Source organism: Branchiostoma belcheri, unplaced genomic scaffold, assembly GCF_001625305.1.
Source record: "Branchiostoma belcheri isolate BF01 breed outbred unplaced genomic scaffold, Haploidv18h27 scaffold399, whole genome shotgun sequence".
In the NCBI taxonomy this organism is placed as follows: Eukaryota; Metazoa; Chordata; class Leptocardii; order Amphioxiformes; family Branchiostomatidae; genus Branchiostoma; species Branchiostoma belcheri.
In genome coordinates, this window is record NW_017804019.1 from 13,499 (window position 1) to 82,265 (window position 68,767).

General features: G+C 43.0%; 3 protein-coding genes and 1 pseudogene across 3 annotated transcripts; 2 read left to right on the plus strand and 2 right to left on the minus strand.

Annotated features, from left to right (window-relative positions):
• The first annotated feature begins 2,204 nt into the window (after window positions 1-2,204).
• Window positions 2,205-8,802, plus strand: LOC109476862 (contactin-associated protein like 5-3-like). The gene is made up of 8 exons (XM_019777880.1): window positions 2,205-2,270; window positions 3,096-3,216; window positions 4,428-4,544; window positions 6,361-6,522; window positions 6,689-6,835; window positions 7,770-7,924; window positions 8,344-8,485; window positions 8,621-8,802. Exons 1-8 carry the CDS (start codon window positions 2,205-2,207, stop codon window positions 8,800-8,802), a joined length of 1,092 nt encoding a protein of 363 aa, XP_019633439.1.
• Window positions 8,803-16,537: 7,735 nt separating this feature from the next.
• LOC109476866 lies at window positions 16,538-19,008 on the plus strand (annotated as a pseudogene).
• An 8,546-nt stretch (window positions 19,009-27,554) lies between these two features.
• On the minus strand, window positions 27,555-34,241 carry LOC109476864 (beta-2-glycoprotein 1-like). The gene is made up of 5 exons (XM_019777881.1): window positions 34,226-34,241; window positions 33,784-33,960; window positions 28,442-28,618; window positions 27,994-28,170; window positions 27,555-27,562 (listed from the first exon to the last, which is right to left on the minus strand). Exons 1-5 carry the CDS (start codon window positions 34,239-34,241, stop codon window positions 27,555-27,557), a joined length of 555 nt encoding a protein of 184 aa, XP_019633440.1.
• Window positions 34,242-57,488: 23,247 nt separating this feature from the next.
• LOC109476865 lies at window positions 57,489-58,711 on the minus strand. Its single transcript, XM_019777882.1, has 2 exons — window positions 57,968-58,711; window positions 57,489-57,647 (listed from the first exon to the last, which is right to left on the minus strand). Exons 1-2 carry the CDS (start codon window positions 58,709-58,711, stop codon window positions 57,489-57,491), a joined length of 903 nt encoding a protein of 300 aa, XP_019633441.1.
• Between the last annotated feature and the right edge of the window lie 10,056 nt (window positions 58,712-68,767).

The following is a 68,767-nucleotide window of genomic DNA, read 5'->3' on the forward strand; positions in this document are numbered from 1 at the left end:
CCTGACCACAAGATCCCACAAGTCTGTCATCATGAGGTGATGACTGCACAGTCTCCGCGTTGTCGCGCAGCTTTCAATGGTACAAGCTCAGCACGCCGTTTTCTGACTAGTTCGGAAAAGTCTTCGTTGATGAATATGGGTGTGCTCAGTGTACCTAAGACGCGCTTTCTTTCCCCCAGCAAAGATCTCATTTTAATATTATAATGACATTGAAATGAGCAAGGTGCGAGTAGAAGATCGTAAACATGCAATAGGTATGGTGATAATTGCTGTAGCTTCAAATGCGATCTAGCTCTACTGAGAATGAGCTGCTGCTTATCCTTGTAGCGCAAGAGCTTTTAATACGACTGCTTGTCTTGGTCGTGTGGAATCTCTTCTGTAGGGACCATTTCTGTGCGATTGTTTTAGGGACTAGTTTCAAGTTCTTGGATAGGATGTTAGGCACCTTTTCTTCTGACTCCGCCCAGGTTTCATTATTACTGTCGCCAACAGGCTACTCCGTCCACGATGATATTGTTCCGTGTACTCTAATTTTCAATTTTCTTGGAGAAGCTAAGTTCTGGCATATCTTGTTGGGATCTTCACTGACTCTACAGTGATTTTCAGTGTATTAACATCAGACTGGGTTTCCTTAGTGAGGACTTGAGCGAGTCGATTTCAGCTTGAGAGTACTGCAGTGATGTTTTCAGTTCTTGCACTTCTCGCACGAGGGCATCAATACGATTATTTGCAAGAGACCATTAGCATTTGTGTAAAGGATTGGAAAATTGCTTCTTGTCTTTTTAGGAGATCCTCATAGTGTGCTCTCATCCTCTCTGTCATTACTCCGACACAACATCGTCTTCCGTTTTACTTTTCTGACGGCGCGGCATGGTAAAAAAATTGAATGAGTGTCTATTAAATTAATAGAACGAACTCACCGTTTTCCTTCTTGTGGCCTTTGGTTTTAGAGTTTGGATGTAGAGTTGATTTCTAGAACGAAGTCACAGTTTTAGTCGCACACCTGGGAATTCGATTTCCCCGCCAAACGAATGGTACTGCAAAACAAAACAGAGGGGGGGGGGCGAAAATACTCACAAATATCAAAGTAGGTTGAATACTGCGCTTCTTTAGTCTTCACATAAGACTGTAACAAGTACTAGGTACTGACCGACAAGGGTCTCCGTTACCCGTTGATTTTGAAGGATTCCGTAGCTGAGGATGTACAGAGCTAGAGATTGACGCGGCGCCCTTCTGTGTCTCCATGGCGTCTCCCTGGAATGGTGAGGGCTGGTTTCAGCTTGTAAAAAATCTCCTGGGTAGAAGTGGTGATCTACCAATTTTTCTGCATCAGGCTGTTCTTAAGCACTTTAAAGTTAAGATTCGATATCGATTTAAGGATGATGCCGAGTTTGTTGAAGGGTTCTTAACGTTTTGTATGAGGTCACTCAGCTCAGAGGCGCTGGGAGACGCTTCTAATCTAAAGGGATACCTCCCTAACTCGGCCATCACCGCAAGGTTACAAGACGATTTTGGAACATTAAGGACCGTTTAGAATTTTAGGTGGACGCCTTCAATTGAAGAGGATATAGGGATAGATAAGGCCACACCGACTTACTCTTATGAATAACATTCTAGAGCGTATTGATTTTCGCCTGTTGTCAAAAAAAAAATCACGTCCTCCGAGGCTCTGGCCTTTCTCTGGCCTGGCTCTAGTCTAGGCCTGGGTTAAGCGTCGGTCACAACCCGCCGTACGTGCTTCTGCGTGCTGTCTACGCGTAAAAACGTGGCAAACGTAGGGGACCTGTAGGTAGTGAATACCACCTCCGTAAGTAGAACTTTAAGTGCACGTAAAACTTTTTCTGCGTGCGGTCTGCGGATTCACCACCCGTACGGGCGAGTACGGGCGACGCGTGTGCCCCGTACATACCATACGTAAGCAACACGTGTGAGTACGGCCTCCTTGCGGTTAAGTGGCTATCGCACAGAGATCGTACGTTGTAAGCACGTACAACTCACCACTTGCGCAACGAACGATGTACGCAACCGCTCACGGCCAGGCGTGGGTGCAGACCACACTGTTACACCTTGCGCAACCGTGCGAGTGACGTGCGTTGACGCCACTCCTTCCCCGCGTTTTCAGAAAAACGTAGCAGACGTGGCCTCCCAATAAAACGTACGGGGAAAAAAGCACGCACGGCGGGTTGTGACCGACGCTTAAAGCGATGGCTATGGGTCTGCACGCCAAGTCTGGCTGTGACCGGTTGCGTACATCGTACGTTGCGCAAGTGGTAAGTGAGTTGTACGTGCTTACAACGTACGATCTCTGTGCGATTGGAACTTTAACGTAAGGAGGCCGTACTCACACGCGCTTCTTCAGTACGGCACGTACGGGGCACGCGCGTCGCTAGTACTCGCACGCACGGGTGGTGAATCCGTAGACCGCACGCAGGAAAAGTTTTACATGCACTTAAGTTCTACGGCGTGTCTGCGTGCTATAAAATCCGTAGGATTCCGTACGGAGGTGGTACTCACCACGCACGGATGCCCTGCGTTTGCCCACGTTTTTGCACGTAGACAGCACGCAGAAGCACGTACGGCGTGTTGTGACCGTCGCTTTAGCGACAAATATAGGGTCGGCGGTAACTCTGGATGACGGAACCCAGGCTACCGAAGCCCCACGACTCAATAACTCAGTACATAGGACGGTATTACGTACAGTGCCGATTCATAAGTATTAACCTCCGGAAAAAGACAGCATGCGCTGGCTTATCGTATACGTCGCTACGTACTAACGCAAATCCACAATACTAGCTTTGTATTTCTGTGGTATAGTAGCATTATTATATTTTTGGCTGGAATTTCTTTTATTCGCCAGCGGGATTTTCTTCTAAATATCCAAATAAAGATCAGCGTATGGTAGCAGAAAACGTGACTATATTGTCATGCCTATGGGTATTTCAATTTGTGTAATCAGTCTGCCCTGTACGCTATTCATATTTCTCTTTAGGTTTTAATTTTGTACATCCAAAATTAGATTGGGTCTCAACCAATCGAAAGCAAGATGTTTGCTGATACATACTTAATATGTATTTATGACTGCCTTGACTAAAAAGGCGCCGTGTACATTTCTAAGCGCTCAGACCCAGTCCGTCCTTCAGCTGCCCAGGAGCCTGACAGGTGCCGTCATGTTGGGACGACAGAAACAGCCGAAGGCTGGGGAGACTGCCAAAGGAGGTAGCGTGACTCTGTATAACGTGGAAAATTTGTCGCCTATTGCTTGTCAGATAGAAGACTTGTCAGCTTTATCGTTCCTTTCTTAGAAGTGTTGCATTTGGCAGAATAAATTTAAAACTGAGCTATATGTATTATTATCTAGTTAGAAATGCCTAGAAATATTTTAAATTTAAAATTGAGTTATATGTATTACTATCTAGTTTGCGATGCCTTTTATATTTATGAGAAGCAAGTCCCTGGGCGGTTTCAGAGAACGTGTTCATATGTCCGGGTCCATTTTATTATAATTACAAGCACGATGGTGTACAGAAGCAAAACCGTGAATGTTTCATTAATGTACTGGGGTGTACACAGATACAAGCGATTGCAATAACATCACCATAAAAATGGGACAATTAGACCAGGGTGCATACCTCTAGACGTTGAAAAAAGTGCCAAATTTCTGATATTAAAGATAAAAAATATATATGACGTGTATTGTATATTCATGCCATATCGGGATAAGTACAGGTAAACAGATGCAAAGGTACACAGGTACAGGCAGTACAGATCAATACTAATGTAACAACATTAGCTCTAAAACTAGGCATGGTACACTAAATTTTTCAATAAGCTAGAAGTTACTGGAAACGGTTAAGATCCAATATCTATTTGTATTCCAAAACACAATACGCATAATACGATGAATTACATATTCACTGAGTCAAAAACAACAAACACGTATACGTGGTATTTCACATATGAGAATATTTGGGTAATTTCAAACCTGGACGTTTCAACATAACAGTTTCTTCCTCCTGCAAGTTGATGTTAGTTTTCTATTTAGACCTATGTGGATCCATTGATCGCATATTTTACCACTGTTATATGTCTACTAGTCAGGGCTAAGCTAGCCCGGTGTCCAGTCTAACGCGTTTGGGGCGGATTCTCCTCGGGACTGAATGAGTTTTTCGGCCGCTAGACTCAGCTAGGTTACCCTACCCGGTAGATTTGCACGTAGGCAGTTCAATATTGTGGTGGGGCTACTCCTGGCGCACAAAACACATCCGCTCAGCAAATGTCATAAAGGCGTAACACTCCCCCGGGTGACCAGTTGAGCTGGGCGAGGGAAATCTATTAGAGCACCGAAGACCCTACACCAACCTCGACCTCGACTGGATACCAGGCTAGGGACACGCCAGAGATATAGAAAGGCTTCGTTGCTCTTACAGATGCATCCAACGATGCGGAAGCAAACAAGAAGAGATGTCTGGATTTCATCAGGAAGAGGTTGAAGATCTTCAGCGTCATTGTCCTTCCACTGGCATTCTCATTGCCATATTTTGCAGGTCAGCGTAAATTTCTTTTAGTCTTTCAACATTTAAACAAAAGTACATAGTGTACTCAACCCACCAATGGACTTAAAATAATAATCATGACACAAGGCAAACATATCAAATAGGTAAAGTGCGCTAAAGAGGAACAGAATTAAAGAATTAGGGTGATTTATCGGAATAGAGTATAAATGAATCAGTCAAGAAATCACTTAGTTTCAGATAAGTATAACTGTGTGATAGCGAGAATTTGAGTGTTGAGTTCAGACAACAGTAGAGGTGTTCCTTTGAGTAACAGATATGCCGTACTATTATAACATCGGATACTGTGGAACGCAGCGACCGTACATTTCTCTCTCTCACTTCTTTAACGCAGTCAAAGTCAGCAAACAGGTGACAAAACTTTCTTCAGAGATGGGCAACCGGTTCAATACGATGGAGTTGCGACTCAATGAACTAGATGAACGTGAGTCATATCATCATAAAACAAACATTATTTCAGTATTCCAAAACACAATACGCATAATACGATGAATTACATATTCTTAACAACACTTAGTCAAAAACTATATTTGCAATAAAACAACTGCAAAGGCAATCGAAATGATTTTCTCTTTACTTCTTCGCCATAACAAAGTTTCGCAGACAGACTTTGGTACTGGCCCCGTGCACCAGGGGGGTGGGGTACCTGCCGCCCGGGCGTGCTTACTAGCGCTAATGTGACAGTTCGATGTGTCCCCTGTCATGGAACATCTGGAATACGTATAATGCTAGTAGGTTTCCTGTATTCCTTGCAACGTTAGCAAACACATTTGTGCAGTTTTGTGAAGTACAAAGTACATAAGTGTATATCGTATCGTAATACATCAGGATATATATAAGATCACAAACTTTGTTTTAATCAAGAACAAACTAATACTGTGTCCTGGGACTGATCTGGGTAAATGGCCAGGTCACTACTGGAAGAAAGTGGTGTGAATGAACTCATATAGACTTGAACAGTGGCTTTAGCGATAAGAAAGGAGAAGAAGAGTTTGAGTATGGTTTTCCCTGGAATCTTCTATGGGTTGTGCGGAGAGGAAATAGAGAAGCCCTGTTGTTGAAATGGTAGATTGTGACCAACAGATGGTCCGGTGGTCCCCCACAAGAAAACGAACATAGCCAAACCGCGTCGCCGACCCGAGAAATAACCAGTAAATAACTACAACCTACAATATTTTTGGAATATTTTTCCATTGTAAACTAGGCTACATATTTTATTTGAATTCTCTCCAGGTTAAATTGCATTGACAGGATAGACGGGGACGGTTATATAGGTCACCCGAGGCTGACCTCAGCCCTTGCCAGGCCGACTCTGGGGACGTCCCTGGAGGACTTTTGCTAATGCGTAACACCCCCGGGGCCGGTATAGAAAGTCCGGCGCTTTAAATTTCCTGGGCTAAAACTTTGATATGATATAGACGAACCGCTAAATTTTTTTCGTATCCTTCCCATTTCATACCATTGTTTAAAACTAACGTAGTTTTCAAATTGGTTCAACTGTGACTAGAAAGGTACCATTTGCAAAGCAAATGCATAATATTTACCATCACATGGTCTATCGTGACAAACCACTGCTCAGTTTAATGTTCCTCAAACACATCCATATACTAGTACATAGTGACAAGTACTTCCAGTTGTTCTGCCCTGCTACATAAAGTAACCCAACACCACAGGGTGTCTGTTACAGCACTCGTTACCATAGACGTCTGGTCATGTGTTTGGAGAAGAAGACGAAACTGGGCCAATACAATATCAGTAAATGATTGCCTATTGCGTTTGCTTTCCTTAGTGTTTAAAGGGACGTCTGGACCGCCAGAACAAAGGGGGTCCACAGGGCTAGCCAACGGTCGTCCTGTCGGGCCACCTGGCCCACCTGGGAAAAGGGGGGCAGCTGGGCCCATTGGTCCGCAAGGTCTACCTGGAACACCTGGAAAGGACAGTGTTAAAGCGGGTAAAAGTGCATTTCTTTCTGTGTATAAAATCATAACATATAAACTGATTTGTTACCTTCGCCTATAGGTAGTGTTTGCATGTGCACATTTTAGTGCATTCAAAGAATACGACAAGTTTGTTTCATATAACTTCAGTACGCATATATTTTGTATTCTCATTAACAGATGACGTATACCCGCCATCTAGCTGCACTGAAGTTGCAGAGAGAGGTGGAATTAATAACAAGACACGCTACATTATCCACCCTCATGACGGACCAGGGCGTGGAGTCCTGCCAGTGTTTGTTCAGTGTGATCTTGAGAAGCAAACAGGTCAGCAAAATGAGAGTCAAAGTCACATCAAATTTAGAAGATCTTGGATAAAAAAAATAACCGTGAATGTTGTTTTTTTTTTGTAACCATACACAAACACACAAACAAACACACTAAGGGAAAAAGATTTAGGGAAGTAACTTCATGTAGATTTTTATCCACTTTCGTAGACTTCTTATCGAGCCAGCGTTTTTTCCCACATTAAAATATACGTCTTGTTCTCGGCCTGTCTGTGTGTGTGTGTGTGTGTGTGTGTGTGTGTGTGTGTGTGTGTGTGTGTGTGTGTGTGTGTGTGTGAGTGTGAGTGTTCCGCATACTTGTGGTCAGCATATAACTTAGGAAGACCTTTTGGGCTGTGTTGATATTTGACATGTTGGTAGTCTAATGATTAGAAAGACAAAGGTCAAGGTCACATCTGGGCCGCCTAGTGGCTGACCTTGGCGCTGCAGCAGAACTTCTGCATTTTGTATCTTTTGTCATTCCTTTGCTGTACATAATTCGACATACATCTGTAATCTAGGGCATGTGGAACATTAACAGATGCAAATTATGCAAAAAAATGCAAAAATGCCATGATTCTTTATCGGTAAATAATGGGCATTTCATACTTGTGACATGTGTAATGTAGTTAAAGGTCAACATCAATATACATTTATTATGTTAATGTGCGGGTTATTTGCATGATCAATGTGAAAAATCCAAAAACAAGGAAGAATACAGAAGCCTCTAAATATTTTTATGTATGATGTCTCCGAATTCTTACTTGAGGGGAGCATTAATGTGGCATTTTAAGGCTCCTTATTGGCGCGAGTTATGCCACTGGGGGAGGGGGGGAGGCGCCTCCCCACCTCAGATAGATTTCAAAACAGGCTAGCAAGACAAATGTGTAACAATAACGGCTCCTAATCATACTTGTTTTCCATTACAATTTCAGCAATTACCCTGATTGGCCACGACAGTGAGGCCCGCACACATGTGAAAGGGTTTGAGAATCCAGGTAGCTACTCCAGGAATGTGACATACTGGAACAGCATGGAGAGAGTGAGAGCTGTGGTGGAACAGTCAAGCTTCTGCAAACAGCACATCAAGGTAAGTGTTTACATTTCAGACTTTCAGGCCAGGTTACTAAGGTTTGTAGATACTTAAGGCCATGTTGATTTGATTATATGGATGAGAGCAACTACTAGCTATAGGTTCCTAACTTAAGCTCAGACGAACAAGACTCGATTATCAGTCCAGTGATTTCAACCAAGGATTGAGATGTTAACAAACACTTTTGTCCCTATAGCTAGAATTACCGTAGAGTGGAACTAGCTGCCACTAGTTACAACTTGAACATCGTCAGTAGAAACCGGTAGCTTTAAACAACGTTTACAATTAGGTCGCGTGCCAGTATAGTTGCTTTGTTACACCCAAGAGCACTTATACTGGCAACAGAGATACATGCTGTGATATTGCAAATATTATTAAGCTATCCTGCTCAGAATTTCACAAATTCACATTTCCAGTATGAATGCTACGACTCGGTGTTATGGGACGATCATGGCAAACAGGGCCGGTATGCCTGGTGGGTGACTTGGGACGGTCGCCAGGCTGACTACTGGGGAGGTGCCAGTCCTGGGAGTGGGAAATGTGCCTGTGGACAAACAAGTAGTTATAAATCACATATTTCTCTAGATTCAAAGACAGCGCTTATAGAGATTATTATTGTCCTAATATACCATTTTGCTTTGACACCAACAAGTTAAAATCGTCTCATCTAGTCTCATTGTTCCTTCCCTGTAGGTGCGTGCTACGGTAGGTGCTACTGTGACAGTAATACTGACCATTGGCGTGAGGATTCTGGGTTCCTGTCCAACAAGGATGACCTGCCGGTCACCCAGCTCAGGTTCGGGGATACTGGTGGATATCGGGGGCGTAATGAAGAAGGTTATTACACCCTGGGGAAACTTATCTGCTATCCCTGAGTCTGTGTGTGAATTGTTGTCTGCCTGTTGAAGAAATAAAATAGTACAATTGTAGTACTGTTCACTTCAACATCTTAGCATGTAACAGCTTTAAGTGTATTTGGCATTGACTTTTATGTTTATTTAAACTAACATAACTTTGCTGTACTAGCCAAGCTTTTATGATAAGCATGCCTTTGTTTTAATGTACAAGGTCTGATTAGGCATTATATTATCAGTAGAAGATGGTACTAGTAGGTCTGAGGTGCCAATATTTGTGCTGTAGTGTATTTCGTAGAAGTTACTTGAACGTATGTACACATCAGTCATTTGTCAGTTCTCAAGTATTCAAGAAATTTGACTCAGCGGAATTTTCGACCGGATCAGTTGGTGAACAGCTTAATGTATGTTACCAACTCAGATGAACTTTCGTGCTTCAATCATTTCAATACATTTTCTGTTGAGCTGCATGTACATGTACAATACATGAGTATACATGTACAATGATGGTTTGAAGCAATTGATACATGTGATCCCTTGATGTAAATGCGGCTATCATGGTGAAATAACTGAACACTACCTTCTACACTGTAAACATCATACTAGTCAAGGAAGTACTCTGTTATAATCTCTTTCCAACAAAGTAGAGTTACAGCATCTCAATGACAGTTCTTTATTTTCCTTACTGCTACGGGGGCCACATCACTTTCACATTCACAAAACAGTAATGTCTTCGATATAGTTCAAAACTTTATTCATTGTACAGGTAGATTCTCGTAATTTATAGATCACCAACCTATCTTGTTTATACTCATTTTTCTTTTACCCACCTTTTAATTATGTATGTATTTTGTCATTGTTTTACTCTCGTTTTATGTTTTTGAGTAGAGGGCGACACATAATAAATTGTGCTTCTTGCTTAATATTCTAGTGAATGAATAAGAAGAATTCATTGATGTATTATTGTGTGCGGGGATCTTAGCTCATCGGGCAAAAATATACAATTATAACGATGCTTGGAATGTATCATGTTTCAATGCAATCATTTTGGTGTATCTGTACAACTTAATTTGTACCTTATATCGTGTAAACCGTTTGAATAAACGTGACATGCACAGTACAGACATTTGACGAGGATTCATGCTTAACAAGTCATAATCTACAGATGTACTTGTATCTTTCCTTGGTAGATTTTTCTTTACTTCTTTCTGTTTATTTGTTCAGATCTGCTTGAATGTGATAGACGCAGTAAATGGTGTAAAATCTAAGAATTTCCATAAGGTCTGTCTGACTCCTTGAACAAGACTATGAATATGTAAAGTGTCGTTAGTCCTTCAGCACAGTGTTGATCATGAGAGCGACCTTCGAATCGTTGAGCATCAATAGCGGTTGTTCTATTCCTGCTTCTTCGTTCAGGAGTTGCGCTTGCACTATACTGTCCGTACTTCTAATGACCTCTTGGCGTATACATTCTCGTACAAGCCATTAGTGTTTGCTTGTGGTTTTGTTGTGTAACAGTATAACTCAATAAGCTATCGATAGTTATGGTATTTAGTATTAGGTAGGTGTCAGAAAAGAAGAGCATGAAAAGATCGTTATACAAGCCCCCTATAATTACCTCTGATGCTAGATCGTCGGCACACCCCAACGCCCGTAAGTGGGCATTTGCAGCATCTGCGTTCGATTCAGCGGTAGAGGCCGGGCCAGGAGATTATCAGGTCCTGGTAATAAGTTTGTGGGTGACCCTGAGCAGGCGGCCATAGCGGAGTTGGTCAACAAGTGGCGTAAAGGTAATTATAATAACGATCGTTCGTGATTTTGTGGCTCTACGATGCCGAGCATCACGGTTAAGGCGGCACGGAAAACACCGACGTTTACTAACTTATTTTTGCCAAGTGCGACGATGAATTCGACCGGCGTCACCCTGCATGCGCCCGTCTCAGGCCTCGCAGCGGACCAGTGCAGAGCATGTAACGGGTTCGGCCACTTTGCGAGGGACTGCCCATCCGTCCGGACACCTCAGGAACCTATCACAAATACATTAGTACTACGTTCCTATCAGTCATATGTAGGAACTATCGGTCATATGAAGCTGGAGACCTGTCACTTGTCCTTTGGACAAGGATTACTCAAGGTCCTTTTTTTTATAAATCAATACAATTACAAACGATGTAGAAAGACCGAAAACAGAAAGACGGCATAGAACCCCCAGGACAAGAGAGGGTTGTATAAGCTTGCTGTTAATGTTAAGGAATTGACAGAGTGTACTACATGTGGTAAGGAGGTAAGAACCGAAGAGTGTAAAATGCAGGTTTGCGACGGTTGTGCCTCAGATGAGAAGATGGTATGTCTGCCTTGTTATAACAGCATTGTAGGAGGACAAGTCAAAGATGGCGATAGGAATAAGAAATCTGCAGAATACAGTACTGAATCTTGCACTTCCTCCAGTCAGGAGGGCAGAGTGGAAGAGCAAAGAGTTCCGATTGAAAGCCCTGAGTCTTCCTCAGTAGAAGAGACGCAAGTTAAAAAAACCTATCCCAGCTAGGAGATGAAGAAGGATTCCTGTATTAGAGGCTAAGAAAACTGAGGATAAATGTACATTGTCTTATTCCCCTTTAAAAATGGCGGCTTCTTGTAGTAGTCAGGCTTTGGAACAGGGGAGTGTCCCGCAAGCCGAACATGAAGGGGACAGAGAAAATGATGATGTGGAATGGAAGATTCATTCAAACAAGCGATCTAGACCTGCCAATGACTCCAGTGAGGATTCCACTCCTCAGTCACAGAAAAAGAAACTAGATAGAACCGCTTTGATTAAAAAAGCTAAAGAGAAACTCTCTAGAAGTAAGTTGGTGAAAAATGATGTTGCAATGAAATGTGACGAGAAACCATGCAGCCTTAGGGGATTTCAGTGTGTTTTCAAAAAGTTTGCAAACCATAACAAGGTCCACCACCAACGTAAACCTATTGCGCTGAGGTGTTTGTCACCGTCGTGTTCACACCTAAGTAAGTTTCCGTCAGAGTGAGCCTCCCACATGTCTGCAACACCCTGAAGAGGTCCTTGGGAAAAGTCTCACGGAACTAGAATCTTATCAAACAAAATGGAACCGTTTCGATGCTTTCCTTTCTTTCTTCTCAGTGTTATCATGTCTTTGCAAATCATTACCTTGAATGTTAATGGAATGAAAGATGAAACCATAAGAAGAGGAATTTACAGGTACTTGAAAGAACTGAAAGTGGATATAATTTGTTTACAAGAGTGTTATGTTGATAGTGGCAAAGATCAACAGGCTTGGACCAAACAGTGGGGGGGATATACTATTTGGAACCCAGGAAAGTCAAGCTGGTGTGCTGGGGTTGGTGTCTTGTTTTCCCCCAAACACAAAATGGTACAATAATAACACTGTTAAAGACCAGAATGGAAGAGTTATATCTTGTGACATTTATAAAGGAAAGAATAAGTTTAAATTGTGTAATGTATATGCACCTGTGAAAGGAGCAGAAAGGAGAAATTTCTTGAAAGAACTTTCAGTGTATTTTCAGAGTAGCAACAGGACAAAGTTTTAATAATTTGTGGCGACTTTAATTTTGTAGATAATCAGTTTCTTACTTTCATTAAGCCGTATTATATCCTAAGTACCCCAGAAACTACTGCACATGTATTTAATTTGATGCTGTCGTTTTACACGTTAGAAGGGAAAATGATGTTTTTGTAGCATCTAACGTTTCACGTTGAAACAGTTCTTTGGTATATTAGAATTACATAAACTCAAATTAGAATTTGCTGTGTTATGATCCCTGGTAAGAGGCCACAGCGAAATGTAAAGATAGTCCCATACCTTTTTTTCTGGCCGTAGGGGCAGTGGGTTGTTTAGGGCTTATGTCTAGGGCTAGTCTCCACCAGGCTCTTTTTGTAGGCTGATTTAAGTCGTGGAAATCGGCCTAAAAAGGCATATAATTGGCCAGAGGTGTTTCCCGGTTGCAACCAATTCGTCTGCACGAATTGGACCCTCGATGGCCGGGAAATACCTCTGTCCAATCATATGCCCTTTTTAGGCCGATTTGTACGATTTATTGCCGCCGGGGGAGGATATATCCTTCCGCGGAAGGGTTTTGTGGGAGATGTAGATTTTCACGTTCGCAGCTGTTTCTTGCGTTTAGGTGGACGGATTCTTTTGGGACTCGGTATATGTTTTGCTATTGGGCTGTAGATGATGCACATTCTTTTGTTTTTATTGTATGTGTGTTTTCGGGCGGGAAAATGGTGCCTTTATTGGCCCCAAAACACCCCTTTGAGCGTGAAAATGGTCGCAACATTTGACCTTGGTGTTTTTAAAGTATTACAAGTCTCGTCCACTTGCATGACCTTTCGCCCAGAGGGGTGTCCGGTATCGATATTCTTTGTTTAAAAATATGCACCAAAACGCTGTTTTCCAGGTTTGCATAGCCAGATTCAGTGAAAATATGCACAATTCAAAGAACCATTGGTAAAAATATATATTTCTTTGCGGATTTATGGTGTTTTTTGACTTGGATCAAACGCGGAAGTGTTAAGGGCGCACGGTGTCTGGTAAAGGTAGCAAGTATGCAAATGATATTATGCAAATTTTGCATACGTGCCTATATTACTACAACTTCTTGTAAACCATTGTATATTTGACGTACTATAAGCAACAAGCTTCTGTATGTGACATTTCGGAACCCAGTCACTATGTTTTCGATCAAAATGTTTGTGGTTTTAACGTCTGATTTAACGGTTCCGGTTGTCATTCTGAGTTTCATTACGAGTTCCTTGCGGCCGATTAAATAGAATTTCATAAGTTCATGGGTACAATAAACTGCAGATGAAAATGTTGCCCTGTGTTAACACAACCTGGAACTCTAAATCTAACACATAAAATTTAACACCATCAACTATTCATAACAAACAACATATAAGAATACACAATAAAAAGCCCGGAGGTATAAAATCTCAGAATTTACTTGTTTAGCCTGCAAAAGGAGTCTGGTGGAGACTAATCTATATAGGGCGCGGTATTGAAAGATGGAGCCCATCCCTCTTCTTCCACTAACTTCTAGCCCCACAACTAAAGTCAGGTACCCATTTCACACTTGGGTGGAGTGAGGAAATTCCTGTCAAGCGCCTTTCCCAATGACATAACGTCTAGCCAAGGGGTCGGCCAGGGATTGACCCCGAGACCTTTCGCAGCTACCGCACGCGCGCATTGATTTTCGCCTGTTCTCAATTAAAAAAAAAAAAACGTCCTCCCTCGGAGGCTCTGGCCTGGCTCTATGCCTGGGTAGTCCATGGTAGTTGGCCTGTGGTAACTCTGGAGGATGGCACCCAGGCTGCCGAAGCTCCACGACTCAAGAACTCAGTACATACGTACAGTGCCGATTTATAAATTCCACAAAGAGCCATCGTGTGCCGGCTGGTCATATACGTCGCTATGTATTGCCGTAAATTCACAATACTAGCTTTGTATTCCTGTGGTTTAGTAGCATTTTTATTTTTGGCCGGAATTTGTTTTTATTCGCCCGCGCGCACTAGTTTGGGGGTCTTCAGAGGATGCCATCCATAAAATTAAGTCTGTGTGGCCGAAACACTAATGGAGATCCTAGTAAAACAAACAACAAGAATTCGTAGATCTCATACCTCCATGAAATATAGGTTTTTTGGAAATGACATGTCCTCATTAATTATGCACATTACCTCCACATTAACATAATATATGCAGCGGTGTTAACCTTTAAGTAACTTACACATGTCACAAGGTATAAAATTCCCATCATTCACCAATAAGGAGTCACACAATTTTCATATTAATTATGTAAATAATGTAATCATTTGCATAATTTGCATATCTGTTGATGTTCCGCCTGCCACAGATTAAATAGATTACACGTATAGCAGTACTATTATATAAAACACTTTAATTATAGAATTCCCTCATTAATTATGCAAATTAAGTCGTCATCCTGCAGTTCCTACAGGATAAGCTATCTGTCATTCATAAAGGCGTTATGAAGTTATAAGTGCGGAAACACACACATACATGCCAAAAACAATACCTCCATTTTTCATGGAGGTAATAAGCACTAATCATTTATTGCAGAATAGAACTTACTTGCCCTGTTTTAGGCGTTTTATCGGGCTTGCATTTCTGTACTGGTATCTGTTTTATGGAGTATTGGATACTGCTCCGCCAATGATACAGTCTTGCCATTTGATGCTGTCTTGATACAGCAAATCAAAAGATCTACTTGGAGATTAGAGAGTTTTGGTGTGCTAAAATTGGAAAGAAATCACAATGGTAGACTCACAACAAGGAAGGTGACGGTCAGCAGTCGAATGGGGAACAGACAAAGTGACAGATTTTACCTTCACCAAGGAGGCTATGTTTGGTCAGGTACCATGAAAACTTTGGATCCGTGAGCTATGACTGTGATCAGTTGTTGACAGTGATACAAAGACGCCCCCTGTCGGGGTCTCTACAAACTGCAGTTTAATCCCCCGGTTGCAAATCAGATAGCACACAGGCTACAGTTAGTTGTCAAATGCTCATTTTATAGCCAGCCCTTCATCTGAGGTACTTTCGGACACATTGTCTTTTAGTTGCAGTTGTCCAACATCCCCTTTCAACTACAGCTGTCCAAGAATTAATATAACTACAATTTACTTCTAGTTATTCAGTACCTAGGAAAGCCGCCAGGGGGCCCAAAATCTGATCATTTCTAGCTCTTATGAAGACCTGCCCACCTACCAAGTTTCATGTCAATGCATATTAAGCTTCTTGAGTTATGCTGTTTACAGACAAACAAACAAACAGACGGACAAACGCTTCTGAACACACCTTCTTGGCGAAGGTAATGATTACTAATGATTTTGTCAGCACGTCGGCAGAACGTACTGCGCCTGCGCAGAACCCTGAGGTACCTTTTCGAACACCCCATTTGGAAACTACAGTCGGAATGCTAACCTTATATGAGCCAATACAACCTTATATAAGACCTTCTGCCGAAGTGCTATGCACAATACATTATTGGTTTCGTGCAGGAGCAGTACGTTCTGCCGATGTGCTTCTTTTGTCCAAGGGCTACATAAAATCAACAACCTTTACATGGAGTAACTATGAGCCGGACGGCATGTTTAAGTACCTGGCCCCGAGAAGAAAAGGCGATTAAATACCACATATTTAGTCAATAATGTTTGTTCTTCAATGAGTCATTCGACCTAGTGAGCGAATGCCCATATTTGGCATCGCAAGTTCTGAACCGATGCACTGTCCATATTTAGCGTCCTAATACATGCCCATATTTGGAGCCATGGGGTGTGTTAACGTTTGAGGCCAGTTTAAGTCAAATACACCAAATATTCGCTGCATGCAAAAAAGTATCGATAAATAAATTCAATAACCACATGTAGTATTTTGACTACCAGATCATTAGTGTTAAACTCCTGCTTTCTACAAAACCATGAACTTAACCTATAAACAAATCTGACGTAAGTACGTTATCAATTTAACGTCATAAGTTTGACCCCAACAAAGTTCTCTAGCTCCAGTACTCTCCCAGCAGTGTTAGATTATTTCTGGCCTGTTTTAGGCTTATTCTACTGGACATTTTTTTTGCACTGGTATCTCTTTTCTTTTGTTGGCGTAAAAAAATCCCAGTGCAAAAAAAAAAAAAAATTCCGATAAAAAGGCTAAAATCACGCCAAAATTAAGCCAAAACCCAAACCTCTGCTTGGAGAGTATTGGCCCAAAGCCAATATCCATGATATTAACTTACGGCGGCCCTATAGGTACACAAGGTCGCCTGCCCTTTACTTAAAGCGGTGCCGAGCCAGCGTTTTTCTCACACCTGAGCGCACCTCCACCAGACTACGACTACACTACAACCCCCGCACGATCTCTCTCAACCTCTCTACAACATGCCTTTCGACGTGAACAAGTCCACCTTGGGAAATGGAAGCACGGAGAAAATTCGGACAACTACAAGCAGATCATGGAGAAGCTTGGTACGTGTCCGTGACGTTTGGGTTATGTTATTTGAGACATGGTTGTTGTGTGTGGGACAGTAGTGTAGGTCAGGTGTAGTGGTACAGACGCGTGTGGCTTTACGTGTAGGTCAAGTTGGTAGTCTGACAATCAGGTCGAGTGGTTTGAAGAGAAGGCAGCAGCGGTGTACAGATAGCAGTTACCGTCAGCCGAATATACCGGATACAAATCCCCAATGTATAGGGGATTTTGTGTCGAGTACTAGATTTGTAGCATGAAAAAGCTGGCAAGCAGGGACAAATAGTTGCTACCACCATGCGTTGAAAACATGTGTAGCAACCCAGGTATCAAATCAAATGTGCGAGTAAACAACTAGGGTCCGACGCCAGGATTTTTGGCCCAGTTTGTTTTAACCATGTTTGAGTTGCTCGGATTTACGTAGTACTCTAACAATGCTATCAGGGTTGACAGACTCTAGTCCATTTAGGCGTATTATTTTGCTTAGACAAAGATCATGGGCCAGACACCCATACAGACAAACAGAACACTTCATTATATCTTGATGAAATAGAGGACTTGCTCTCGACTGTGGGGTTTTGTATTACACATGCAGACTTTTCACGTTATTTGATCACCAAAGGAGCCCGAAGAATGTTGCAAGTGTAGCTCGGGGTGGGTGTGCGACAAATAATTAATAGGGATTTTACGGAATTCATAGGAGTTTTACATAACTTATAGGAATTTTACTGAATCCATTGGAATTTGACGGAATTTATAGGAATTTGACGGAATTCATAGGAATGTCAAGGAATTCATAGGAATTTTACAGAATCCATACGATCCATTACAAGGAAACATACGAATTCCGTAAAATTCCTATGAATTCCGTAAAATTCCTATGAATTCCGTAAAATTCCTATGAATTCCGTAAAATTCGTATGACTTCCGTAAAGTTCCTATGAATTCTTTGGCACCCCTGTAGCTCACACTGGCAAATTTATGTGTTCCATTCTTGCAGGCCTTCCACCTCATATGTGGGACCAGATGAAGGATGCAGAATATCCCATCAACTCTTCCCTGTCAGGGAACGTCAAGACATCTAAGGTGGAGTTCATGGGCAAAACTATGGAGAACACCTTCACCCTGGGAGTGGAGGGCGAGGAAACCGACCCGAACGGCACGAAAAGGAAGGTAAGGAAATGACCTAAATTCTGTGCAAATTATAGAGGTCCTGGACACCATAAACGGTTAATGGGCTGCCCCGAGGTGTATATGGTGAGATAATCCCTGATCAGGTGCGATAACCACCGAAGAAACCACCGAGTGTGTAATTTTACTGTTAGTGTCCTGTCCCCTGTATAATGGTACGGTCCAAAAAGTGGTCGGGTATTCGAATAACCGACCACTTTTGATGTTACGGCCTGATAACTAATGGAAATGGAGCCTTCTGATTGGCCGACATCTTCTGGCTATAAGATAATCATCTATATTCTATATGTATGAATTACTAAGGAGACGTGAGTGTACGATTTATTACAATAATATTGCGGTATTCTACGTGTTTGTTTCAACTCTGTTAAATCCATCAGGTGACCTACACCATAGAAGGAGAGGACCTGGTTTCCGTGTACCCAAACCATGACGGGAAGGGTCTTACTGTTCACACCCGCCGCCATTTTGTCGACGACAACACCATACGTGTGGTATGTGTTCTGAGAAGCAATAAGCACAATTAAAACTTATTAACTTACCAAACGATAAAAGAAGTAATATTGCTTACCATGCAGAAGTGTGTTATTATATCTACAACGTCATAACTTACAGTATTTGTAAATAGCTACCAGACAAAACATGTAAAAAAGATTTTATCTTTCTATTTGATCAAATATTTTATCATGCCCAACTGCAATTGACAGGTCTCGGTGTATGTGTGTTAGATGTAGTACTTGATTAACCTACAATTATCCGTGTTTTTTTTTTGTTAGTTAAGTCTTTGTTATAGCCCATAGTCTAATTACAAAATGTCATATAGGAGATGTTAAACATGGCATTTACAAGGTTTATATTATATCTATTCGATTATTGCAGACTTTCAAAGTCGGTGACCTGGAGGGCTGGGCAACGTCCAAGCGGTGCTAGACATCCGAGAGGACGTTGACCTCGGATGATCCAGACTTCACGGTCGAAGAAGCCGCAAAGAGCTTATCTTTGAGTAGAAAAATGGCTAGAATATAGCTTTTAAACATTTTCACCGAGTGTATCTGTTACACTCTGTGGTCCAATAAAAGCACATGTTTCTCAGCACATCACTTCTATTGTTTTACTTGGGGCTATACAGTGACCAGACAGGTACATCTACAGCTGCATAAACATCCCAAGTTCTTAACCGATGTCCATATTTAGCGTCCTAACGCATGCCCATATTTGGAACCCTGAGATATGTCTACATTTAAACCCAGTTTGATTCAACTACACCAAATACGCCTCTGTATGAAAAAAACAACGTATCACTGAATAAAGTCAATAACAACATGTAGTCTTTCGACTACCAGGTTGTTAGTGCTAAACTATTGCTTTCCACATATAAAATGAACTTAACTTAGAAACGAATCCACAGCAAGTAATTTTCGTCTGATTTTAGGGGGAAAAATGTGTTGCCCCCTGACAGTGGTCAACATGCCGAAAATGGGCAAAGATGTCTGTTTCCATGCCGGTGGGTTAGACGAGATGGATAGTGTTTTTTTCCTGTACAACACCCAAGAGGCACAACAGGCAGGTTACTTTATAGAAATCTCGATGGGCAGCCCAAGCGCCAGATAGCCGTATTATCGAATGATGAACAAAAAGACAAGAAGAAAGTGAGTGATGCTAGCTTTGAAAGCGACATTTGGGGACACTGCCCCAGTGTCAGTTATCATGGGGATGTTTTATGCTAGAGAACAAAAGAGGGGGGAATCCATAACCATATACGCACTGAGCTTACAGGAACTCCTAAAAGGAGCAGCCAGGAGGCGGGGAAGTTCATTAGAAGGGGAGGATACTATGCTAAGGGATAGAGGGTGGCTAGAGGGATAAAGACCTGGAGAGACAGTTGCGCTAGTATATAAGGTCAGCTAGCGAGGCAAATCCGCCGACGTTCCCCGATGTTAGGCAGGAGGCCCTTCGCCTCCGCAATCCAGGGGATGATATGACCTTCTGCGACAAGAAGACAATCTGCATGTCCTTTATTTGTCACCGAAGCCGCATGTCTGGAACGCCACCCTCAGTGAATCTTTACGGTACACCCCTGCCTTATGTGCTTTTGGTTACTTTGGTTTTCAAATCACACCTGACCTTTCTGACGGCTTGGGGACTTTCTCGCATACATAGGTTTCTAACGGTATCAATTCCATTATTCGATGCAAAGTGTTATTGCCACATATCAAGGTAGTTCTGCTTTTTACTTCCAGAGTACAATGCCGTGTTGGGCAACATGCTACAATATCTCAAGAGGGAGCTAGACATTCTTCTGATTGTCGAAGATCTGCTGCAGGAAGATGTAATTTGAGGAAGAACAACAACAGCGATAGACCGTCACTGTCCTTCCTCCTCAACAACCTGGAAACAGCCAATCATTGTAATTAACATCTTGGATCTTTAGAGAAACAAATGAGCTGCAAGACAATGTAACCCAATGAAGATGGCCAGAAAATAACAAAGCATGTAAAAATAAAGTGGTAAGTAATTCAATTACAGAAATATGAGCAAAGACTCGTAAACCTGGAGACTGGGAGACAGCATCATCACGTGTATGTTTCGGCTTGATTAATGTATCGTGACTGCCTCGGAGGGACCTACAAAAGCGTACAAAGTTACATGCCCATAGAGTGGCATACATGGCCTACACGGGTAACCTGGACATAGCAGAGATGCAAGTATCTCATCTAATTAATTTTTAATCCAACCAAATTCCATGTTTACCTAGTATGCGTGTTGTTTGCTGCTTCAGTCACGGCTTACACGGAGACGATCCGTTGACAGAAAAGTCAGACGAAAAACGGCGTGAAATAAGAACGGAGCGAAATGAGAACGGCGCGAAATGAGAACTGGGACGAACCATTGCCAAGTGTTACTTTACATGAATCTACGTATTTGTTATTGTAATATCGTATAAAACCTCTACGTATTACCAAAAATGTATTGATTACTAATAGTTGCTGTCAGTAGTAGCTACCAACTATTGTGGATTATATAACTGTTACCCTTCGAACTGGCAGCAGCAAGCTAGGTTGTCCCCCATACTTCACAACATTGAAACGCCCATTGCCATAGAAATAATAATGGCACTTGACGATACCACTGTCATTAAGGGGTGCGGAACATTACCGGTATGCAACAGTAAAATGAATTTCATGTAACGTTACGTATGATTGACAATTATGAAAGCTTCTCTGAGCTGAATTTTGTCGTGACTACCAGTTTTACTCCTTTCAATATGATGGGAATCAAACCCGAGTGCTGCAGACTGGTGGTACCAACTTTCGACGAACTTTGACCCGGTGCTGAAGTCACACGTTGGTAAAAGTCACGTGTCTACAGCACTTGGGTCAAAAAGCTGATGAAGACCGAATGATTCGGTCAAAAATTCCGGTGAGGCAACTTTCTTAAGTTAAAGAACAGTTTAATTTTGTATTTTACCAACTTAGATGAACTTTTATACAAGTATGATATTTATTCATAGTTAAAGTATTCACAAATGTAGAAACATCATATACAGTTGTCTTATTCCATTATCTTTGTGTTGGAAGTAAGTAAGCAGGTAGCGTTTTGGATTTTCAATATCTTTAGAGAATAGTATTCGGCACATTTCAATTAGATCAAGTACAATAAGGGGGGACACATTGTACGGAAAGTGTTGGAGAAGCCAACTTTGTTGTAAAACAGTGGCAAACTACTGCATTGCATGTTTCCCAAAGGTTATAAGAGTTGACTAGTCCGTTAGTCCCAACTAATTATATAATTCGTGATTTTCCTTACATTCATAACAGGATATGTCACGAAATTGATGTCCATCGTGGAGCAGATGTGTTCCAGTTACGAGAAGGGTCATCTCATCTGGGCATTCTATTTCACCAAACACTGTGAAAAAAAACCGCAGTCGAACATGACTACTTCTTGATAGGGGTAAAAGAGGCTATATACATCAGGGACCATCACCCTTCACGCGACGGGGACCGACATGAGGAAGACTGATGAGGAAGACCGGAGTGACTGGTCGAAAGCCCTGGGTGATAGAACTTCTTTTGTTGCATCAAAAATTAAAACATAAAACTTCATTAATACATGACGAAGTTAAACTTGTCTCCAACTCAAAATTTGACTCACCGGAATTTTCGACTGAATCACTCAGTCACTCTGGCTTATTAAGAAAGCCTAGACAACCCCGTTCTAAACCCCAAGAGAGTCAGGGAACGGGAGGGAAAAACAGAAAAACACTTGTAGTCCTCCCATGCGTAAAGGGTATTTCTGAGCCCCTACATTTGGGTCCACAGCATTTGGGTCAGATAGCTGAGGAAGACTGAGTGATTCAGTCGAAAATTCCGGTGAGTCAAATTTTGAGTTGGAGAACAGTTTAACTTCTTTATAATGTAATTTACCAACTCAGATGAACTTTCATGTTGATTAATACATATTTTGACGCTATTGTTACAGTCACTAAATGGTTGACAAAGAAAAGTAACACCAGTTATCTAAAACCATGGCCCAATTTTTTTTCTTATGTACAGAACTCCAGGTTACGCCTCGATGTTATAATATGTATCACGATTCCTTCTCTCTGAATCCACGCTACGAAAAACGGTCACGATCAGGAGCACCATGATCACGGCACCTCCAGCAGACGCAGCGGCCACGTCAGTCCGGGTGACTCTGACTTTCACTGTGGAGCAAGAGGAACGATTCAAATTTTACTTGATTGTAACTTTGCTGTAACATGCACAGGGTGTTATTATTTCCATACTTGAGATGCATAGAAGAATTCTATATGCCAAGTTTGTCTAAATTCTACTAAAAGTATGTTTTTAGGAATGCATGTTTTAGGATCCTAAATAGCTTACATGTAGGTGGACCGTTTTGAAAGTCATAAGAGAAAAAAAATAGTCGTCATCCTTCTGACGAATCCTTGACAATGCAGCCAGCAGATCGCGGGTTACAGCTTCGAACACACACACACACACACACACACACACACACACACACACACACACACACACACACACACACAAACCGTTTGCAAGATTCCGCCAGAGGTCACTGGCCTCCTTTACGGGGTAAAAAAAAAGCCAGAAATGGAGAATAAGCGTGTTTGTTTGGGGCTTTCAGGATCCAATTGACATCATATGAACACATATAGACCAAACATCTTCGCTGTTGCAATACCTGTGCATCTTGTCCCATTTATTTTTCCATCCCCTTCATATCCAATGTTACAAGTACAGGTCGCACCGATCCCAGGAGCTGGCACGTCTGTACATTGAGCATTGGGGTCGCACGGGTTAGGATCGCATCCATCCATTTCTACAGACGAACAGATAAAGCAAGATGAGACCAGCTCAGTATTTAACAACATTTAAAAAGATGTTGCTACAGATGCCGTAATCTTTTGTCCTTTTTGGGTCATTTTTAAAAGTTCAACATTATTGACTACATTGAGAACCATCCTTGAAGTTTATGCAAGTTGGTTCTCTGGCGAGTAATCATGATGAAAGCCTCAGTGGTCGTTGAAAATTTGATCTTTATGTACACTAGTGTGGGAAGAAAGTTACGCATCGTAAACACCGCACAAAATCCCTAGTTTCCGTGTGAGAAATTACCGCACACTTTCCCGGATATTTTAGGTTTCCGGTAGAACCCGGGGGTTTCCGACCTGCACACGAAACGTGTCCAGTCCCGTACATGTCCTGTACACTCCCGGAAATGAACCACTTTTTGTGTGCAGGTCGTGTCCTGGGTGTTATATGCCCGGACACGATCCCTGTACATCCCCGTACACGGCAGGAAATGGCCGTGCACCGCTCCGTGCGTTGCTGGAAAATGCATAATTTAGCGGCAATTATCACCTAATTATTCTCCACACGGCAGCGGAAATTCGCCGTGTACGTACGGGTCGGACATGCCGGTACTACACCCCCCCCCCGGCCAAAACCCGCCCCGCTCTCGGGACCGGTTGCTCCCGTTCCCGGGACCCGTTGCTCCCATTCCCGGGGCCCTGCTGTTCCCGTTCTCGGGACCCCACTGCACCCACTTCGGGGACCCCCCTTCCCGCTCCCGGGGCTTCGCTGCCCGGCTCCCGAGAAATCGCTTCCCCCGCTCCCGGGACACATTTCGATGTTTTAGGAACACATTTCATTCATAAAAAAAAGTAATACATGTTTATACTTCATTCATCGTTTTATTGGTATAAACAGGATCGCCATTTACAGATTGACAAAAATAACGCTCTATGTATAGTGTATACACGTTATGCACTATGCTAACACTATACAATAATGTAACCTGGTACTTTACAAATATGTGTAGCCGAAACATAGAAACAATAGCTTTTTCCCGAACTAGCCTTCCAGGGAGTAGACTTTTAAAATCGTTGGACCCGGTGTAAACTCAGAAATTACTAGTAATTAACAGCTTTCTCTAACTTTAAAAAGTAAATTAACATCACATCTTATCACAGTCACATCCAAATAGAAGTCCATTTTAGCAAAAAATGTCAAAAAGTAACTAATACTGACATCATCAGGTTAAAAGAGGAAAATAGCCCTCAGATCATGAAAGTGAATGGCGCTTACACAAACAGTCAAAAGACTAAATTTTCAATAAACAAAGATGGCCTCAAACAAAGTTCTTCAAAATACATGTACGTGTAGCAAAAACATAATTGCAGACCTAACATGAAGTTAAATGAGGCTTGGCAGAAAACAATATCACGTCATTACAAAAAAAGATCATTTGCTCAGAAATTAATTACATGAACACGTATTCAATTTACAATGTCGTTAAAGACAAGCTGTCGGTTTCGTAAAGTTTGCGTTGTCGCCTCTACAAAATGAGGCTTAGTTGTAGATTTTAGGCCAGGAGGTATGCCCCCCCTTGCTTCAGGGGACCATAGCGAAACGTTTTCATCCTGGAAGGACAAACTGCCCCCTGTCTGTCTGCGGGATGGCGTGGTGTTGGTGTCGGTTGTGATCGCAGTCAGGCCGGAGCGGCGTGCTGGGCGCGGGGTGCACCCTGGGCGGGAGTGCAGCGGGGCCGGCCTGGGTCGTCGGAGCCTGCCGGGCGCTTTAACACAGCACCCTCGCCTTTAGATCTGAGCCTGGGTGTGCAGTCTGCCTGTTTGCCTCCAGCCTGGCCTGCAGGACATGGAAAAACGAAAATCTAAGTCAAAAGTCGAAGGCATTTCTGAATTTCATTTGAAGTTACGTGTACATGTACTAGACGTTTTATAAACAAGCCTGGCAAAGATGCGGACGTCTGTATGGACACATTTCGAGGAGAAGTCATTTATCATTTTTAACGAATGTTTTTAACGTCAGACAGCAACAATTTTGTCCAGATGAAAAGGCTCCATTCATCAAGCATCAACGTCTACTTGTTTCTTTTCATTGTAATCATGGGAACAATACAAACACAACATTTCCCTCGGTAATGAAAACAATTCAAATTGTCAAGAGCCTTGTCGGCTTTCGTATGCAAAGATATACATTTGCATAGATTTGCATAGCCCTTCGGGGCTAAAAGGTTTCGAAATAAATGAAAATGAAATGAAATAGACTCACCCTCTTCTGTGTGACTGCAGTCGCTTTTCTTTCTTTCTTTTCTGAGCTCTCCGACAGCCTGGCGATAAAGTTTCTTCAAATCGTCTCAAAGTATCCCAAATCCGCGCCTGAAAAAAATACATATGTTCTGAGCAACATACAAACCATATCGATGTACTTCTAAGTAGAAATAATAAACTATGTTATTAATCAGTAAAAAAAGTAGTGTGCACTTCCTGCCAAAATAAATATTTCTGCCGTAGGCACAACTTAGCCAAGGTTTTTAAACAACATGTTTAAGATATATGTAACGATAGTGCCATATATATAATAGTATCATTGTTTTAGCTTACCCTTCCTCCCGTCGGTTTCCTGGTTCGTTGCGGTGTTGTCGGCAAATTGTCGGCCCGTGTAGTAGAGTCATTTCTTCCGTTGCGAAAACGAAGTAACAGAACGGAATGTTTGACGCCATTTTAGTTCAGGAACATACTAGTAATCTTTGCAAGCCGAGACAAACGTGTTTTGAAAAAGCAAACCGTCGTTGTGACAAAGCAAGATTCAAACGACCCACCAAAACAAAGCATCGCGTCTCTTATTGGCTGGTCCCGGCGAGAGCGAGATAGGATTGGTCGTCAGTCATATAATCACGTGATCGCGTTCAATTCTACAACGATCTTGTTTTTATTATATTATAGGTTTTAAGTTAAGGGGCAGTCTGAACACTTAGATGATAGGATGTTTCTGATTGTGTGAATGTATTTATTTCAAGGCAGACAAATGATCTTCATAATTCTAATTCGTCATGATTACATGGCTTTATTCGTTCTAGAATTACACAACTTGTCGCTCACTGAGTGAAATAAAACCACACTTTAACTCCAACATAACCTTACTCTTTGTAAATGTATCCAAAATCCACAATTAATGTCATGAGGGTTGACTTGTTTTGCTGGATTTCAGTATTTTACCAGGCGTGGGGACGCTGTGAGTTCTCCCTTTGTTTACACAAAGGCTATTCACATAAATGGACACCATGTCAGACACATCACAATACACATCGACCGAACTACGTAACAATGTAAAGCTTGCATATTATTACCCATACATGTACCTAAAATCATAACAAACTGATCAGGTCACGTTAGTTCAAACCCCTTTAGTCAAACGTTTGATTACATCATGGTAATGAACCTCACGGATAAACTATTATTTCCAAAATAAAAAATTCAGATTTAGACCGGAGTGTAGATTTAGGTCATTTTACCTCCATGTTTTGACCGAGTAGGTTATATAACCCCAGCGTCGGGGCGCCCTACGCTCAAATGTGCTTTGTCGTATGGACGACATCACGATAAATCAAGCCAAGGACGCATAGGTTCAAATGTTGTACTAACAATCCTTGATCATTCTATATCTAATTTGCTTAGATTAAAGTACTGGCAACTTTGGTTCAAGTAATTATCACCTGAAACATGAATACACGCTGTACCTAATTACCCCTTATTGTTAGCCGCTCCCCAACACACGCCAGGTGTGCGGGGCGTAAATTTCCGTGCACGTGCACGGCGAGCACGAATCCGGGAGTGTAAGGAAATATCCGGGGCCGTACATGCGGAGCCCGGAAATCCATGGACGCGACCAGGACACGGCGAATTTCACGGGCGTGTGCGGGACTGGAAACTCTTGGAAACGTGGTTTTTCATACAGTGAAAATACATTGAGAATCATTACGTCGAATTTAAGACTAAAATGCTTTTTTGTTCGATATTTTCAAACTACATTTTTAGCTGGGGCCGTCAACGTTAAAAATTAAAATTAAATGTTCAAAGACCTAATAGATTATTATGTAGATCTATATCTTTACTGCAGATGCTCAAACGTCATTTCATACTAAAAATCACCGTGAAGTAAGTATAGCCCTCTAATGATATTTTTTAAACTAATAGTATCTGGCGAATATATGTATATTACAACTGGATAATGTTTGCTACGGTTCTAGCATAGAACAACTTGCGAACAGTCTTACGTGTGCATGTTGGAACAGGTTTACTCCATGTTCCGTCAGCTTGGCACGCCGCAGCAGTAGCACCGTTCAGTACGTATCCCGTGTTACAGGTAAAGGTGACCACAGTCTGGTAGGAAGTCGCTGTGGCACTGACCGCACCGTTAGTTGGAGCCACCAGGGTTGGGCATTGTCTGACTGGAATGGTGATATTTTTTTTTATTACGGGGATCTATTTGTGTACTAAAGATGCTCTATATAAAATGTCTTCTTCTGATATATGCCTGTCTGTCATGTTTTAAATACAGAAAGCACAAACAGCTACCCTCATTATACTATATATTGTGAATGTCTGTATACTAAGTATACATTTCGACATCACTACATTTGTAGCATATATCAAATTGCAAGTCAATCGCCTTACTTTTGCATGTTGGAACAGGATTACTCCACGTTCCGTCAGCTTGGCACGCCGCAGCAGCACAGCCGTTCCGCACGTATCCCGGGTTACAGGTGAAGGTAACCCCGTTTGGGTAGGCGTGTGGTCCGGGAGGACTTAGAGCTCCGGAAGTTGGGGGCGTCAACGTTGGGCATGGTCTGGCTAAAATGTTCAATAAACTGTATCACGGAGAATAATCTTTAGACAGAAAATATATGCCAGAAGTTATACTAGGACGTACTTTCTAATACTCTCTTTACTATGTGGTGAATATCTGTATACTACAATTCGAAAAACCTTGCTGTATTAGCATATCATACAAACCTGTAAGTCGTAGTTATAGAGTTCAAACAACACACGGAAGAAACCAAAAATTTTCTGTTTGAACTCTATAACTATCGATTCTACAGATGGGCTTTCATTCAAAACTTACGTGTGCATGTTGGAACAGGATTACTCCATGTTCCGTCAGCTTGGCACGTTGTATTACCAGAGCCGTTTGGTTGGTCTCCCGGTTTACAACAGATGAAGGTGACCACAGTCTGGTAGGAGGTCGTTGAGGTACTGAGCCCACCGTTGATTGGGCAGGTCAAGGGTGGACAAGGTCCGGCTGAAACGGTCAGAAACTGAATAATGAATCTTTATATCTCTCTCTCTATATATTTTTTAATACAGAAAGCACACACATGCACAGGTATGTTCTTACACTTTTTGATGTCTACTATGCGTTTTTAATATCTACTAAATATCTGTAAAATGCGTGGTGCGGAAAAACTAGCTTTCAAATAACTTGATACGCGCGTTTTAGGGACAGATATTTTACGTCGAATACGTTTACAGTTTACTCGACAAGTAATTTAAAGAAAGAACGATATATAAATGCTGAAATTGAACAATACCTGGTGTAGCCGTGGTTGGTTCTCCAGACGTGGTTCCCACTCCATATGTTGTTGTGCTTGTATCTTCGAATGTCGTTGTTGTACCCGGTAAAGTCGTGGAGGTATCTTCAAATGTCGTTGTTGTGCCGGGTGTAACCGTGGTCGTATCTTCAAATGTCGTTGTTGTGCCGGGTGTAACCGTGGTCGTATCTTCAAATGTCGTTGTTGTGCCGGGTGTAACCGTGGTGGTATCTTCAAATGACGTTGTTGTACCGGGTAAAGCCGTGGTGGTATTTTCGATCGTCGTTGTTGTGCCGGGTGTAACCGTGGTCGTATCTTCCAATGTCGTTGTTGTGCCCGTTGTAACCGTGGTCGTATCTTCCAATGTCGTTGTTGTGCCGGGTGTAACCGTGGTCGAATCTTCGAATGTCGTTGTTGTGCCGGGTGTAACCGTGGTCGTATCTTCCAATGTCGTTTTGCCGGGTGTAACGGTGGTCGTATCTTCAAATGTCGTTAATGTGCCGGGTGTAACCGTGGTCGTATCTTCCAATGTCGTTGTTGTGCCGGGTGTAACCGTGGTCGTATCTTCCATTGCCGTTGTAGTGCCGGGTGTTATTGTGGTCGTATCTTCCAATGTCGTTGTTGTGCCGGGTGTAACCGTGGTCGTATCTTCCAATGTCGTTGTTGTGCCGGGTGTAACCGTGGTCGTATCTTCCAATGTCGTTGTTGTGCCGGGTGTAACCGTGGTCGTATCTTCCAATGTCGTTGTTGTGCCGGGTGTAACCGTGGTCGTATCTTCCAATGTCGTTGTTGTGCCGGGTGTAACCGTGGTCGTATCTTCAAATGTCGTTGTTGTGCCGGGTGTAACCGTGGTCGTATCTTCAAATGTCGTCGTGCCGGATGTAACCGTGGTCGTATCTTCGAATGTCGTTGTTGTGCCGGGTGTTAATTTGGTCGTATCTTCAAATGTAGTTGTTATGTCGAGTATAACCGTGGTCGTATCTTCAAATACCGTTGTTGTGCCGGGTGTAACCGTGGTCGTACCTTCGAATGACGTTGTTGTGCCGGGTGTTAAAGTGGTCGTATCTTCAAATATAGTTGTTGTGTCGAGTGTAACCGTGGTCGTATCTTCCAATGTCGTTGTTGTGTCGGGTGTAACAGTGGTCGTATCTTCCAATGTCGTTGTTGTGCCTGTTGTAAACGTGGTCGTATCTTCAAATGTCGTTCTTGTGCCGAGTGTAACCGTGGTCGCATCTTCAAATACCGTTGTTGTGCCGGGTGTAAACGTGGTCGTATCTTCCAATGTCGTTGTTGTGCCTGTTGTAAACGTGGTCGTATCTTCAAATGTCGTTGTTGTGCCGAGTGTAACCGTGGTCGTATCTTCAAATACCGTTGTTGTGCCGGGTGTAACGTGGTCGTATCTTCAATGTCGTTGTTGTGCCGGGGATAACCGTGGTCGTATCTTCCATCGCCGTTGTAGTGCCGAGTGTAACCGTGGTCGTATCTTCAAATGTCGTTGTTGTGTCGGGTGTAAACGTGGTGGTATCTTCAAATGACGTTGTTGTACCCAATGAAGCCGTGGTGGTATCTTCCAATGTCGTTGTTGTGCCGGGTGTAAACGTGGTCGTATCTTCAAATGTCGTTGTTGTGCCGGGTGTAACCGTGGTCGTATCTTCAAATGTCGTTGTTGTGCCGGGTGTAACCGTGGTCGTATCTTCAAATGTCGTTGTTGTGCCGGGTGTAACCGTGGTCGTATCTTCCAATGTCGTTGTTGTGCCGGGTGTAACCGTGGTCGTATCTTCAAATGTCGTTGTTGTGCCGGGTGTAACCGTGGTCGTATCTTCAAATGTCGTTGTTGTGCCGGGTGTAACCGTGGTCGTATCTTTAAATGTCGTTGTTGTGCCGGGTGTAACCGTGGTCGTATCTTCAAATGTCGTTGTTGTGTCGGGTGTAAACGTGGTGGTATCTTCCAATGTCGTTGTTGTGCCGGGTGTAAACGTGGTCGTATCTTCAAATGTAGTTGTTGTGCCGGGTGTAAACGTGGTCGTATCTTCAAATGTCGTTGTTGTGCCGGGTGTAAACGTGGTCGTATCTTCAAATGTCGTTGTTGTGCCGGGTGTAACCGTGGTCGTATCTTCAAATGTCGTTGTTGTGTCGGGTGTAAACGTGGTGGTATCTTCAAATGTAGTTGTTGTGCCGGGTGTAAACGTGGTCGTATCTTCAAATGTAGTTGTTGTGCCGGGTGTAAACGTGGTCGTATCTTCAAATGTCGTTGTTGTGCCGGGTGTAAACGTGGTCGTATCTTCAAATGTCGTTGTTGTGCCGGGTGTAAACGTGGTCGTATCTTCAAATGTCGTTGTTGTGCCGGGTGTAAACGTGGTCGTATCTTCAAATGTCGTTGTTGTGCCGGGTGTAAACGTGGTCGTATCTTCAAATGTCGTTGTTGTGCCGGGTGTAAACGTGGTCGTATCTTCAAATGTCGTTGTTGTGCCGGGTGTAAACGTGGTCGTATCTTCAAATGTCGTTGTTGTGCCGGGTGTAAACGTGGTCGTATCTTCAAATGTCGTTGTTGTGCCGGGTGTAAACGTGGTCGTATCTTCAAATGTCGTTGTTGTGCCGGGTGTAAACGTGGTCGTATCTTCAAATGTCGTTGTTGTGCCGGGTGTAAACGTGGTCGTATCTTCAAATGTCGTTGTTGTGCCGGGTGTAAACGTGGTCGTATCTTCAAATGTCGTTGTTGTGCCGGGTGTAAACGTGGTCGTATCTTCAAATGTCGTTGTTGTGCCGGGTGTAACCGTGGTCGTATCTTCAAATGTCGTTGTTGTGCCGGGTGTAACCGTGGTCGTATCTTCAAATGTCGTTGTTGTGTCGGGTGTAAACGTGGTGGTATCTTCCAATGTCGTTGTTGTGCCGGGTGTAAACGTGGTCGTATCTTCCAATGTCGTTGTTGTGCCGGGTGTAAACGTGGTCGTATCTTCAAATGTCGTTGTTGTGCCGGGTGTAAACGTGGTCGTATCTTCAAATGTCGTTGTTGTGCCGGGTGTAAACGTGGTCGTATCTTCAAATGTCGTTGTTGTGCCGGGTGTAACCGTGGTCGTATCTTCAAATGTCGTTGTTGTGCCGGGTGTAACCGTGGTCGTATCTTCAAATGTAGTTGTTGTGTCGGGTGTAAACGTGGTGGTATCTTCAAATGACGTTGTTGTACCCAGTAAAGCCGTGGTGGTATTTTCGATCGTCGTTGTTGTGCCGGGTGTAACCGTGGTCGTATCTTCCAATGTCGTTGTTGTGCCGGTTGTAACCGTGGTCGTATCTTCAAATGTCGTTGTTGTGCCGGGTGTAACCGTGGTCGTATCTTTAAATGTCGTTGTTGTGCCGGGTGTAACCGTGGTCGTATCTTCAAATGTAGTTGTTGTGTCGGGTGTAAACGTGGTGGTATCTTCAAATGACGTTGTTGTACCGGGTGTAAACGTGGTCGTATCTTCAAATGTAGTTGTTGTGCCGGGTGTAAACGTGGTCGTATCTTCAAATGTCGTTGTTGTGTCGGGTGTAACCGTGGTCGTATCTTCAAATGTCGTTATTGTGCCGGGTGTAACCGTGGTCGTATCCCCAAATATCGTTGTTGTGCCGGGTGTAACCGTGGTCGTATCCCCAAATGTCGTTGTTGTGCAAGGTATGGCACATACTCCAGGTGTAATATTTGTAACGAATACAGCGGTTGTCGTCACATGGGATGTGGTATAGGGTCTAGGATTAGTGCTGGTTCCTAAGTATGTAATAATAAAGTGTGTATTAAAATATTAAGCATATTTCATATATACCTTGATAGTGTTTTGATTATTTTGTCTGTAGTCATATGGAGCTATGACTAGTATCAGGGTGAAGTTGCAGAAGTTTGCCGAATCACGATCATTTCCAATCAGTTTTGAGGCTATCTTTGCAATTTAGGTTGACCTTTGAACCTTACTTCTGACACTTCTGACGCCCCCAAGTAGAGTGTCGCGAATATTAGTTTTACCCTATAACGTAATTTTCGCCTAATTCTACCACCTCTTGATAAACTGTCTGGAGGAGTGATCGGTTTGAAAACTTGTAAAGGTATTTTAACTTGGTGCACACGTTGGAAAGAATCACGTGTCTACAGCACTTTGGTCAGAAAGCTGGTGAAGACCGAGCGATTTGGTTAAAAATTCCGGTAGTTGTTTCCAGCTGAAGATCAGTTTTATCATTACCAAAGGAACATGTTGTTTTTGCTCCATTTCTCCTTCCGTTCCAAACACTGACCTCTGACCTGGCTTCTATGACCTGAAGCAAACTGTCTCTTACCATGGTAACTGCTGTACAGGTTTACATAATGTTGCAGTTTATAGCAGGAATGATTTAGACTGCTGTCACCATATAACTATGTGAATGTGTTTGAGTAAGAAATAACAGAGCAGACCATATGCGAAAGTAAACATTATGCATTTGCTTTGTTAATAATATGTAATTTACCAACTCAGATGAACTTCTATGCTGGTACATTTCGCTGAAGTTACAATTAGGATTAATATACGTGAAAAAACAAAGTTGATTATGACGTTATCTAACTTCTGACAACATGTTCTACTACGACATTGGACAATATACGTAGTCTGTGATTCACACTATTATAAATATACTCCATGTTCCGTCAGCTTGACACTTATCAGGAGCACTGTATCCCGTCAGTTATAGATAAAGGTGACCACAGTCTGGTAGGAGTGTTACTGAGCGCCCAGTTAGCTGGGGCCGTCAATTGGACATTGGCTGACCGGAATGCTCAATAACATTTCATTACGGAGATCTATTTGTACTGAATATGACCTTAATTATGTGCTTGCTATATGTGAAGCATATATCAAATTGCAAGTCTCCTTACTTTTGCATGTTGGAACAGGATTACTCCACGTTCCGTCAGCTTGGCACGCCGCAGCAGCACAGCCGTTCCGCACGTATCCCGGGTTACAGGTGAAGGTAACCCCGTTTGGGTAGGCGTGTGGTCCGGGAGGACTTAGAGCTCCGTAAGTTGGGGGCGTCAACGTTGGGCATTGTCGGCCTGAAATGGTCAGAAACACGTTATTATATTTTATGGACATAGTCCTTTTACCATTTACGGATTAAATACTATAATTATGTGGCGTGGTGCAACTTACAATTTGTCTCGCCTGTAAATGTTAAAATCTGGTATTTTCCATGATAATTTAATCTAATTTAAGGTGACTAAAAACTATTCTGGTAATTATTCTATCCAGTTGACTGAAGAAGAATGTTCTTTAAAGATAATTGCAAGCACTTTTTTTTACATCAGACGTTTCTGTGACCGCCTGTCACCGTCATTATGCCCCCGTCACATTGTCGACGAGCCTCGGCCGTATCTGTCAATCGCCGTAAAATTTTTATGTTTGACTTGTTGTAATATTTCTTAGTAAAGTAATGGAGCGGACTGGCAGAATAAAATAGAAATATAAACAGAAATCTGTGAAAGATCCAACTCAAATACTGCCGCAAGAGCCACAAATTTACACTGCCGTCTGGTTGATAAAAAGATCACATTTTTAACAAAAGGGGAGTCGGCCGAAGCTCGCTCGACACACGGGCGTACGTCGCTCGAGTTAGGGTCGACGATCTATCGATGCTCGCACGATCTCTAGACCATTCAACCAAGATGTACAACAACATAATGATTATCATTATATCAAAATCTTTTTTATACACGTGTACGTGAACAAAGCTATATTGTTCTAAAACTTTGCCTCTATACTTCTGTCTAAAATAGTATGTCTAAAATAGTATGAATCTTCCGGTAAACAAGTTTAGTAGCCATTCATTCAATGGCATCAAAGTAGACAGAGGTAAAAAGAGCCATGAAATATAACCTTCAACTACCTGACGTTCTTGTGGGCACCCTAAGAAACAAGTCCACCTCATTCCAGAATGAACAAGTGTAAACGTCAGTTTATTATACAGCCATCTGAAATAAGGCCACACCTCCTAAAAGGACAAGAGCAAAGGATTTCATGTGCGTTCAATCAGTTGAGGTCAAAATCTAGGCATTTGGCCTTATATAGTTAAAACCTCGTCATCTTTTTAAAGTGCTTTTGTTTATTAACGAATGTTAATGTAACAAAAGGAAAAAAAGGACGATTTTGTCTATTTTTATCCTTTCTCGTAAATATAACGTTAACAATCAGTTGTCAGCGGGACGTTGCTTCTTCAAACTTTACACAGTATACTGTCAATGCAATCTCAAATAAATGTCACAGGTGCTGAATAAATAATAACTTCACAGGAGCTCGGCCGAGGCTCGTAGAACCTTCGTCCGACGCTGGCACGAAGCTCGCTCGGAGCACGCACGATTTTATAAACTTTGCGCAAGTCGGACGAGGTACGGAAGAGGGTCGCCTGAATATTTCGTGAAGCTCGCGCATGGGTCGACCGTATTCAGCGACTGTCGCCCGATTTTGAAAGACGAAATACGGCCGAGACTCGTGGGATGTACTTCCGAATATCGGTCGACTCTCAGCCGCACAGGGGCGAGCTACGGGCTACAAAAATCGCCGGCGACTAGTTGCTGATGTTAAGAACACGTTTCGCGAGTCAGCGAGCTTCGGCCGACTCCAAAAAATCGCCGGCGATCCAGAAAATTCGCGCCATGCTCGACGGAACATCGCGCGTACTACGGCCGTAAATGTCGTTTATGTTACGCGCAATGTGACGGCCCCATAATGGCAACGCTGATAGGTTCTAATTTTTATGCGTCGCCGTAGCATCATTGAAGCTTTTTTGCAAGTTCAATCCCCGGGGGATAAATGCATGGATGTACAAAGTACAATGTACTAGAAAGAAATTACAACGATAATAATAAATTAAGAAAGGCTAACATCAAGTCTAAGGTATAAAATGCTAAAAAAAACTATATGCAGTATTTAACCTTATATTAAGGTCATGTCACATAACATCTGAATATTGTCTAGTGCTAAGAAAAAAAATAGTTGGGTACATCACGGCTTATAACAAGTGTGGATTTTTTAAACAAAAAAACGTTAGAATCTTTTTCTGAATAATGACTGGATAAAAGACATAAATTTGAACTTAAAATTTGTGCTTTACCTTGCGCAGTCATAGAAGCAGGCCTTGCAATCAGCATCAGGACCATCCAACTCCAAAACCCTGATGTACATTGGACTGTCATCCTGTCAGCAAAGTAGAGTTTCTGTGTGCTGCTCTTTTCTTCTGTATCGAAGGTGGTGGTGTCGCCCTGGACTCAAGTATAAGACCACAATCGAATGTTTATGGAATGCGATTCAGAAAATTTATACAAAATACACGTACCACAAAAAGAAATAAAATCGAAAGGAAGTCAGTACAAACTGGTTGAACCATGCAGAAATATTTTACAAAGTACAAGTAGATACCACAGAAGAAATACATTCGAAAGTATGCCATTATATGCTTTACAACGATCAGTCATTTCAATCAACGGAGAAGGGCGTTGGAAAATAGTCAAATGTGATATATTCGTAACCAGCTACCAATATTGCTTCATATTGAACTTCTACGAAAAATGAAATAAACCCCTCCAACATATACATCATCCTGTACGAAAACTTGTCAGAAAACACCGCACACTGCCTCAAATATAACACATCATTTAACCTTTGTGTGTATCATACATGTATGATAAAAAAAACTCTTAAAATTCTAAACGTGTTCATAACACAAATGCCACAGAGGGTGGTAAAATGTCTCTAACGTACACATATGCATGTACTTTCAATCGTCTCTATTCATGAATTTTACTCTCAGTACTACCATGCACTTTTGTCTGAGACGGTGGCACATTTGAGCACATCCTGGATATCAGTAATGCGCTGCGGTCAGATTTAAAGATACGGCTCTTTACAACAGGCGTCAATGGTTGACCTTGGGATCCGTGGTCTTCTCCTAGTACCGTACAAACCTTCCCACAGCACTCTATTGCGACAAATCCTCATTTTTTTTCACTAAAACTTGGCAGAAAATGTCGCGTGCGGCCTTAAAAACAACCTATTTTTTTGACACTGAATGAAAAAAAAATTTAAAAACATTTTAAAAGTATCAATAACACACAAAACAGATAGTGAGTATTTCCATGTCCCCAACACTATATGTGATTCACTACTAGTATACATGTAATCGTCTCACTTTGAGTATATTAATTCTCCTTGTAGTCAGTATGCAAATTAGGAATGCCTTGTTAACATGGCGGTCTGTCTGCCTAGAATAGCGCCATGACACCTGGGCACCAAACGAGCTGGAAGTAAAATTGCCTGAGGACAGGACGTTTTGGTGTGTTTTTGTCTCTTATCTCACAAGCAGGAACGGTGCAAGGTCAAATGGGTTTTACCTGTTTTCTCTTAAATGTTTCAGATCTTCGACAATCCTATGGCTATCTGGTAATGCTCGCATCACAAGTTGCCTCGAAATAAGAAAAAAGGGCTTGCAAAACCGGTACTACAAAAGACAGTGCCAGGAAGTCGAAAAAGTAGTAGGGAGAAAAAGAGGTGGGAAGACAATATAAAAAAAGTGGACTGGACTGAGCTTAGTTAAAGCAATGCCAGCGGCGGGAAACAGAGTTAAATGGGGGAGGATAGTGTTTTGAGTCATGGTGCCACCACGACCCTCAGCGAGGTCAAGGAATGGGTGAAGATAATTATCAGCGATTGTGAACGTTGACAGGTTTATTATTAATGGTTGCCCGCATAATTGGCTCTATTGTTGTGCTGGATATTTTTGTCGTTCATGTGACCCTTTCTGCCCTTCTCCGCATTCCATGATGCAATGATGTTACAGGCAATTGTGTTAGTAGAAAAAAATAAGTATTGTTTAAAACTTTAATCATAACGGAGTGAATGATTGTTTTTTTTTTCATTATAAGTTGCCTGATGCTCCGTGACATTACCGAGAAACATTACACTTATAACTCCGGCTAAAAAAACCGTCACACACGTGCACATTCACAAATTTGGCCTACCGAGCCCAAGCCGAACGCCCCCAACCATCGTTAGCAGTAGGTCGGCGCTATGTCGGCTGGTGTTTGGCCAAATTCGGCCGTACACCAGGCACATGTTTCAAATAATGTATGATAATGTTTGAAATATTCTGAGGTCAGGAGGTTCAGCCGTGGTTGGCTGGTGTTCGGCTGTAAGTCAGAGAACACCAGCCAACCATTCAGCAGTTATATTCAGCAGTGTTCATGACGTGTTCATGGGTCGAATTAGACTTTCATTAAAATTCATTTCGTTTAGTATGAAAATGTAGACGTAGCCTGAATCTGACCAGTGCTCTCAAACGTAAACGTCAGCTGAACCTGGTTGGCGAGTGTTTGGGAAAACGTTGGGGGAAGGGTAGTGCATGTAGTGTATATCCAGGTGCAACAAAAAAGATACATCGTCTACAATACCACTCTGAGCTCTGAGACGACGCGAGAAGTCGTATTTGTGGCAGTGAAAGAAAGGTTAAAATCTAACTCACAAACCTCTGCTTGGAGAGTATTTATATAAAACATACAATAAGAAGTCCTGATCGTATCACCCATAAAATGTACTAATCTGATGAAATTAGGGTTTTCGGCAATTTCTGGAATAGAAGATTTTTGCAATGAAAGAGAAACTGGAAAAGCTGGATAAAGAAAGATACTCACAGATATGTTGTCGTGCTGTCGGCGAAGCCAAGTCAGCTTATGCCACCACACTCACTCTTCAACTTTGTAGAAGAGCCCGGTTATCAGATATGAATCTGTATTTAGTTTGTCGTCTATTTATAGTGGCTCATACCACTTTGTTGTTGTACAGGGCGTATAAGGTGAAAGTTTACCGGTCATAGTTTGCACCAGGTTCAGGGAGTGTGGGAGTCAAGAAAAATATTACATTGCCGTGTTTATTGTTCCAAATAAAAACTGCTATTAGATCAGTTTAATCGTACATATTTCTAATGTGCAATGTAAAGGCGTCATACAACGGCATTCCGCGATGTCTGTTTGTTCCACCCACGCGGCGTTGTAAACTTTGCACCCTTCACATTAGGATAGAATTATCCGGAGCGGGCCGAATACATGTAAATTCACTTTAATCCAGCTTCGACCCGGACTAAATTCGGATCAAAGCGAATCTATTCGGCTCGATCCGGTCAGTTTTATCCTAGTGAGAAAAGGGCCTTTGACAGATTTAAGATTCATGGTTATCCGGATATCTCCGAACCACCCGGAGTCAGTTCGTTATAATTAGGCCACAGCAAGTAATTTTTATGGATGACATCATCGCGCGTACAATAATTTTCGCCTGTTTTTGAAAAAAAAAAAAAACAAGGAATGTTGTTGCCTTCTGACAGTGATCAAAATGCCGAAATAGGCAAAGATGTCTGTTGCCATGCCGGAAGGTGGATGACAGATAACTATGAAGAGAGGAGACAGGAAAAGGCTCTGATTTAATGTTTTGTTTCTTACTTTGATGCAGTAATATATGATGCTGGTTGTGTGTAAGTGATATTCCCACTGCATAAAAACCATTTTAGTGAGTCAAAATGTGAAAATGTAGGAACCTTGTTTTATTCGGCCCGCCTTTTTTTTTCGCCCGCTCGCATGAGATTTGGAATTTGCGGAGGGTGTCATCCATAAAATTTACTTGCTGTGGCCTTAGATAATTTTCCATTGTGTATAATGCAGCCTGGTGTGCGTACAACATAATTGTACAATTAGTAATATTAAGTGACAGGCGAAGTCACAGGGAAGCTTTTTGGCCCAAGGGCCACCACGTTCCCAAGGCCATCTAATACACTGCACTGCAGCAGGCCGTTTTGTGTGAGAACGTATGGTCAGATTCTTGCTTTAAGTCCAAGCAGGCCAATTTACAAACATGAAATCTTCGTCAGGTTTTTGTTTCATCCACATACACTGACACTGCGTACTTGATACTTTGGGTCTAACTTGGGAGCTAAATAGTATATATAGCTTATATTGGTCTGGCATATAGGGTAGTAAAACGCATAAAAAGAGTTGTAAACGATTTGATGATGGAACCGTTCCCACTTGAAAATCCACTTAACATTGAAATTGCCGACGTTATTATACCTAAGTTTAACAGATAGTGTATGAATAAAATTGGAAATTGGCGTACATACAATTCAGATGACTGATAAAAACATGTCTATATATCGAATGATTCTTCAACTGTTTTGTTTTGCCAATGATATCATTGACTGTATTGAACAGTTGTAGTATGGTCAAACAGTACAATATTGTAACAATTATGTTTGACTGATGATATAAGGATAGATATCAGGTTAGTGACAGTTTTGCTGCTATGATTTATTATATCTGAGTGATATATTTCACTGATGTGATGTGATTTTAATATGGTGAATCTCTGCAGAAACTATTCAGAAATCTGAAAAACAGTAGTCAGCAAAGGACACTTTGTCGCGTAGTTGACACAAATTACAGTGTATACATGTACGACTTTTAAATAGAAAACATGGTCTTTGGGACACTCCCCTACTGTGCATCAACCTGTCTCACCGTTGAACACAAATGGACGTACCAGGAAGACAAGGCGCTTGTCCAATTCCTAGATCCTAGACCTGTCTCACCTGGATGAAGACATAGAGAACTCTTAATCTTGGCCAATGAAGAATGCAAACAGCCCCTTCTGGATTGAGGCGGCAAGATCAATCAAGACCGCTACCACTAGTACCAGGAGTAGTGTGCTTCTCTCAGGTCAGTGGGCATGACCTATTCCGGCACCTGCCATGTTCCCAATGATCACGCAACGGCTCGATCGATAATATATTTGAAACCGCAATGAATTCTGAGTCTTGTCTTTTTTTTTTCCAAATAATCTTTATTGTAATTTCAAAGAATAAAGACAAAGGACATGTTCACATACAAGAAAATAAATACCCAGAGACATTTGCAAACAATACATCAGTCTAACAATTTACCATATAGTGGACCCCATTTCAACATATGTTTATCCATTTTCCCACAGTTTTGTGCTATCACATATTCCAGTCTATGATAGTATTTAACATAACATGTAAAGCCCTTAATCGTGACCAACTTAAACTGTCTGTTTTTATATAGAGAGAGCTTTAATATCAATAACAATATATTAAGGACAATAGGATGATTAACTGATATGCCTAATATGATAATTCTGGGTGTGAGCTTGACTTCTGTATCAACATGTTGTTTTATCCAAAACTCCACATCCCCCAGAAACCCCACAAGAGAGGTACAATGGCAAAAAATATGTAAAGGTGTCTCCTCTTCCAAATTACAATAAGAACATAATGAGTCCTCTGCTAAGTTCCATCTATATAACTTATTTTTGAGAGCAAGAAAGTTATGTAACAATTTATACTGAAATACTCTTATATATTCTGAGTCTTGTCTTTGTCTTTAACCTTGGATAATTGGGGCTGAAATGCACGGCGGTCAATTTCTAGGGTAAAGTTTCCAATTCTACGGAGGGGTATCAGGTTACCGGGGTTCCACGCGCGGGTTCCGTGGTGCCAGTCTCAACGGTAAACATTATTTTCATCAGTTATAAACAGTTTCCCGGGGACTCTCTTGTTCAAATGTGATAAAATCCGCACTGCATATAGCTCAAATGTTGGTGTTTTTATTACAATGCTTAAATGTGTGTGAAATCACTCTCGACGCGTCGAATGCTTATTCTAGAACAATCGACGTCAATAACCAAACAACTGATTTAAACCGACCCCAAATCTCTCCGAAAATTCCATATTTTTGCATTTTAGAGAACAGTATAACAAAATTAAGATTTGAGTCGGACAGTTTTCTTCATTTCAAAGTTAAAGTGTTGGTAAGATAGAAAAATTCGCCCAAAAATGCACTTTTTCAACTTTCAAGACGGATAATTCCAGAACGCCGCCATCTTTAAAAAATACCGTCCGACACAGATCGAGATTTTTGTCTTACCTACAATTTAAAACGTTTTTGAGGTAAATTGAATTTGTTTTTCTTGCGGTTTAAATACCATGTTTGCACGCATGTCAGGTCGTGTGAGTAAGTACAGGGGGTAACTTATATCCCCGTAAACAACAATTACGATCTTCAAGGTCACACACGATAACGGCAGTAGCTTCGTTACATGTTACATATCCACTATAAAAACAGGGCATAGATATACGGTACCGAAATTGGTTTATATTTGTGAAAAGGTGATTTTTTTACTGTTAGGCGGTACCGTGTAAAAACGGGCTTGAAGCCGCGGGTTTACTGTACATGACCGCGGGTAACCCCGGATCGAACGAACGTTCGGTTCGATTGACGTCATATCGAACATGATTCGATTCGAATGACGTCATATCGAACATGATTCTGTTCGATGAAAAGGTTGGAATATTTGGGCCCAAATTTGACCATCGTGATGACGAGCAATGTTACGTTCCGGCGCGGCGCATCCGCCCTCTTTACGAAACACATGATCCTTTCGTTCGAATGTATTAAATACAACACGATTCGCAACTCACAACACCGACTTACTTGTCATGCTCAGTGATTGGTCCAGTGGGATCACGTGATGCATTTCACTCTCTATATAAGGGCAAGCACAGGAAGATTTCTATCAGTGAGCAGTCCAGGCTCTCTCCGTCCGCTTCCAGTTCCCCGCCACCCGAAAATGTTGAAGAGTCAAGTTTTACCGTCAGGAGATACGCTGTAGCTCGAAACCGAACAAATGGAATGTGAGTCGTCGCCGCCGGGATTCCGTTGGTCCATCTCGTGGTGAACGGAGCACATGTTAGTATTAGTATAGTCGCGCTTTGTGGCGGTTGTATTTTATCCTTTCCCAGCTGCTTGGGAGTTTCAGGACTTTTGTACACTTCCTGCTGTCATTTTTCCCCAGATTTACTCGTCTGGCAGGGAACTTGACTCAGGTATGTAACTCCTGGTGGCCTTTGTTTTCTTTTGTCAGGTATGCGGCACCTGGCTCCCATTATTTTTCATTTCGTCTAGTTTGCGACCATATAAAATGAAAGTATGATGTCAGCAAAAACTACTAGTAATATGATTCATTTCTAAAGGAAAGCACTACATGTTTGTACAACAATAATTTTGTTATTGTTATGACACTTGGATGCTAAGAATACGCTGTATACTAATACTATCTTTTTCATTCTTTTCATACGAAAACCTAAGAAAATATTTGGGTGCACTGGTGCACCCACAGAATTTGGGTGCACTAAGGTGCACATGCACCCAATATTTCAAGCCCTGACAGGCAACGCCTCCCGTGACCGTATCAAGGTATAAAGCCAAGGTTTGAACCGCAAGCTCTCAGTGTCGAGAGGTCGAAGTTCGGAAGGGTTGTAGTCAAGCGGTTTTGATCTGGTTTTCCGTTACTATCGTTCGCCTTTTGATTCTCGAGTTCCTCATCCTTGCTGTATTCTCGTTAACTGTGAATGCCTGGTCCTTGACGGCTCGGGCAGCTCATGTAATCGTGACGTTGTGCACCTTTGAGCGCCTGAGCAGTGTCTGAGTTTGTCAGTTAGGTTTCCGTTTCTCGCCTGACTCCCTGCTCTAGTTGGACACGGCGTTCACGTTTCGTGTTTGTATCCGCAGAAACCTCAGATGTCCAGTCCCTTTTCGATGCAAGCGCCAGCACCGCAGGCAACCTCAGTCCAGCAGGACCTACAGCACCACAGGGCGCAGCGCCATCCCAGCCGGGTCTACCTGCAGCACCAGTAGGGCCTACTTCCAGCATCACAGGTCGCTGTCCCGGCTCCACACGTCGCAGCTACAACAAGCAGGCGCCATCAAGCTGCTATCAGTTGGGCCCAGTTCATTCATCAGCCGGTTTAGCATTGACACTGCACACGTTTTACTTTGGGACAATTTCCAATTGTTTTGCTTTACGTGAGGGCCTGCATGATTTTTCCCGTAAGCGTTATGAGCTATTTTAATTCACCGTTAATCGTTGCTGGTCCGCTCTAATTCAACGTTAAGCGCTATTGGTGTATTCATCGTGAAGCGTTATTGGTCATTTATTTCTACATAGAGCGTTGTCATCCTAAATTCAGCGTTAAGCGTTAATGAATAATTCTTCGTTACGCCTAAACCTTGAAGGATTCGTAGTCAAACGTCAGCTAGCCCTCGGAGCGTCCGCTTGTGGCTTCAGCATTCAAGCCAGACACGTCCCTCATGAATACCATAGAACAGCCCCACCCGTTCCCAGAACCCTTCGCAAATCATTGCAAACAAAGCATCCCATGCTGCGATGGGCACGAAAATCTCGCGATCAATGACGTCGAAGATGGCCATTGGCGCTATAGGCTATAGCGCTACTTTGACGAATTTCAAGGATATTCTGTCAATATAAAAGGGGTAGGGAATTTTCCCGACCAGCCTCGTAACCCCTGCTTCTCCTATTGGGTCAGTTAGTCCTCACTACTTGTGAGGATGTTTCTGACTCAGGGAGAAGAGTTGCTGTTACAGTTACAGGCTAGCTCTATGCCTAGAAGTGGCCAATGGCCTTGCATTGAGCGACACCGTTAAAAAAATATATCGAGGGCTCTGGTGAGGGCTGGACCCTATCAACCTTCTTCTCGTGGCATTTCCTACCAATGTTTGTCTACTTTTGCCTCTCAAAAGGCAGGAAAATGCGTCATTGAAGGTTTGTAAATACAAATGTCCCTGGCGAGAATGCCCCCGGACCCCTCTACATTGACCACCTTCGACTCTAGCCAGACTCTGCAACCTCGTTCTTCAAACCTTTGTTTTTTTTGTCTCAATGTCAAAGGGCAGTCAGCTGTAGTGCCTCAGCACTGAAGGCACTTTCGCACAAAGGCTGATGGGAGATGTTGTCAGTTGGCGGGTGTAACGTTACAGGTAAAGGCCTTGGAATAAGAGGTGCCAAAGGCTAGACGGAACGGTGTGAGAGACGACTTGTTTTGGAACGAAACAACGCTTATACGACTGAACCGGCCGGTCTACTACGGTAGGAGAAATACTAGTATTATAAGATTCTACGAACTTAACCTAATGTAATTGTAGTCTAGATATAACACAAACTGTAGGTGTACATGTTCATGCATATGGTTCAGTTAACTTTGATAAAGGTTAGATATCCAGGTAAACGATACTCATAGACAATTTGAACGGTACTGCTGGATGAAGTTTGAAAATGATATGATCACAATTCAGTTTTAACTCACTGAAAAGCTACTCTTCCACTGGTCTTCAGGGTCTATAGACGCCATGCACAACATTTACAGATTCATTGCATTGGGAATATTGCCCTACATGTAGCTAGCTCTTTTCGACAGGCAAAATGAACAGTGGACCGTAACGTAAAGATATTTCTGAGTGGCAAAACTGGATTTTCGATGTCAATTTTCTGTTAACTCTTTTCATGTACAGTAGTAAGTTGAATCCTATTCCAAATTACATTGATATCTCTGGGGTAAAATGCGATGTGCTTGTTTTGCACCGTAGGCTGCCGCTGCTACTTACAGCTACATTGTATTCATGGGCGTTGTCCGTAAATAAGAGGCGCCTCACGTAGCTTGTTTTGGGGCTATTTCACAAATGCTTAGAATGTGAAATGATGATGAAGATGTGTTCAGAAATGACAGTAACTTACAATATCAGACAGGTGTCCTCATCCTGAGTTTTTTGTTTTAATTTGCCGCCCTGAAATAGAATTTGATGCCTTTTATGTCACGTTTTAAGGTAACGTCGGCGACAATAGTAATATCATAGAGTGCATCACGATTAATAATTCATCATTTCGAATTAGATATGATTCGTTTCAGAAATATAATGAGGAGTCACAAGCTAAATAAGCTGTCTCTCCTGTTGCTGTTTGCGACGGCTGGGAACACTAGTGTGAAGTACCATTAATGCGTGCTTCATAAACTGTACTTGATTTTGTCAGTGATAACTTTGTCTCACAAATTCAGATACCAAATCTAGTGAAGCTGGAATAAAAATGCCTGTCAATTTACCGTTAACCGTTGCCGACCGTCCTGAATTTACAGTTAAAAGCGTTGCCGGCCCTGCTGAGTTTACCGTTAACCGTTGCCAGGACCTCCCCATGCAGACCCTCGAGGGCCTGCATGCCCTATTTCGTTAACCGTTATGGGCTATGCTATTTTAATTCACGTCCTTTTAATTCTGCGTAGCGCGTTATTTGTCATCCCAAATTCAAGCGTTAAGCGTTACTGAATTGGTCTTCGTTACGCAATTAGACCTGCGTACTAGTAGTCATAGCGCGTTCGGCTCACACCCCAGAGGTTGCGGGTTCGTACCCCACCTTGTCACCGATCTTGTGCCCTTGGGAAAGACACTTTACACGACTTTCCTCACTTCACTCAGGTGTAAATGAGTACCTAGCTTCGGTTAGGGACGTCCCTCGGATAAGACGTAAACTGGAGGTCCCGTGTTTGAGGAGAGCCACACCTCGAGCACGTTAAAGATCCCACCGCACCTTTCGAAAAAGAGTAGGGGCATGCCCCGGTGTGCGATGGTACAAACACTAATGTATGGAGTTGGTGATTCACTTCAAATCACCCGGACGTAGGCCTGGCGACCTCCGCCTTGTTTAGCCACATGGTGATTTACATCATTCACCCGGACGGAGGCCTGGCGAACCCCGTCTGTATCAGCCAAATCTTGGAGAGGAGATAGGCGCCGCCAAGATTATAAGCCTGAGGAGTCATCGTGACAAGTCCAGACATGCTGCTGGCTGTCATGATGCCCCTACGACCGTCAAGGTTATGGGACTTACATACATACATACATACTAGTAGTCAAACCTCAAGAAGCGGTCGTCACTTTGCCTCTCAAAATGCAGGAAAATGCATTATTGAAGGTTTAAAAATGCAAAATTTCCCCGGGGAGCATGCCATCTGTGTATGTTTCCCCTACATTGCTCGCGCCTTCTGCGCTCCGTCCCCCTCTTCAAGCATTTGTGGGCGCACACCGGGACCAAGGCAGGCGTGGAACACGGACATTAGTGTGCACACATACACTTCGTTACATACATTTCGTCAGCGTTCACTCTTCCTCACCAATTCAGATACCTCCCCCCTTCATAACCCACAGTGGACACACGCACAGCGCCAACACGCAATTTGGACCACTGAACTGAATACGGCCTGGCCAATCTTATGGTATCTTGCCCCCATCGGATCTGCTTGACTGAGTTCTGTAAAAGTGGGGGCGTTCCTTCGTACCGTACATAATCAATTCTGTCATTTTTGACAACGTTGACGCCCTTCTTCCTTGAATGATGTCATTGTCCCTGTTGCTATTTTCAGATATCCTGTTTTTTGAGGTATATAAAGGTGTGGAGAGTCTTGGTCCCATATTTCGGTGCTGTCGCCTGCTCTTAGCTTACGTGAAGCACAGGCTTGTGACATGGGGAACAACCATTCTCACAGCATGGACACAGCGCCCCAAGGAGACGTGGAGTCAACATCACCTGACCAGGTAAGTGATGTGAGGCATAAAATATGGTAGGAGTATGTGTGTGTGTGTGTGTGTGTGTGTGTGTGTGTAAGTGTGTGTGTGTGTGTATGTGTGTGTGTTGTGGCCACTTGGAATTTATCCTTAAGTGTGATCGAGAAGTTTCTGAATTTACATTCAGCGTAGATTGTTGTCGCCCCCACCCTTCAGGCCCCCATGTACGTGTGTGCATGTGCGTGTGCGAACATGTGAGTATATGTGTGTGTGTGCATGTGCGTGTTTGTGCGAGTGTGTGTGCGCGCGCGCGTGAATAGTTTATTATCTACAAGTAAAACGATGTCGGGGTGTATAGCCTGTTACACCACATGTAGCATATACACATTGAAATCATAATGCTGTGACGTTTCAAACATCTCTTAACTACTATGTGTCTGTATGTCCATGTGCATGTGTGCTTGTGTATGTTTGTGTGTGAGCACCACGACCTCAAAAGAGCATGCTAATTCCAAACAACACTAGGACTCGAAATAACTGGACCGTTTGCTCATTTATCAGATTGAGTTTGACATGATCGAACTACGAGAGATTCGAAACAAACTCCCACCGTACACAGGATACCTCGTCGAGGAATACAAGAGATCCCGGCGTAAATCTGGATACACGGGAAAGGTTGTTCGGACTAGTTTGAACATAAACAACATGCACAGAGGTAAGAGGCATGCAGTTTCATAACTTCCCCTCGTCTACCGGAGCAAATACAAACTTAGCTCGTCTACCGGAGCAAATACAAACTTAGCTCGTCTACCGGAGCAAATACAAACTTAGCTCGTCTACCGGAGCAAATACAAACTTAGCTCGTCTACCGGAGCAAATACAATAACTACAAAACAAAAATGATGTAAGAAATACGTGGTTTCTATCAAGGACCCCTTGGGGATTAAAATAATTCTGGTAACTGGAGTCAGAAATTTGGGAAGAATTCTTCAGATCATTTTACCCATAGTTTACGATATTAGCCCACCTAGATGAAAGGCTGCTGAGTCTGGAATTAAACTGTTGGCTGTTTACTACATGTAGAAGTAGAAGTGTTCCTGTCATGTAGGATCCCCTTCTTGTAAAGAAACAAGAAGCTGTCTGTTTCAATTACGTACTATAAATTACGATTGTATGCTCCAGCAATTTTGAACAAAAGCACAAACATAGAGGCTGTAAATGTGGATGTGCTTAATGTTGCACACAGTTTTACTTTTGCACAACTTTAGCCAACAAAATATTGTTACTGTGTTTTTGGATTTCATTGCTATTTTCAGTGATTGTTCAAGTGTACTGGTACAAACAGGGTTCACCCGTAGACGGCAAACATGTTGTCCTGCGGTTTTTTGAGTCTGGAAAGTACTTCTATCGCAAAACAAATGACAAACTTCGGCTGAAGGTGAGCTACAACAGACATAGTTATGGGAAAGTGAAAATTATGATTCGGTTCCTAGTTACATTTTGGTGTGCAAATTCCGTGGAACTGATCACCTAACTACAAATGTAGAACAGAACCACCAAAATGTTTGTTTCTCTGCTGACAGAAAGGTGGCTTTCAACCGGAAAGCGCCGCAGACATCACGTCAGCTGCTGACCCACGAGTGTTCCTGTTGAAACCGTGGCAAACTTCGCGGGACTATGTGATCGAATGGCATGGCGCTACCACTGAACTCATCACCCTGTTACAACAAAATGGGCAACCCGTGCAACTCCAGCCCAATGGTAAGATTTTTAAACGTCTTAAGCTTTTTTGTCACTTTAATAATTCATTGACACGGTCGGCACAGAGCAAAAAAATGTTATGAATAATGAAAGAATGAAATTACCATCACCGAAAAGTGAAATATTGATCATATTACAATATATTCAGAATGGTTAATCTTTTTAAAGTTGAATGATTGTAAAGTTATAGAAGAAACTTGTTTATAAAAGACATATGAATATGTTTGAATATAATTTTCCCAACAGTCGATGGACACCCGTCGGATGGGCAGGTGTTCAAACTTGAATGGCCGATATTCAGACGTGCTGCTCCCGGGTCCGATTCCCTTGTACCTGCAGTGGGCGGGCCGTTCCCATACCGCATCACACCGCCAAACAATGCAGACGAACTGTCTGACGAAGATCAGGTCGAGCTTGATGACTGAGGCGTATCATCGGAAAATATGGCATAGTCAAGAAGATAATACAATTTCCTTCAGTTATGCACAAATCTGTTATATATCACTTGTCGTCTTGTGATTAATATCACTGGAAGATTCAGTCATTCTTCTCAAGTTGAGCTCGCTGTAGGGTGTGGCTCAGGCTTTAGCCAGCTTTGCAGAAAAAAATAATATTGTGTAACCCAGTAGTATTTGTAAGTTGGTGTTTTTGAATACGATTTCCCGAGTTCGACGGCCTCGTACTACAACATGAATAACTTTTGCACATTACCGAAAAGTTATTTATTTACCGTTTTCTATAGTTCATCTAGAAGCAAGGACCACATGGTACATTAAACATCGATGGTCACGTACTAGCTGGCTGTTGTCAGTGTAGAGCCAAACAAATTAGTTGCTTCTATAGCGTAAGTCGATCAGACTTTGTATGATATTGCTCCAGAACATAAAGGTACCTGACACCAATGACACCAACATTTCATTATTACATTATGATGATAATTGATAGTATTATTCGATGAACTTAGCCGTTTGCACAAAATAATCACACAGCTTATCAGTACTGATGCCAATGCATGACGTAGTAAGAAATAACACCATTCCACAAATATGTCAGCGTACAAGCGTACAGCAAAAACTAGAATGCTACGCAAAATTAAAGAAGCTATTAAGATATATCACCTGGTCTATATTTAATGTAAAAATTAGTCTATTATTACGCCAATTACCACAAGCTAATAATAACAGCATTTTAGCTTTGAAAACCAACAAAGCTAGTCTGAAATTGTAGACGGAAGATGAGCGTCCGAGAAAACTTCAGGACGGCAGTCACACGTGTACACATCGCCTCCCCAGACTCCATTATGGTCGTGTTGAAGGTCTTACACAGGTGGTTCATCTTCACGATCCGATTTGTAGCTTGGTTCAATCTTTTGTTGGGAAAATAAAGGGGAAAACACAGAAATTACTTTGCAGACGATACTGAACATAAGGAGAGGCCGATAAAGCTATAAGTGTATAGCACGTTTTCTGCCGCACAAAGGGCCACAAAGATACAAGGTGCGTGAAAACATCAGGGTATATGCAACCATATCAACTTCTAGGTCATTTGCGGAAATGTCAAATCGGAAATATGCAATTACCCTTTAAATGATACATGTAGAACTTTGTCTGAGAAGAGGAAAGAGCATCGAATGTACGTGTGCCTGTTCTGTGTGTGTGTGTGTGTGTGTTTGTGCATGTTGCTATGTTTCTGTCTGTGTGTGTGTGTGGGGGGGGGGTATAATGATGTGTGGCTGTGTGATTATGTGTCCATGTGTGTGTGTATGTGTGTGTGTGTGTGTGTGTGTTTGTGTCTGTATATGCCTGTGTTTGTCTGTAATTGTGTGTGTGTGTGTGTGTGTTTCTGCTAATGCATGAGTGTTCACACTTCAGATTCAAATGATATCAACTTACCCCTCAAACCTCTCCACCAGTAAAGCCCTAAATGATCATGTTGGTCTTGGTGCTTCCTGGCGCTTCAGAGTCACAACAATATATAACAAGGATTCACTTCGATGTCTTTGCAACATCTTCAACTTTCAAGTCTTGTTGACAAAGAACTATCATAACATTGCTGTCTCTGATCTAAATTTTCAGTGTTTCGACAGTGTACAACATTATTCCTAATACTCAGTGTACTTATCTGAAGAAGCTTTTACAAAACGTTTCTTTCTTTCATTAGACACTTAACTTGACCTGGACTAGATTATCTCTGAGGTTCTAAACAGATGTTACGTTCCCCAAGATGCTCTTTCCTGTGTCAAACTAGTACCACCCTAACATCTGCTTCCAGGTTTTATAAGTACAGTACTTTATGAATATGTCTCCTGTCATCATAGTTGAGCGAGATGTCTCTAAAATCCAACATAGAACGTTATCTAAGAATTGCATAAAGTTTATGATATATTTCATAAACTACCTTTGAACTTGAAAGCAGCGTTTGGTTGATGACGGACATGGATCACTCAGACCGTGAGAGGAGGTCTACTAGATACAAAGCCTTACCTGGAACTTCTCTTGTATCTTTTGCAGCTTTCCATTCTTCTCGTTGAGTATTCGAAGCATGACAATTACTTCATGCAAATAACTGTCATATGGCATACATTATCACGCACATACATAGCCCAAAAAATAATTCGCAGCCCTTGTTACGGGCAACATCTTCTCTGCATATACGGTATGCCTAAATACCTCAACCGACCGCAATCGATCGCGTAATGGGTTAATATGCAGTATACATGGGCTAACAACCTTTTCCAACGCTCTGGATACATTGTCTATGTTTGTATGAATGGAAAAAAACACTGTAACTCCGACGTGTTCCCCCTGGTTCCCAGTCCCACATCTGGAATGGGTATTATCGCTTTCCCAACTATCCCAGCTTGACATTTTACTCTACTAAAAATAATATAAACGTGGTGTAAGAATGTAGATCAGTGTCATTTAATGCATAAAGACTATGTAGACCCTTAGCCTTTTTTTTTAAGTAAAAAGTAAGAAAACTTGAAACACCCCGGTGAAAGGTCAGGTCAGTAGAAGCGCGGGAAACTTGGCGTGGTTCACACACACCACAAACACAGGAATCATGGCGCTTTCAATGAGGTCTGAACGATTTATTAAACAATCTTGTTTCCAGACATCTCAGGGCCTTAAGCTCAAGGTGAGAGATAGGTACTGCGTATGGGGTGTGTGTGCGTGCATGTGCGTGTGAGATGTGTGTGCGTACACGTGTGTGTGAGATGTGTGTGCGTGTGTCTGTTTGTGTGCCTGCAGACTGACCTGTGACCATGAATGTCCCGCCGTCCCGGGGTATGTCCTTCCCACTGCCGTCAGAGATGTGTGTGCATGTGTGTGCGTGCACAGTGCACGTGTGTGTGTGTGTGTGTGTGTGTGTGTGTGTGTGTGTGTGTGTGTGAGATGTGTGTGCGTGCACGTGCGTGCGTGTGTGTGTGTGCGTCCTGTGACCATGAATGTCCCCCCATCCCTTGGTATGTCCTTGCCACTGCCATCGGAGATGTGTGAGATGTGTGTGCAAACAGGGTTTGTGTGTGCGCGCGCGTGTATCTGTGCATGTGTGCGTGTGCGTAGACTGACCTGTGACCATGAATGTCCCACCATCCCTTGGTATGTCCTTCCCACTGCCGTCGGAGATGTGCACCTCCATGCATGGTGAGCTCCTCCAGGGAACAGCTGTTGGCCTGAGACACGTACTGACGCGTCGTCGTGATGAAAGCTTCGGGAACAAACAGGCCGCCCAGCCAGATCTGCTGGTTCTAGGGGAGAGATAACAAAACCTTTCCTGCACAATGCAAACTCATCATCATCAGCAGCAAATGTGAAACATGTGAAACATTGGCATGAAAGCATGCCTTGTGACAGTATTGTTGACTCACTCACTCACCCACTCTCTCTCTCTCTATCACTCACAATCACTCTCTCTCACTCACAATCACTCACTCACTCACTCACTCACTCACTCACTCACTCACTCACTCACTCACTCACTCACTCACTCACTCACTCACAAACCCATGAGAAGCTACCACAGAAATGTCTCCTGTTGCAGAAGTTACCTTGAGTTCCTTGGCGCCTCCCTGGGCCGAATATCCCCCTCCAGACAAAACGTATCTATTCGCCGCCATAAAGTAGTACGACACAAACAGGGCACGTTCGTAATACTAATAACGAATACGCCGAATATAGTGTTAACTTGACGTGTTATGTACACATATTAGTATGAAAATTCTGTCTTAACGGGGTAGACTCTACTTTTGCGCTTTATGTAGTCTTCTGACCCTCCAGATGTCGGAGCGGATGGATATAATTGGTATTCTGCGATCGTCTGCAAATCGTAGCGTCAGTCCTGGGCGGCCATTGTGAGGTAAGGTTGTGTATTTGTTCGTCTGAGAATATTTCTTCCAAAACATGCAGTTGTCGCACAAAATAGTTGTTTCTGGATGTATTTGGGGTTGTAGTTGATACTAGTGAGGTACCCTCCTTTTTGTAAGGGTCACTCACTCCGCTTAGGACAAGGATTTCAGCCAGGAAATTGCAAATAATTGGTGGCATGGGGAACACATGCACCGGGATAAAACTGTAGTTTTGACTGAAATTTTCGCTTTAAAGCTTGCAAAGTTGCCTTTGTTGCTTTCTATACTGGACGATGTTACTGTGATGTACTAGTATCTTGGATATTTTACGCCAGAACAGAAGATATTTACGCCAGTTTCCGATGCATTTGGCTGTGTTCTTTGTGTAAAAAATACTGAATGAATAATTTATTAACACTGATCTTTTTATGCTGTTATCTGTGTACCTAACTCAGCGGCAAAGCTGGAAGCTTCGGATTGTTCGTGCTCACTGTATTACGTTTTTATCAGTCCCGTGCTTATGTCGTCTTTATTATGAAATTGAAAAGAAAGCTGTAACGTGCATTCTTGAATCTCCTGCCTATTGTTACTAGTAATTAAAAAAAATAATATAGCTAAACCACGAGGGACCAACTCAAGCAGTTTGAAGGAGATTTTAGATAGGAGAGTTTAGAAGATTTTTAAATCAGGGTGCAAGGGTGATAGTATGTTGAAATCTGTCTTCTATGCATACTAGTATGTATTGTAACAAGTACTATATTATATTCTGTAAAACTAAATGAAGATGTTTCTTTTGTTCAGGTCAACCCAGGGAAGATTGTGACCAGATGTGGGCCTGGCGCAAGCATGGGTCTGGTGATCCCTGGAGGCTACATCAAGATATTACATCTCAGCATCCATACCAGAGACACTGAGAAAACACAAGCAGTCTTTGATAAGAAAAAAAATCATTTGTTCTGTGAAACTTGACACATCCTGATTGTTATATTGGTGACAAAATAGCAAACACTGACTGGAAATGGCAGAACATCCAACTTACTCGGGGTGTGTTAGTCAGATTATCTCTAAAAGCTGTCAAGCCTCTTGGAAACCCAGACTTCGGGGACTGTGCCTCTGGCTCAGTGGGGGCTTGTTCAGCTTAGATAGATGGGTCTGTTGGATGTTAATGCCTCAAATCAATTCGTCATGTATGCTCTTGTCCCTTAGCCTTTCTGCTTACATATGAAAGGCACCTTATCAATGATTGACATTTAGTTACAAGAAAGTTCCGTTCAATTGTTTTTCGTTGAAGGCTGTGGGTTTGTTCCTATATTGGTTGGGTTTAGCGATCACGTAGATGATGGAAGTAGGCCAGGGGTTATCCAAACTGGCCCATCAATGCCTTTCCCAAATGTTTGTTGACACAAGGCTTGATGGTAGACTGTCTCGCCAGGCGAACCTTCATATCTGTGTCGGGGTCACGGTTTGTTGTCTCGACTCTAACTTGGCAGGCGATTTCCATGTTGGAAGTGAAGGATCAGTGAATATGGTATATGGTAAGCACCACAAACTTTCGAAATCAAATGAACTTAGTGTCTGGAAACTGAATTGGTGTAAGGTAGATAGAAAAGATCTTTTGTCGCATTACTCATACAGTTATGTAATTAACACACTGCCATCACAATTCTTAAATGCTATGGACACTCCGAGTCTGACGACTCTGTTAATTTGGTGCTTCCAGCATACACCGTTAACACAAGCAGTGAACTGTGCCCATTCGTTACTGTTTGTAATTTTTCATGGACTTCTCATGACGAGTAATTTCATGATCATTAACCATGATTATTGTTTCAGAAGAATCTGGGTCTGGGATGTGAAATAACTTGGTATGAGTAACTGTTATGTTCAGCATGTTCTCTCTGATCCATGTTCTGCCCATATCCATGACAGGCTCCTCAGATAATGGCCTGATTACAAGGGAAAGAACGTATGAGTCTTCAAAGCTTCTTTCAGTTGCATTGTTCCTGCCCTGTTAATTTCATCAAAGCATGCGAGATGGGTTTTCATTACAAAATCACTCTGTTGAAAGTGTCTTCGTTTATTTCAAAGGTGCATTCGCAATGACGGCACTTGTGGTTGGCAAAACCAACCTCCTCTTTAAAGTCAGTAGGAGCAAGAGGAGGAGCAAGACAAACATCTGACAGGAGACAGACCTGTCTAAATTCTATCATTGTCACCTTATCAGACAAAACATTGCTGTTGTTTGGTTTGAAATCACAGTGCAGAATGCCATGCATGTGGACTTTAGATAATACATTGCACAGGTCCAGTACAATAAAACACCCAACTCTTCTGGTCATACGAAATTGACCTGTCTCTAATGATGGTGGCAATTGTTGTACGTTTCCCCCCTTGACCCTCAAACATTGTTAGCAGATTATATGGTGGGGCATCAAGTACACAACCGACTAGAGTCTTGCACACCCATAGTGCCCTCGAGCGCTCTCAACATGCTGACTTCTTTCAACAGGTATTTCATTGACTAATTGTCAAATGTTCCATTATTCTCAAAAGATTTGGATGCAACTTCCCCAACAAGAGGGACATGGATTTTAACCACCTTTCCATACGAACGTCTACCAGCATACTCCGCTGTTTCATAGGTAAACAAGGAAGTCTGTAATATGTATGTACTGGGTTGGAATGTGAAGGTGTTTTACTGGCACGATTGGCCAATACAGCATGTAACCACTCTCCAATGAATTTTACAAAGATATTACCAACAGTACAAAATGTTGATATGTCATTAATTTGGCGCGTGTTCAGGATCCTAATTCTGCATAAAAGAAAGTGTGCGTATAACTGGATCGTCTGCTTGTAGGTCTAATTATCACACGAACACAAGGATATGGAGTACGGATTTACAGTCTAGTTTATTCAGTCGAATCGTACCATCCAACATTAATACACCCTCGGCATCTACAGACAAACTCTATTTGAGCCTCACTGGGCCACGCTACCGAATATCCTCAGACACGCTATATTGTTATATTGGTTAAGTACTTAGTAGGATGATATATGTTTCGTATAAATTATTTGTTAGTACAAATGACATCTGACCAGTTCGTATAGCTCAGAGGCTTTCCGTTTTTCTTAACAGCTTGGCGTCTGGGGCATACTTGACATTTGTATCAATATCAATCGACCTCAATCAACCTTTCTCGGGGGTTCAAAATCTATGCAGATATTGTCCATTTCTCCCTTTTCTTTCACTTGATACATCTTCCCTCACTGTGAGATATGTACCAACGATGAAGATGTTTGAGATTTTGCCAATATCCATATTTCTTAAAATCCTCCAGTGACGGTATCACGATCCGGTTCCAAGAAGTCAAGTTTGAGTACATATTTGTCCGATCCCTCATCACTTTGCTCTACGTCCAACACTTTTCCAGGGAACCAGATCGCATGCGGTGCTCTTTTCGTCCCCTCGTACCACACAGCTGCCCATTCACCCCTCTGCACTTGCCTTCTCTTAGATTGATTCAAACCCTCCTTTACATGCCAGTCTGCTAGCTTAGATATTATTATTAAATCAACTACTTTGAGAAACAGTGTTATATTAGCGATATATGTCAAATCCATGTCCAAGCTGATGCCAGATTGTGGTTTCAAATCGCAATGCAGAATACCATGCATGTGTGCATGTGTAAAAAGAGTAGCTTACTTTGGAATTGTCCAGTGAGAGGTGGTCACTGTTGCTATTGTATCCGTTGTCCGTAAAATCAAAGTCCATTTCCGTTCCGTTGTCATTTGGAGGAGTCCGTATAGTTCAAGTTCATTTTCCAGTCCAGTCCATTTTCCAGTCGTCTTAGTGAGGATTGTGTCCGATTGTTTAATCTGGACTAGTAACGGTGACGCACATGTCGCATGTACATCAACCGTTGCCCGAACGGTCCGTCTAAATGTTTCTTTAAGATGGTAGTCCGGATCAGCATGGCGCGTCTGTACAGTTCCAGCATGTACAGCATTTCTACTGTTTCAGCATGTACAGCATTTCGCTGGACGGTCCTTCATGACGGTGCTGGATGGAGTATGTCACCCTGAGATGGCGAGTTGCCGTTATCACCACGGCTTCTGTGAGACAGACCATCTCGGGGGTGGGTGAAGCGTCCGTGAATACTCCGTAGGTCTGCAGTAGATGCAGAATCTGAGGCATGGACTTTGATCCATGACATTGAACAATGATGACAGTACACTCCGTTGGGTCAACGAAATCTAACGAGATACCCGTGGCGTGGTCCAGTACAACGGTGTTGGTGAAAGGCCATTCTGAATTCACCGTGCACGGCCGCAGGTTTTGCAGTCTCTCCGCGTCCAAGACGGGGGATATAGGATCGTATAAGTACAGATATTCCACAACTGGAATAGGGTGATTCTGCGAAAGATCGCTGCGGGGTCGTGGTCATTGGTATACCAGTGGTTTGGAAAGATGTTTGTAGTAATCCAAACCCTTCTTGCGGCAAAGTTGACAAAGCCGCCCTTGATTGGTACACGCAACGGATAGCGGTCAACCATATTCAAAAAGGTTGGCCGGGGGATGTCGCCGTGGAAGTCGTTTAAAACAACATCACTTTGACCCATGTATCCGTCGAACCAGCCCCCTTCCGGTTTGTAGTAGGTGGTTGTGTCATCTGGCAGGTATTCCCGTACCAACCTACTCTTGCCACATCCCGGCGGCCCAACGAAGACGAAACAGTGGGTCAGGAAGTCGAGGGCCGGCTGCAGGCGGGCGTACGAGACATAGGCCTCTAGACCGCGGTGATGGCGTACAAAGGTCTCAGGCATTTCTTGCGCCAGTGCAGACAGGTCGCCGTCATTTTCCTGTAGGAAATTGGTGGCGGCCGTCAGGTCGTTCCTCTGCCCCTGTCTGATGGGATGTCCCATCCGCACGACGACGTTGCCATCTTTCGAGCAGTACCGCTCGTTGTCATGGTCGTTACCGACGGCCTTTTCCACGTGGCATCTGTCGCCTAGGTGCCCTTTCACCTGCGGGGTGCGAACCTTCGTGGAAAAGTTGACGTAGCCCTGTAGGTGGGGTTTCCCGGTGGTCGGGGACACCTCCGCACCTACGACCATGAACTTGATTGCCGCGGGGTCGATGTTTCGCAAGCGTGCCAGGTCGTCATCGCCATAATTATTCAACGTGAAGGACCACCTGCAAGCAGGGGCCTCTCTCCTGTTGGGGGCGGCCATGTTGTTAAGTGAATTTGCATATGAAAACGCAATGTTCATATTGTATTGGGGTTAGCATGTTAAAGGTTAAAGTGCAGTTAGTTGGGTATAGTTTAAGTATTGCCTATGTTACTGTTAAGTATTAATGATAGTGTGTTGTGTGTTGGGACAATGTATATGTTATGTGTATATGTTACACTTACGGTGTGTATGAGGGTTTGTGGTATACCAGATTATTCCCCCCTGCCCCCGACTAATTTTTTAGGAGTGTGTACGGATGTTCCCACATCCACCCCGCCCCCACCCAGCACCCCCCCTCAATTTTTTTGGAGGGTGTGTATGGGGGTTTCCACAGCTTGTAACGCGTCAGCTGTACCTGTACATTACTGAAAAACTCCGCCAATGATGCCTGAAATTTTTGTAAGAACCGAAAATAGTTTGAAGTACGAGAATGAAAGGGAGAGCCACAGATGTAGGTAATGCATAGGCACGATACGGGCAATGGATAATCCAGAAATGGTGGTTAATCCAGAAATCGTAGTCCTGTTCCGTTCATTTGTCGTCATTGGTTGGTGTCCGATTGTTTTGATGTTCAGTTCAAATTCGGGATCCTTTGGACGCAATAATATCTTAAGTATCTCATTCGTTCTCCGAACGGCCCGTTGTAGTGATGTGAAACAAGTTAATGATTTAGAGTTAGCCACCCCGCAACCTTGCCCACGCAGTAACCTTGCCCACGCAGTATAACACATTCCAGATGTTGAGTCAGCCCTCCTACCTCACTGTATATATGAGCACAGTAGAGTACAGTCATGAAAACTCCTCCGGTGTGAGATTCATTATTGAGTATTCTTGAGTGTTGGAGAGAACACTACAACTGGCGACGAGGATGGGATTGTAGACGTCAGTTGCGTAATCCAGAAGCGTTGCAGACCGTAATATCAAATTCCTTAAATTCAAGAGTCCTTTTCCGTTCCATGGTCGTCATTGAGGGGGAGTCCGATTGTTCTGTTTAGTCTCTGGGGTGTTGGACGCAGTCATGGTGCATATATATCATACGTTCTCCAAATGGTCCATTGATATTTGATACTCGGATGGTTGTTCTCGTGCGCATTGCTTGGCGATAGAGTTCCAGCATATAGAACATCTCACTAGGAGGACCGTGGTATATGTGTAGGATGAAGTAACTTACCCTGAGTTGTTGTGTCAGGACTCTAATCTGACTCTCAAACATGCAAGCGAATTCAACGTTGGGAAAAGGACCAGTGAATATGTGATACGCACGGAGAAGCTGTAAGATCTGAGGTAGGGATGGGGAACCTTTACCTCTCACAATAATTGCCGTACACTGGGATGGTTCGACGTAGTCGTAGTCTTCTACGTCGTAGCATGAAGAGGACACCAAAAGCCAGCCACCAAACAAGAAGACTCTTGGCTTTTACTTGAAGTGTGATGCCGATTCCAACAGCTTCTGGTCCTGTCGTGCATCAGTCGAGTTTCGGCTGATACCACAGAAGGCAGGGGTAAACATTCATAAGAGGGTAGTAAATCATGTCTTCTACAAGAATGATGGTGACTGGGGGTATCCCAAGTTCATGATCATGCCGTGGCACGAGGTGTGTGATCCACAGAAGGGATACATCAAGAACAACAAGATCATACTAGAGGCTTATGTGAAGGCAGATGCTCCTTGTATCCTAGCTGGATGTCTCAAAGAAGTGGCTTAGGGACAGAGGGTTCAATTTGATGATAAATAATCAACACTTTAGCGTTGTGATGCTCCATGTCGTTAATCTCTTTGTCCAGCCACTTCTTGATGTTAAGCATCTGTTGAGAATGGATATTTTGGGCTTGGGGTGTTGCCTGCAGTGTTCCATGTGTTGTGTGGGCAATTAGCTGCAGGGGCTGTGGCTGGCCAGAGGGTACTTTGTTTAATAGGACCTGAAATGCAACAAATTTGGTTGTAATCCTTGACAGAAAGGAATTATTTGTGAATGACTTGTATGCACAAGGATGTGGCAAAACTGTAGGTGCTACAGTTACAGTAACAGTTTTATAAACTTGGATGAAAGCAGTGCTGACTGATTTTACCTTGTTACTTGCCACTGGTTTATGGGACGGGGTAAGCCACTCCTTGTCAGAGGCCCACATCTTGTAGAAAAGAGTGGCCTCCCCATCCTCCTCAATGATCTTAAAGGAGTGGGGGGCGTTGTGACGCTCCATGTCACTCATCTCGGAGTCCAACCACTCTTTGATGTTGAACATCTGCTGGTGGTTGATCTCAGTGGACTTCGGGTTTGGGGTATAACTTTCCCCGATCTCCTGGAGAAGGTCCACCATCGTTACAGCATCCTTTCTCATCAGGTGTTCTCCTATCTGCATATGTTTAAAAGGCAAACAGTCAACTTCGGAGTACAGAGTACAATCCCCAGCATAGTGCACAGGCCATCTTTCCACTGTCCCTGAGTGGCCTTGCTGCGGGGTGGCTCCACTGTGGTAAGGCTGGCTTCGTCTGTAAAGCCGGCTTCTGCGTAGGCCGCCGCACGGAAACTGTACAGGCGCTCCTTCAGAACAGCCGAAAGGAAGGAATTGGCAACGTTGTAAACAACGTCAACCCTCTTAGCCAGGCTGTCAGGCAGGTCACATAAATACACCTTGGCCAATCCTGTCTTGAAGCTTCTGGTTTCGGGCTGCTCTTGCCGAAGTTTCTGCAGGGCTAGGCCAGTGTGGTTGCCCCCCATCTCCTCGTTTTTAAAACTATTTTTTTATTTACATATCAAAACAATATACAATGCAATGAACCATCCCGTACACAATAATTCAAATCATGACAAATCCCTGATCATACTAACCTCTGAACGTACGAGGAGTCGTTGAAGGAGCAGACATAGTTGTCGTTCCAAGTCTCTATCCCTTAGCCCGTCCAGAAACCTATCCCTGAGCATGGCGTGTTCTCCGTCAAGCACTGCCCCTCCTCCTTTTCTCTACCTGCCTCACTAGCTGCCTCAGCTCCGCCTTCTGTCATTGTTCTACTATTGTCCTACGTACCCTAGTCAAAGTTCGAACACCTAACCTTTAATACTCACGGCATGTTCGTAATGTACTAAAGGACCAAAGAATTAGCATGAACTGATTACTATACTGGCAATGACAAGGAAGTGCAAATTCCAACAAAGGCGGCCTTCAACAAAACACACAAGTGCCATTTTTAACACCCTTAAAATTATCTCATCATATCGGAGCCAGTTGGCTTTGCTAGAGGTCAATGTGCGAATAAGGTGATGGTAGGCAATAAGCTGTGCGCTGTGTGAAGAGTGGCGCTGAATGTAGATGAATCGGTAGGTCAAGAAGGCGCCAGTCCACTGGTCCAAGGAGACCTTTACAGTGTACGCCATGTAGTCGTGGAGCGAGGAGGAGGACAGCTTATTGGTGAAAAGCAGCTTGTACATAATTTTGGTGTTGGCGCGATTGTTGCTTTAGTAAATTTCACTTCCAGATTTAAATGTCTATTTGTTGAGCCAAGGACCCAGAAAGGGCCATACTTAATTTATTCACTTAAAAGTAATCTCGGCATCTATAATAGCCAGATTATCAACAGTACACAATGTTGCTATGTCATTAATTTGACGTGTTATATAGGAAATGTACCATTGGGCTGCGTGATCTGCAATGATAAAGCCTTCAAAACTCAGGATCCTCATCCTCCATAAAACTAAAAGAAAGTGTCCGGAAAACTGGATCGTGTACTTGTAGGTCTTTACTCTCCCTGATGATGTGGATCACTTGTTTACGGCCTCTGGGAAGTTGACACTGTGTGGTCACACCTGTGCTTTTGTTACAAGACTTGAAGTCACCCAAAAAAACAGGATTATTATCACCAATTGTGCTAAACTTTGATATGTCATGTATTTGATGATCGTTGAATAAGATATGTGTGCTTGATCCTGTTGATTTGGTATAACTTTGGTAGAACCTATTGGTTCTATTTGGTAGAACCTATTTAATGGTGAGACTCTTGTTTTCCCAACTTCAGCCTTCAAGGATGGAAGGCGTGTCCAAATGCCCCTTACATATGTGGCTAGGAACCATGCGGGTTGTGGGAACGGTGGAAACCGTGGCGCTTCATCATACTCACTGCTTGGATGACCAATTTCCATTTGCCTGGCAAGACCTACACTGTGTGACTTGCATGCACTCAAGTAGCTTAATCTGCTTCCTTAACCACTCTTCACTGTGAAGTTCCAGTATGGTGTTCCTCAGGGCAGTTGGGCTGTTTCCAAGTGTGCGTGACTTCATCAGTGACACAACAGTCTTGTCGCATGCATACTTGTGCGTTAGAATGGCTGGAAATGTTATCTTCATGTGATCTGGTAGTTGGTTCAGAAGCCTCGAGTCCCACGCAGAGAAGGTGCCCCCACATCCGCTGCATGTCAGGTATTCTGTTCACACGGGGGAAAAGTAGCGCTACTGGATCATGGCCTCGCGTACGGGTGCTCCGTATTTGCGGTTCCCCTTTGCTTCGAACGTGCCTCCGATGATAACGCCATGATCGTCAACTGCCAACCTTCATGCAGCAAGAACCTGTCGACAAGGTTTGATTTATTATAACGCACGTATAACATATAACGATAGAATCCCCCCCATCCCATCAAAGTGCACTGCTGACTCCTTCCTTGATTCGAAGGTCTGTGGATCATCCAGAAAACAGCCTAGCGTTGTCTGCTGGCCAGGGACACCACTGCCTCCCTTTTGAACTGGCGCAGATAGCCGTGCTCACCAATACCTTGAGACAAATAAAGAGCGGTTAACGTACCAGAAAGGCTCTTGTGTTTTCCATCCCCCAGTCCTGGTCCAACCCAGGGGGATACGCATCCCTCACGATGTTCTTCAACTCATCACTATACAGATAGTATGTGCCTGGTGCGGATCGGTGAAGTCCCTGCATGTGACACACAATTACACAGATCAGCATTGTTGGGTTATCTAACTACATGTAATGGAGGTAGCATTCATACAACATAAAAATATTCATACCCCTGGTAATTAATTTATTTTGATGGGGATTGTTCGCATTGAAATGAGTTCAGACCATTTTGATAACAAGATGCCAGATTTCGTTGTAATTTTGAACATTTTCAATTAGACTATATCAGCATAAGTCAGACAAGGAGTCGACCTATGCAACAAGGTTGCGGGAGGATCTAAGGTCTAAGGTAAGGTAGCATAAGTATGGTATTGAACAATAAATGGTATGGAAAAGATGAATAATTCTAAATGTGTCATACACAGAAAAGAAAAATATACAGGGTAGAAATATGTTTTTTCAGTAATTGAATGTTCCTTTTTCAAACTCGCACCATTGGTAAAAGACAAGTTTGCAGTCATCACATGCCGTATGCCAAAAGTATATCCCAAAATTTACAAAGACAAAGAAATCTGAATATGAGAGGAAAATTTTCAGATACTGCAATCCTCGAGAAAGTTTGGGGAAGGCAACCAAAATGTATGATCATGTATGAAACGTTAATTTATTGCCGTTCCTAAAAGTTTTGACTTACATAGGTGAGAATCCCAGCCATCGCCCGGTACAGGCTGCATTGTCCCTGGCACGTACTTCAGCCAGGCACCATCCCCTTCACACAGAAGGAGATGGCTTACGTTGTCGCTACCGATCTTCCGCATGGCCAGTAGCTTCTGGCCGGCCAGTTCTAGAACACTTTGTTCTGAATCCCATTCTGACACAGAGATGCCAAAACAGCTGTGCGCCACAGTTTTTTAAAGATATTACCCTGTATCAGTTCTGCAACTTACTCGCCAAAGCTCTTATATTTGTTCAATCAGTATCTCTGCATTGTCTTGATTTCTCCCTGGCAGTCTGACCTATGCAGCAGGCGACACAGCAAACGTAAGAGTAGAAATATTAAAACGTGACCATGTTTGAAATCTACTTCCTTTAAAATTTACAATGCATTTTGAAATGAATGATTTTGAAACAGCTTTTCACTTCAACATCTTCCAAAACCTCTTCAGTAGTGCCTTTCTCTGAGATAAGCTTCTGGACATTTGCCCCTCTGCTGTTGAGAATTGACGTCAGTTGTGGGCCTGACAAACTGCCAATCTTTTTCTCGCCCCGCCATGTCGACGGTCCGGCCTCGGGACTTCCAGAGTTGTCGCCCCGCCATGAGTTGTCGCCCCGCCATGAGTTGTCGCCCCGCCATGACTTGCCAACAGATCCTTCCTGATTTACTCGGTGACGTCCACAAAATAGTCATCGAGAATGTTAATGTCCCATTGCCGCTGGCTAAAGATGTTTTGGGCCTTCAGGTTTAGCAAGGTCTTGACTGTGGCCTTCATTGTGTCGATCCGGTATGATCCCATGGGGCTCCAATAAGTCGACACCCCCTCTGGACGATGTAGTTTGTCATGCAGAATCGTCCCCTTTCTCTTTAACACAAACTGTGGGCGAATGCCAAAGCCATGTTTGCTGGAGGCCTGCGTATACACGGTCACCCTTTCCATAGCCATCATGTAGTTTCCCTTCACGTATGTCGGACAGTCTTTCATGCTCATGGTTTTCTGTTCTGCGGTCTCATTGCGGTGCAGGGGCATCTGATCACCTCTGATGATGTCGACATCAGTGACTTTGAGTGTTTTTTGGAAGAATATTCTTACCCGAAAAAATTCTTAAAGGAAGTGTATTATCCTGTCTTTGCGAATACACTTTGTCACAGCGAAGAGCTTGTTGGGGTGTTTCAGACTAACCCTGTACTCCTGCCAACATTGAACCCAGCAGTCACGGAACTCCATCCTTTCCTCCTCTGTTGGCTCCAGGCCCTTCTGTTGTAGATTTTCTTTCTGCAGAGCCACGTGGCATTGAAGATACCTCGGCAGGGCGGAGACACGAAGGAGGTCTTCTTGTTTACTGAAATCTCCCATTTCACGCGGGGTATGGTGAAGATGAAGGAATTGACCTCACCATAAACCAGCGATACGTCAGATTGCTGAAACATGCAACGGGTTGCAATCAACGTCATGTGTATTTTTGGTTGTTATCTTTTACATATTCTAAGTACTTACCGGCCCTTCTCTTGTAGATATTCTGGATACAGTTGTTTTCACTTCATCACTTAGACCTTTCTTGGTCCGTCTCGACCCGTTAAATGTTTTCATTGTGCAAAACTTTGAAATGTCATGTATTTGATGATCGTTAATCTGGTATAACTTTGGTAGAACCTATTGGAAGTATTTTCCTCACTGTCCGTAAAAGAAAGACTTCTATGATGGGCATCTGTTGGTTTATGCTTTCTGGTAATGTTACTAACTTGCTCTTGGCAGTTGGCACTGAGTAGTTTCACCTGCTATGCCTTCCACATCCTGCATTACTGAGGATTTATTATGGAAGGCCCTGCCAATTGCTGGCCTTCCAATTGCTGTCTTCACCACCCGGTTCAGGGCCGTTTGCAGCCTGGCGGGGTGTAGATGGATCTGAAGGTCTTGACAGATCCTTTCATTGTCCTGTTTCGTTCCGTCAATCCGATAAGGTCAGGTGAATCTGTTGTTGTTAGTTCCAACGATGGCCCATATAGGGCATGTTGGGGGATTGGGATAGCTTACGAGGGTCGTCACACACTCGAGCATGACTTCCCACATGACTATCTGCACGCCATCGGCCTCCATCCTCTCCCGTTTGCGCGCCAAATATCGAGCGTCTTTCTATCCACCTTTCCGCTTGATCCTCGTCCAGAATCGCCTGTATTTTGTTTGGTGTTCGAGTTCTTATAATGTGGACGATGCCTGGACAGCAGGGCACGTCTCTGGCCAATCCTCTCCGCGTAGTACGCCGTCACACAGGGCCGTAAAAAGCTATGACTGCTGACGTTAGTGCAAACATAAGTTTCAAGGTCAAAAAAAAACTATTTAAGGAAGTGGAACGATACTCACTCCCACGTTTGGCACGCTGGCTGAACTCCATGTTTTCAAGTGATTCTTTCGTCAATTTGAGATTGTTTTCACAAACAAACAGGTCACTGTTGCTTGAACCTGCCACCCATGCACCACAAAAATTACCCCAAAAGTGTCCGTTGTTTCACGGCGCTCCATATTTTCTGTGTTGTCGAACACATAGTAGCAGTCCAGTTTGAGTTCTCTGGGGATATCAGAGTTAGGCGAGAGTCGCTGTGGATAGAGGTTTGGTTATTTCGGCGTCTTTGGGGCGCCGGCTGATCACCTTGTGTCGGGTCGTAATCCGGGTCAAGCTGCTGTGGAATGAATTGTTTAATGTTTTCAAAATCTTCTCGCCGGCCGCGGGTGTTTTGCACTTTGTAGGCGTGGTCTCCTACCCGCTCCAGGACCCGATACTGGCCATTGTAATTCTTGGCCAATTTCCGGGCGAAACCTTGGCCCACTGCCTTGTTTAAGATCAAAACTAAGTCATCTGCGGCGTACGGCTCACCATATACCTTCTTGTCAAATAACTTTTTGGCGGCATTGTTTGTGAGACGTGTGTTGCTGCACCTGGAGGAAGATGGCGAGGAGGGAGTCATTTAAGCCTTGTGACAAACTTGGGGATGGTGGTTTCTGACATGGGGACACCTGTTAGCAGATGTAATGGTAGCCGGGCTTCGCGCCCGTGCATCAGGAAGAACGGGGAGAACCCAGTTGTAGCCTGACAACTTGTGTTGTAGGCAAAACGTACGGCGGGAAGGTGGATGTTCCAGTCCCGTTGATGGGCAGCGACATACGCCCGGAGAATATTGCCCATCGTACGATTAAACCTTTCTACCATCAGACTGGGGTGATAGTGTGCCGTGCGGGTTTTAAACTGAGATGGTCCCGACACTCCAGGTATGACCTTAGATGTGAGCTTGGTGGGATAGCTTGGATCAAAGCATCAATAACTTATATTTCAGTATAACCCTGGCGCAGCCCAATCTGGTATGTGATGGAACTGAAACTCAGCTCACAATGTCACCCGCAGTGCTAAACACTCTTTCGCTGGGAACGCTTGTACCTAGTACAATAAGGTACCTCCGGGCACATCTGCTGAGGAGAGGGAGGTCATCACCTTTTCCCTGCCAAGAACGCAATCACGTCATGATGTGAGACACTACAGATTTCCACTTGTCAACAGCGAGCTGTCTGTTGTCATCTGGACTTCACACCACTGCCCACCCAAGGCTTCAGGGCCTGGCACCCTTTCCTATGGCTCAGGTGTTGGGAGCTTTTTCTTCACACCTACAAAACATAAAGAACATGCAGGGATGGTGTTACAGAAAGGTGTTTAAATTTTGGCTGAGTGTTCAGAAATGGGTTAACAAAAAAAACTGGACTTTTAATATCTTAATATAGAAAATCCGTTGAACATTCTATTGGGTGATCATCATGAAGCAGTACCAATTATATGCAATCTTATAATATTACTGGGAAAGGTGTATATTTTCAAGAATCGTCATTCCGCAACTATTTCATTGTATAGTTTTGAATCCTAAATAATTTTAAAGCCACAGAAAAAAGCATCGCACGAAAACAAAACAATATGATCAGTCATTACAAAAAATGGGGAGATTTAGCAAATATATCGATTGGGCAGAATGTTTTTATGTAATTCAGTGTGTGTGTACTTTTATGCTATATCGTTTGTCTTTTTGTACGCTCTTTTGTTCTGTTGAATAAAGATTTGTTAAAAAATTGTTATGGTGCCACAGCCCTGCACACAAAAGGAAAAGAGCTTTAAAAATTTTGTCAAACTATACAGTACTGTGTATTCCAGACAGGATTGACCTATGACTAGAATACTACATTTTCATGAAATGAAAAAAAAATATACTTGAAAAAAATATGCACTTGCTTTTGGCAACGTGCCAGATGTCAAACAGGTGCTTGATAGTAGGGTGATCCTCTCTGATCATCTTGTTGATGCCTATGTGTCGGTCGGTGACGAGAGTCCCCACTTCCACACTCTCCATCCACGCCAAGGACTTCTCCAATCCTTTTTACTCCATATGGTAGGAGCCACCCAAAAAATATACACTGTTTAGATTGTATCTCCACGCCCTTATCATAGACACCTTTTCCGTC

What these genes read in the sequence shown, in the direction of transcription:
- LOC109476865 (XM_019777882.1), bottom strand. Translation starts at nt 58,711, where the DNA reads ATGGCCGCCCCCAACAGGAGAGAGGCCCCTGCTTGCAGGTGGTCCTTC. An exon ending in TCAACTTTGCCGCAAGAAGG is followed by an intron (nt 57,648 to 57,967) that starts GTTTGGATTACT and finishes CATCTACTGCAG; the next exon opens with ACCTACGGAGTATTCACGGA.
- LOC109476862 (XM_019777880.1), top strand. Translation starts at nt 2,205, where the DNA reads ATGGCTATGGGTCTGCACGCCAAGTCTGGCTGTGACCGGTTGCGTACA. An exon ending in CATCGTACGTTGCGCAAGTG is followed by an intron (nt 2,271 to 3,095) that starts GTAAGTGAGTTG and finishes TTGACTAAAAAG; the next exon opens with GCGCCGTGTACATTTCTAAG. An exon ending in TCTGCAAACAGCACATCAAG is followed by an intron (nt 7,925 to 8,343) that starts GTAAGTGTTTAC and finishes TCACATTTCCAG; the next exon opens with TATGAATGCTACGACTCGGT.
- LOC109476864 (XM_019777881.1), bottom strand. An exon ending in TCCTGTTCCAACATGCAAAA is followed by an intron (nt 28,619 to 33,783) that starts GTAAGGAGACTT and finishes TGACCGTTTCAG; the next exon opens with CCGGACCTTGTCCACCCTTG. An exon ending in TCCTGTTCCAACATGCACAC is followed by an intron (nt 28,171 to 28,441) that starts GTAAGTTTTGAA and finishes TGAACATTTTAG; the next exon opens with CCAGACCATGCCCAACGTTG.